This window comes from Numida meleagris, chromosome 3 (genome assembly GCF_002078875.1).
Source record: "Numida meleagris isolate 19003 breed g44 Domestic line chromosome 3, NumMel1.0, whole genome shotgun sequence".
Classification (NCBI taxonomy): domain Eukaryota; kingdom Metazoa; phylum Chordata; class Aves; order Galliformes; family Numididae; genus Numida; species Numida meleagris.
Genome location: NC_034411.1, coordinates 30,576,132 through 30,648,220, shown reverse-complemented (window position 1 = coordinate 30,648,220; position 72,089 = coordinate 30,576,132). Strand labels below are relative to the sequence as shown.

General features: G+C 45.1%; 1 long non-coding RNA gene across 1 annotated transcript; it reads left to right on the top strand.

Moving 5' to 3' along the window:
* LOC110397104 lies at positions 25,532–42,971 on the top strand. The gene is made up of 3 exons (XR_002437542.1): positions 25,532–25,768; positions 26,722–26,802; positions 42,656–42,971. It is a non-coding gene; the product is annotated as an uncharacterized LOC110397104 (long non-coding RNA).

The following is a 72,089-nucleotide window of genomic DNA, read 5'->3' as shown; positions in this document are numbered from 1 at the left end:
GTCCTGTCTCCAGAATGGCCAAGAGAAGGAAGAGGTGCATGACCAGGACTGGGGACTCAAGTCTGAAACAGACGAGCATCTGATGTGGAAGGGATGAGGTAGAAGGGACAGCTGTGAAGGAGTCAGACTGTGGAGGCACTGGGGGAGCTGCGCCATGACAGCTGAGCCTGAGGATGCCATGTGCTGCTGGAACCTTGATGAGAAGTCTGCGTGTAGCCAGGTGTCTTCTTTCATGGGCTGCAGCCTTCATGATCACACACCTGTTTCAGAGCACTGCCCAAGCCACAGGCACAGGTAGGAAAGAGCAACCTGCCAGGAAGCCAGCAACCCGAGTAACTCAGGAGCACGCACATTTCGTTATTACTGGGATGGCTTGGCACATGGCAGAAATTTATAACTCACAGCAGGTTTGCCAGGGCAGTTAAGCAAAGCAGTATAACAATAGGAAAAAGCATTTCAAATATTTGACTTTATCTTGTAATTCCTTGCAGGCTGCTCCCAATTAACAAGGGGAATTTTGTCAGGCCTACAATGACTTTGATATGGTTGATAAATTCTGAGCTCTAGAGGTTTAAATGTTCTCACCCCCCTCCTCCTTCAGCAAAAAAAAAAAAAAAAAGGAAGAAAGAAAGAAAAACAAAAAATGTTTATTTATTTTCTAAACGGTATGTGTGGACAGTAGAAAGCTGGAGCAAAGGAGTGGTTCTTTTCTGTTTTCTATGTGCAAGTAGCATATAGGGCTGGGGCATGAAAGGTTAATGAGGATGGCAGTTCCTCATACTTTTCAAGCTACATCTTCATTAAAACAATTTATCAATAGTAAAATCAGACTCAGCATGATGCTTCTGATATTTCATATTGACACCTACTAGGAGCAGTCTTTATCTCACAAATCTATCCTATTTGCTGGAGCTGACTGCAGCCTGCTATGCCCTGCCACCAGCTCATTGCTGCTGGCTAGGCGGCATGTGGAGCTGCCATTCCAGTAGGATATTTTATAGACTGCAGCTGTCAGCCTGTTTTACGAAGGTGCTTTTGAGCACATTCATGTGACATGGTTGTCTGCTGTGAAAGGGGTCCGGATGCAAAAGGGTCTTTCCGCTGCTCTTTCTGGCTCTTATATAGTTGCTGCTGATTTGAGCATCCCAGCTCATCCAGGCTTGTTTTGTCTTGTAATGCAGCCTTCTGGGAAGCTTCTTTACGAGAACAGCATGGATGTGGCGCTGAGGGACATGGTTAGTGGGCACGGTGGAGATGGGCTGATGGTTGGATGAGATGACCTTAGTGGTCTTTTCCAGCCTAAATGACTCCATGATTCTATGATTCTCTTCTGCATATGGATAGATATCTTTCTCGGTGGAGGTCAGTAATCTCAAAGCTCTAGCTACAAAAACTGAACAGTGGCAGCATCTTCTACAGGTCCAGAGCCCACACAAGAATTCAGACACAATTCCAGTTTCCCAGAAGTTCAGCCCTATTCTCTTCTGGCAGAAGAATCCATGCAAATGTCAATCATTTCAGCAGGACACAGAGTAAAAGGTTACTTCTCAAAACAGCCAGGACTCCTCCTCGGGTCTGTGTAGCAGCTAGGCTCTACTTTTGGGGACAAGTGGTGTGGGGAATAGGTGTTTGGGTAAGGAGCTAGGAGGATAACATTTTTTATGGCAGACCCAAAGATAGAGAGAGGCCTGGAGGTGACGGAAAATCTGTCCGGAGGAATCTGCTGGCTCTTGTCCCTGAGAAGATGCAGGTTGCAGTGATGCTTGTTCCCTTACCATGACTCTCCAGAACCTTGCAGTCAGAAGGCTGGTTCCTAATCTTCCACCCTGGTTGAGCTAGCAACACTCACTGATCATGGTAAATGGGGACTTCTCCAGGCTGAACAAGCCCAGCTCCCTCAACCTTTTTTCATAGGAGAGGTGCTCCAGCCCTTTCATCATCTTTATGGCCCTCCTCTGGATCTGCTCTAACAGCTCCACATCTTTCTTGTGGTATCTCCATGTTGTGGATGTTCTCCACACACTGCATGACCATAACAGTTCCAGGCCTCTTTGATGAGTGGAAGGATGTCCCCACCCCTCCTTAATTTCCCATTTTCTGGGGGATTTTCCCATCTCATCTTCCATAGTCAGGATTCTGCCTTTGTTTTTACTGAGCTGCATGAACAGGGAACAGGTATCCCACAAGGAGGGAGCAGAACGGAGAAGCTTTCATTGCTGTTTGACGTTCCCAGGATGCCAGCTTGATCTCATTAGGCTGCAGCAGGGCAAACGCAGGTACACTGTATGAAGTGTGAGATGTCACAGTCCACCTCGCAGTCAGCTCATCATATGGCCAAAGAGATGAGAAATAGAGGGGTACACTCAGTCCTCACAGTGCTGCTGACAGGCTGGAATAATTCCCTGCTAGTTATTTCCTTGTTCCCAGCTTGTGCTATACACTGCTGTTATCCATGACTCTTCAGCCTGTGCTACAGGTTTTGATGGCAGGACTCAAAGCCTGAGAGAGCAGAGGCTGCCCTGGTTAATTTTCCTTCAAAGCTATGTTAGGAAACAGCTCTCAGAAGGATCATGATCATGGCTGTTTCTTTTTTATCAACAGCAAGAGCACCATTAATTTGAGCGTTCCAGCAAATTCACCATTTCATTTACCAATCCAAAAAGCATCTTCACTTAACTCAAACCCTTTTCTGCTTTCCAGTCCTGCTGGGTGTCATTCTACTGCTCCCAGTGCTGTCTTCCTGCTGGAGGTCAAGACAGCAGAAGGAGCTAAACCAACCAGCTGTCCAGGAGAATTCAGACACGCAAGAGCTGCCTAAACACACGTAGAGAGGCGACTGGCTGGCACATGACCCACTGAACAGATCAAACAATGCTGCTAGGAGCCAAGAACAATTTCCAGTACCTGCTGCACTGTCCATCCCCCTCCTTCCTTTTATAGCTAAGTCAGGGCAATATCCTCCAATGCTACACGCACCTGGTTCTGAGCACATGTGCCTCACAAGGTGACACTTGTTTGTGCTTAGGCAATGTTATGCCACTTATGTCCATGATGGCCTTTGAATCCACAGATCACTTGTGAGCATTACATGCATCCACTGAAACCAAAGTGCCAGAGCTGCAGGGCTATAAATCAGTGCCTCTTCTGGCACTGTAGATCCTCCTCTCCTCACCCTCACCCTCACCCTCTCCCTCTCCTCTCTTTTCTGCTTTCTTCCTTCTTCTGAGGTTAGAGTAGGGGTGCTGGGACACACAGCTACTGAGAGTTGAATAGCATGTTTTCCCCTCACTCCAGCTGCAGAAAGAGCAGCAAGGTGGATTCCTCCCACCCATTTGACCCAGCAGTTTGTCCTAGGAAAGCAGAATAATTTTTTCCTGCCATGCTGAGAAACACCAAGCAGATTCTGCGCAAAGATCCTTACAACCCCTTTATCACCCATTATTTTGAACACCTGAGCAGCTTGAGGAGCGTATATGGTTGTTGTCAGGTGGGTGTTTCAGGTGTTTATTTTTCCTTTCACTTTTGGTTTGTGTCTTTGAAGGATGAAAGAAGGACATGAAATAGAAAGACACATGGTGTCTTCTTGCAGAAGATCCCTCTGTGAGTGGCTCTGGGTCTGTTCCAGTCATCTGGAAGTGGGCTCATCTTGCAGCTGAGATTTCCTGAATGCTGCAGAAGTCGAGCTGTCAGTCAAGTGCGCGCTGGCCCTTCAGTTACCTAGGCCCTTGCAGTGGGACACCCTGAAGGTAATGGCTCTGACCTTGAACTTAACAGGGTATAGAATGGGAAGCTGGGGAAGAAAGGTAGAGAGCTCAGTTCTATGCTGTGGTAGCTCCTCACTGCAAGGAGCTCTTTCTGCTTTGAAGTTTTTATACCGTGCCACATTGCACAGCTATGACCATTGTGTAATCAAATCACAATGAGAAATAAGACAGAGCAGGCTCTTGGAGTCCTTTCTGTTGTGAGAGCTGGCTCTGCCGGCTGCGGTGTGTCAGCCACTCTGCATCAGTGCAGTATCACTGCACACTGTGCTTCCCCAAAGCGGTGGAAATCTTTCCAATTGTTTTGGCTAAAGCTCTGAACTAGCTGGAACTCTGTAGGAACCCTGTGCAGAAGTTAGGAGTCGTTCCTTTTCCTTAGGAAGAGACAAGATGCAGTGACACTGAGAAGGAAATGCTGCTGGGTCTGAAGAACTTTCTGAAGGGTGATGGGCTGCGGGTGCTAAATTCTGCTCTTAGCTGACCTCTCCGATTGTCACCATACATGGAAGATGGGAAAAAAACACATTGGCCATTTATGCAGTTATTCCCTGCTTGCCCCTTTGGTTCTTGTTCTGGCAGTGTGATGGGTGAAACTGGAGAAGCAGCATCAGGTTGCAGGAGCGATTTTGACAGGTTGAAGGGCCGGAGCTAGTGCTGGGAGACACAAGGCAGCCCCATTTGTCTTGGCATTACTAAAGTCAATGGGATTTTGGCCATAGTCTTCAATAGGGCTAGTGTTTCACTGAGCATACCTCAGAAAGCACTGTATCATACAGTTGTGTTGTCTGCCATGACATTTACTGCTAGTAAAACAAGTATTTCCTCTGTGTCACTCATCTCTGTCTTCATAGGTCTTCACCTGCGTTATTTTTTCTCATCCACTGTCTCGTCTGTTTCTGCCTATCTATCTATCTAATCTATTTTTTCTTTTATTTCAATCTGCTTGCTGCCCTCCCTTGCTGTCTCCTCAACTTGCTCTCTCATGTACTCTGCAAGGAATGTGCCTACAAGAGGTATTTTTATTTGGCAGCCTGAGTAAGCTTTCTGTTTTGGCCGCAGGTACCGAGATAAGCAGCCAATGGAGTTGAGATCTCCCGTGTCACGTTTTAGCTCTTTCCATCTGATAGAGATGATGACCTCACTGGCTGTGCTGGGAAGGTATGGTTGCAAGGGCAAAGAAATTACAGTTAACCTTGAAAGAAGCAGCAGCATAGTGGCGCACGTATTTTTGGTCTGATTTGCTGTATAATGCAGAGGTGTTGCTTGGGATTCAGGCAATTGTTTAATACAGAAGGTGTTCAAAGGAAAAGAGGAATGCAGATACTGGGGTAGTAAAAAATATTTGCCACGTGACTTAAGCAATAGGAGAGGATGCCAAAGGGGCTTTGTCTGCTTCTGACAAATATCCACCTTAGAGCATGTTATTCTCTGACCAATCTAGAATCATTGAATCATTTGAGTTGGAAGGGACCCTTAAAGGCCATCTGGTCCAACTCCCCTGCAATGAACAGGAGCGCCTACAGCTGCATCAAGTGCTCAGAGCCCTGTCCATCCTGACCTTGAGTGTCTCCAGGGAAACCTAGAGGTGATATAAAATGTTATATGGTCTTTGTCTCTTCAGTTAAAGAAAAGAAACCTGTTATGTGTCGGGGGTACAGCTGATCTGCTGTTTTGTGCTGTTATGTTATCAGGCCTGTCAGGATACTGAGGATGATTTGGTTCCAGATTGTCACGGAGGGGCTGGCCTCTCAGTATACTGCACCATTAGCAAGACACCAGGATAAATTCTCCCACACAGAAATGTATGAAAACACTCTAGGTGCAAGTATTTATGCTTCCACCTGCACTGAGATTTGAGAGTCTCAGATGACACTGGCAAGTTGTCTGGGAGAACAATCTCAAGACAGACTATTTAATGCTGCAAAACCAGTGAAGAACTGAGGGGAAGTTGTGGTCTGAGCTGCTGTGAAACCAGGAACCAGGCAAGCCTGGGGAGAAGACTAGTCTGTGTTGCTTCAGTGCATGAAATATTTGAAAATCTACCTTATTATCACACAGCACCAGACAGAATCAAAACTCGTGTTGCATTAAAGCACCTGGAATTCTGGAGACTGTGCTGTCCTGTCATGATTCCCAGCTCAACATCTGATGCTGGGGAGAAGTTGTCCTCTTCTGATCAGAGCCACAATGATCAAGTTATTTTAGGGGCATGGCTGGGAGGAGTAATGTGTTCGTGTCTCATGTCACGAAGGTCTCTCTCGCTTTTTGTCAGGTCATGCATCATGCCTTGCACAAACGCATTTGGAGACATTAACTCATCCTTGGTGTGACATGAAAGAAACCATGACGCTTTTCCACTAAGAGTTGTGCATACAGAAATGAGGTTAATTCTGGTCTACATGGGTGCTAGCTCAGTGCATCCTTGCACGTAGTAGCCATGGTGTGGATGGGGGTGTGTGCTAAGGCAGCCAAACTGCTATGTTTTTGACAGTTCAGTTGCACGTATTAAAATAACCTCATCCTGGCTTGTTGTCTCTCCTCTTCCACCCTCTTCCCTCACTCAGCAAAGTCTAAAGGGAACAAGCTCCAGGTATTAAAATAGCTCCCGTCTAGCTTGTTCAGTCTATTTCAGGAGGTTGGTTCCATCTTGACACAGATAGAATATGGAGACATTGTGGAAACCACAGCCACAAGGGGCCATCGGCCAAAACTAAATGATTTCCCAGCTTATGCAGAGCAGTTTGTTCTCCCCCCAGCTCCTCCCATCCCCTCTCCTGGCTTAAAATAACAGTGGGAAAGCTGTTTGGCTTTGTTTTGTTGGATTCTTCTGCTTGCTGCACTTGATCTGATGTAAGGGGGTTGAAAACTGGGAGGGAGTTATGAGGTGGCAGAGACTTGTTGCCTTCTGGATTGAGGTGAGACCTCCAGAACCACCAGAAAAACCAAAACCCCACGTGTATTTCTGGAATGTGTTTTCAAGGAGCAAACTGTCAATGGGTAAATCAGTGTATGGATTTAGCAGCTTGGACTATGGCATCGGTCTCACAGCATGCCTTAGATTGACCCAAAGGGCAGTGGACATCTATAAAGAGCTTAGGGCAAAAGTCACTTAGGGATAGCTAATGTCTGATTCTGGCAAGAACCCATTTTCTGGTTCCTGTGACTCTTCTGTTGCTAAGCTAGAATTTACCCCATGGAGCTGTACTGCTTAACACCTGCTGAAGCTTTGGCCCCAGATATCCTCAGCTGAAGACCTAGCGGAAAGGACTAATTCAAAACCACCTTGAATAAGACACAAATGCCAACTTCCTCCAATATTCCATTTGTCTTCTTGGAGTGTGTCTACAAGAAGTCAATGTTTTCTGCATTTTCTTGCCCTCGGGTTCATAGGTCTCATTCCAGCTCCTGCCTCTGCCCAGGTTTCTTCCTAAAGGACAACAAATAATTCCAGGCCTATTCCATATCTGCATCAGAATTTGTAGGTTGGTAAAACTTCCATCTTCCAGTCTAAACTGCACCAGCGTCAGTGAATATTTCCAAACACATCTATGGATGTGAAGGTGCCCCTACCCCTTGAGAAGAAGAATAACAGCAAAAAGATGAACTCTCAAATCCTTACTAAATTACTATCTTTGTTTTGTCAAGAGGTGTCAAACTGTGGGTGTGCAAATTATACTGGGAGGCTGCAAACGTGAACGGAGCCTTGGGACCAGATGGCTTGGCACCAGAAGGGTTTGCAAGAAACTCGGCCTCAGGGTGAACCTTGCTGTTTTGCAAGTGAGCTCCCGGCGCTTGCTCTGAATGATATTCAATGCCAGAATTTAATATGCAACAAACTTTATCACTTCAGGACTTGTGTGTCTCATCATTGTAAAAAGAAAACTAGTATTAGCAGCGTGCTGTGGGCACTTTCACCTTTGTAAGCAGAAATAGTGCACAGATGCAATATCCAAGCTCAAGCAGCAGAAGTTTCTAAGACTCATTTAAGGGTAGGTAGTCAGCACTGTGTAAATATGTAAATTATAAGATCTCCAGGTTAGAGCTTTTTTTTTTTTTCGAATAGCAGCAATCAACCCTACAACCTGAGATAGGAAAACATCATCTTTCTGTTTTTTCCTTTTGTTTCCTTTCAGAACAGATACCAGAATTTCTGTTTAATGAAATAGATGTTTCAGCATTTGTTTTATGACTAGAATGGGATGTGCATTTGAAATATGAAGAATTTTGAATGCAAGTTCTAAAATGTCTATACCTGGAAATTGCTTTTATTGACAAGTCCGAGGGGAATGGCCTATGTGAGCATTCAAGGTTGTGGTGTTCTGAGTCAGTTTGTTCGTTTTGCCTGTATGCTTGAGTCAGTTCAGCATTACAAAAAATTTTTGTATGGAGGGACTTGACCCAGGATGAGCGGTAGCCCCATTTTCTTGTATGAACCAGAAGTACTATGGGAAAGAATTGCAGATGCTTAGGAGACAATGCATCATAGTATGCAAATGCACTCAAAAGAGTATTTTGGGCCAAGTCAAAGACACAATGTATTGTCATTCACACGTTATCTGATTTTAAATACATGGGTTTGATTTTCCTACTGGAAAAATGAAAAACAAATCCCTTGGGAAACAAAAACTGCTGATGTCTGTAGAAAGTCTGTTTCCCTCAGGAATAAATTATAGCAGAAATTTCCTGACTAGGTCTATTTTAATGTACGTAGAGCCTGTCTGTCTGTCTTTCTATCTACCTATCCATCTATCAATCTTTCCATCTTCTGCACTTAATGAAGGTTTAATCATTCTGCACTTAAGGACAGTTTGTCCTTAGACTTTGGCTCAAGTCTGGAGTCACCTCCATGCGTCCAACTATAAAGTATTTATCACGTACCTCTCTATAGACTAACCCACAGATGTGAACCAGCACATTATTGTCAGTAGCTGAGTAATTATCTTAATTTAAGCAAAAAGGTCAATGGGACCAAATGCTGCTGTAGCCATGTGGTTGGGGTGTTACACACCCACACGTGTTATTATTTGCTCAGTGTTCTTTCTCTTTTTTTTTAACCACTGTGTTTTTTTCCCTCCTTTTTTCCTTACTCTCTCTCTCTCTTTCTTTTTTTCCACAAACCATAAAAATAAAGACACTATCTCTGGCTAGAAATGTGAATGGAATAAATTGTAAGTTCCTGAAATGCCCCATGTCAAATTAGCTCATGTAAAAAAGCCTTCTACTTACATCGCTTCTAAACACTGCTAGGACAGCCCGCTCTCCTCAAGCCAGACATCCCTATTTCAGGAAACATGGCACAGGAGGCGTAGCCCAGCCAGGACAGGGCAAAGTCAGTGAGGCCACCTGGACATGTTCTTCTGGAGGAGCTGCTCTGTGCTTCCCAGGCTCTCCATGTGTTGTCTGATCCATGCAGAGATGAGCGGAACATGAGTATCAGATGTTCCCTTTTCCAGAGGGGGAACTGCAGCTGAAATTGTTTCCAGTGTGTCACAGAGGAAGTGTGTGTCTCATTGTCATACGGGGCCTCTGCGATGAGAATTAAGCACCTATCTTCTCAGTAGGGGTCTGCAGACTTCTCCGTAAGGTGTTTCTCCAGCCCCTGCCTGGGCCATGACACACCCCTCTATCTTTTCTCCCTTTGTTCCCTCAATACTTGATGTACTGATGTACACCAATCACAGTGTGGTGATTGGCCAGGTAACTTTCACCGTCTGTCTCAGAATCACAGAAATGGCCAGGATGTTTCTCAGGCCGTGCAATGACTGAAATACTCACACAGCTCCTTCCAGACTGTTGCTTCTGTGGTTTAAATACATTCTCTTAGCTCTGTCCTCCAGACGTAGAACCCCAACCCAAGGCAGAGGGGAAAAAAAAATAAATCTGGAACTATGAATGGGAATTGCAGACCACAAGACTTGTGGGAAGGATGGAAAGGGAAGCCAGATGAGTTAAAAATCAGAGTGGAAGTATTCTGACCTCTTCAGTGAGGGAAAGCCAAGAAACCAACTTGCAAGAATCAAATCCTGGCATGCTCCCACTGGACACTCTGCAAAATGTGCAATGCTTGTTAATGATGATCCTCTTTCTATGCAACACAAATACTTCTGGAACTGTAACTTGGTGCCTCACAGACCCAAGCTCTCTATAATGCAAGGAACCTGGGGACATTTATAGAGACGCTCTGAGCATTTCTGGAGGGCATGTGAATGTGTAGCATCTCATACATGGCCCAGCTCTCACGGAGAGACAGCGTATCACCCTTGGATGTGTGCCTTCAGCTATAGGCTTCAGCTAGCTGCAAGCTGCTGCTCTCAGATCTCCTGCTGTTCTGCAGGTACAACCTGAGCCTACCCTTTCTTTGCTGCCCCAACTCTGTGCTGCCCCAGCTCAGATAGGAAGTTTACCAAGTGCTGATCTCTGCTGAAGTCATTGCTCAAATACCTGGACAGATGTTGGATTGGGGTGAGACACTCCCTGAAAGTATGTGGGCAATGAGTGAGAAGCTCCTCTTGCGTGGCCTTGCTTGTTACCTTCTTATGATCAACAGTGCGACTGTGAATCCTTTGTTATCTTTTAAAATAAATATTTCTCTTGGATTGAAATCTGCTCTGGAAAGGCTGTGTCTTTCCCAGTCAGAGGAGGTATACTACATCCTCCCGTATGTTGTGAAATTAGCTCTTTTCTTATGGCTATTTCCATGATTTGAAAAGGCTGACTCTCCTTCTCTCGTCCCCAGCCATGGTGGCTATGTCTGGCACTGGACATCTATTTAAACTTACACTGGGAACAGGCACAGTTCAAAGTTAAACTGATACATGAGATGATGGGAGCAGGAATTTTGGTTCGAGAATTATTGACCCACTTCTTGAATGATCAGGGACTACTTAGTGCCATGATTTCTAACAAGCTCTTGCTTCAGCCAGAGGTTTTCTTGCTGGATGCTCTGGACAACAGTTTCTAAGCCATGCTTGCTTTACTGTGTAGCTTCAGTTTTTTCCTTCTCTGCGCATGATTATTCTCATAATCACCTGGTTAAAGATATGGTCAAGGACAAATGAAAAGGAGAGGAATATTCCCTGTGGAGGCTGCTCATGGGTGAGTGTTGAGGTTCTGTAAAATCACAGTGCAGCAACAGCAAACAGAGCAGTCGCTATTTTGCAATATCCTGACGTGACAGTGATCACTCACTGGCATTCACTTTGGCTCTTCACACTGCATTATTGTGCGAGATGTTGTTATCTGGCAGTGACATTCATCTGACTGCACACACCCTACATGTTCACAAGTTGGCTCTGAAGGAGGGAGGGTTGGTTTATTTTAATATGTCATGGTGAATATTTTAGCTGTCATCCTAGGGAAAGTGTGTGCTCACACTTAAGGATGCCCTCACATGGCCTCTGCTTTTTGGCACATTACCCAGAACACACAAGAAATAGCAGGGACAATTTTTGATGTGACAGTGGTTGATGCCAACAGAGTTTATGAGACTGGGATCTCTGTTTCATAGTACAAGGTACAGCTGCACTCTCTAGATAACGCTGATGGAGAAGTTATCCCAAGCATAGGAATTCCTCTGTCATGATAGTGACACAAATACATTTTGCACCATCTGCATTCAGCAGCTTGAGTGGGAACGTGGTGAGATTGGGCTCTGGGAGTGGAGCTGGTGTAAGGATAGCTCATCGTGCCTATTGCAGACCTTTGTGAGCCAGCTGTGCTCACAAGGAGGAACAAGAGATGCTGCAGCGTGGACCTGGGCACTTGAGGTAGCAGAGTGCACTTTTGGCCGTAGAGGATATTTAGACCTCCTGTTCCCAGTCTGACCGAGCCTCAGTGATAGCAGGAGAATGGTTTTACCTCCGCATGTCCTATTGTTTCATCTTTCCCTAGAGATGTGAACTGAAATCCCCTCAGTGTGTAGACAGTATTGACCCCAGGTCTCTTGTGTGCTCTGGGTGGAGGCAGCACCTTCATGAGCTCCCATACATGGGAAGAAAAGCAGTGAGCTGGCTATAAAAGAGCCAGGATGGATGCTGTGCTCCTTCCAGAACAGATGCTGTACTCAGGTCTCCCTGTGCAGCTTACAGTGTCTCCAGAAAAATTGTTTCATTGCTGCATATTTGCACTGTCCATCGGGTGTTATGCCCTGCCAGCAAAGTGGTAACGATGTTGTTGATGGTGGGTTTTGCTAGAGTGAGTATGTCAAACTGTCTGTCAAGCCCAGCAGGGAGTGATGGATTGTCATTAACTCTACTCCACAGTGCTTGATCAAAGTGACGTTGCTTTCCTTCTTTGTGCCTCAGAAGTGTGAATCTATCTGGGGAAGGTGCCACTCACACTGCCTATTTCTATGTCTGTTCTTCTGCTGGGATTCTGCAGCAGAAGGAATCCTGAAGAAAGCAAAAAATACCATGCAGGCTGGTGAACAGTTATTGGAACCTGCTGTTTTCAAGGTATTCAGTCCTGTACCTCCCTGCCTGTGTTATGCTGGAGTGGGCTGCTGTGGTTAGAGGAGCATGACTGTGGGACTAGTGAAGGGAATGGTAACCCTGCCATGATTTGGTAATGCCTGGCTGGGCTGCTGGGCTATGTAATACAAGCCTGCATGTTTAGGTTCTGGGTTCAGTCACAACTGCTGGTCTTGTCTTCTGTGATTGCTCATGAAAAGCACTGCTCCTCATCCTCCCTTCATGGCCCGTTCTTTCCCAGAGCACACATCTCTGAGTCTTCACTGTGGGAATGGCTCCATGCTCCGGGGTAAAACGTAGACAGCTCGTCTTTCAGTTGCAAAGAAATAGTGGGGAAATGGAAGACGATTCCGCATGAGCAGGAAACCAATGTTCTCTCTGGTAGAAAGCAGCTGACACAGGGTTTTCTTAGTCACCAGCATCTTGGGAGAGGCAGTGAATCTTATGGCAGTCACTGATGTAAAATGTCTATTCCTCTTTTTCCTCTTTTGTCATGCCAAGCATGGGTGATTTGTTCCAGGAGCCCGGTCCATCTCCCTGCAGGTGTGATGCTGGAGCACTTGGGTTACTAGATGTGACTGTGCAATGACGTGTCCCCAAACTGCAAAAACATGAGTTCCCTGCCTGGGGATAACAAGTATAGGGATATAACAGTCCAGGGCTACTGGTTTGACATTTCCTTCTCCAATTCAAATGGACAGTCTCTTTACACCCCTCCAAGTGTTAATGGCAAATTCTTCTTCAAGTGTTTCTTCATGGTAATTTTGCCATCTGCCTGTAAAGGAAACTATGCTGGCAGTTCTGTGAGAGGTCCTTCCTCTTTTTTTTTGTAATTCAGTGTTATACTTTGCTGTTTGGATTTACGCAAAAATCCTCTTGTTGACATGAAGGAGGCTCAATCTGAGAAGAGGCCTGCATGTGTGCACTGCGTGATTCATGGAGCATTACAGTGCACATTGATTATGCTCAGAGACTGACAGATCATCAGCTGCTGTTTTTTATTTTCCACGCATGTGACTGACCCTTGGATAGATAGCCCTGTGACTAATCCATGCCAGGAACATCTTGATGGACTTCCTGATCTCATGTGCTCTGTAAACTACCTGGACTTCCTGACTGACAAGGAAGTGCAGCCCTTGTAAGACACAACACCTGGTACCACTGCACTTTATTTGCACCATTATTTTATGAGGCAACATCCCAAATCCTTACTCAATATTTTTATTAGCTTTTATTTAGGCAAAACTCCCACTAAGATTTTACTAGCATTACCATGGTAATAAACTTGAGAGGAGAGGCTTTCCCTTGTGAGAATGCCATCCATTTATTAGGGGCAGTGCTGAGTAAAGTTAGCCAGCACTTTGTGTTATTCTGTGGGTTTTTTTCCTCATAGTTGCTCACAACATTGCCAGTCACTAAGTATTTAGCCTAACATTTTCCATGCTAGGTCTCTTAATTCAGTATGATTGATTATTTTTTTTAAGGCTAAAAGGATTAATTGATTCCTGAGAATAAGTTTAGGAAAATGACATTGCTTTGTACACATATACATGTGTACACACAGGTCAAAGCAATGCAATTAAATATATGTATATATGTATATATGTACATATATATACATACACACACAAGCAGCTACGAAAGTAATGACTCCTATGTTATTATATTGGCCCACAACATCAGAGGTGGATATTGGTGGTATGGCAGTAGAGGTTGAACCTTCCCACCAATTTTCCCTTACATGTTGTTGCCATGTGACAGATGGCAGCAGAGGGGCAGTCTGACAGAACAGCATCTGACATGGAAAGGGTGTATGAAGCAAAGGTGTATCACTGAATTTCTCCATGCAGAAAAAAATGGCACCCATTGACATTCATTGATGCTTGCTGAATGATTATGAAGACCTAATACAGGAAAGTTGGACTGCGTGGGCAACATTTTGCTAGTAACGATGCTGTCATAGCAGCTGTGAAACAGTGGGTCACCTCTGACTGGTGCAGATATTTATGAGTGCAGCATGCAGGCTCTTGTTCACTACTGGTGAAAGTGCAGAGCTAATGGTGGTAACACGTTGAAAAGCAGTGTTTTGTAGCTGAGAATTTGCTCTATCAAATAGTGTTATCGTGCTCTTTGTCTCTGTTGTAATTTCCATGGAAATAAACTGGAGGCATTAAATTTGGATTGATCTACATGTGTATACACACACACACACTTATATATATATACACATGTATATTTATTTTTACAGTATTTTCATTGACTGCCTTGGAGGAGGACCTTGATACTTCTCTGGAAAGTGGTCAATATGTTATTAGTAGCTACCCTTGCTAAAAAATACTATCCAGAGCCAACCATATCTTAAGCTCTAAAAAGCTGTGATGTGCACAGCCCCGGGGAGCAGGAGAGCTGTACTGTCCCAGGGATCTCTTGCAGAGCAAGGCTTTCTCTGCAACTGCTCCACTGATCTTCAGACATGTGAGAACTTGCGGTGAGCCCTTCCCCACTTCGTGGCCAGATGTGACTTCAGACTGTGGTGAGGAGGAACATGCTGATTGCAATGTAGAAAGACAGGAGGTAGGAGGAGAGGAAGGTCACCAGGTCCACCCCCTTGTCAAAAGAGAGTCAGCACTGCCTGAAACAGACGTGACCAACACATCTTTCATGACCTCCCGAAGCATCCCCATGCCCTGTAGATCACAGCTTCCCGAAGACATTGTATCCTCACTGTTCAGACCCACCTCTCCCTTACAACAGCCTCATCTCAGATCTCCTGTCCAAATGGGCAGTGTGAGCAATTTATTCCTTTCTTCTCTGTGGCACACTTGCACAGTCAAGGAGCACAAACTTGTCTTCCATCAGTTCTGTTTCCCAGAGTCCAAAAAAACATCCCTTTTGGATGTGTATCTTCTAATCTCTTCCTTTCCTTTTTTTTTCCCCCTCCATTTTCTGGTATGTGGTCCTCCATTCCCCACAGACAGGGTCAGGCTGTCCAGGAGCTGAGGGAAGAAGAGCGATCACTTCATGCATCTCCCTTGGACTCACTGTGTTTCTCCATCATGCCCTGTGCAACTTTTTCACTTTCAGGGAATAGTAAGACATTGTTGGCTCCCAAGTAGACACGTAATAGCATTATCACAGCTATCAGGTGATCAGGTAGTATCTGAGTCACGTTAACTCTGCGTAAGGTAATATGAGCCAGTTAAGGTCTCTGACTCATTCACTGGCAAGCAGGGATTACTCTGGCAGAGCTCCTGCCACTGCTCACTGCTGGGCTGCTCTCCCATCCCCACAGCTCTTGTGCACTGCTGGCAAACTACTGCTGTGACCAGCCTGTGCCACTTCATCCTCCTGCACACGTCTGGAAGGTGAAGATGCTACCTGAGCTGCTGAGCGACGCTTGCTCAGAAAGAGAAACCACTGAGAGGTGGCAGGAAACCACTGACGGATGGCAAAGAACAGCCATCTCAAAATAGGTTTCTCCTGCTCAGAATGGAGTCTTTACCTCCATCAGTTCATGTCAACAAAGTGGCTGGAGTCAGCCTTTGAGGGGTGTCTGGCTCAGTCTGCTAACTACTGAGGTGCCATCACAGTTTGCCATCATAGGGACACCAGGTGGGATAGAGGGGATCCAGATTAAGCAGCATCCCAAACTGGAGGAGAAACTAAAAGCTGGAGACTTAATTTCATCATGTTAACTTTAATCTCATTAAGGTTTGTGAAGTGAGCAGTTACAATGGGGAAAGCACCACTGGCGGAAATGAATAATAGCATGCTCAAGACAGACTGGATACAGAGTGGTAAATAGGCATGGGGAGAACAGGAAGAAATTTTGAACCTGTGCAGGTTACAGATTACAGTTTGTTTTGTGTGGGTTAAAAGTAGACTGCCTTAAGCTTGTAAAGTTGCTATCTTGGTGTCTGCACTTAGGAGGGAAAGTAGTTACACAGAGAAGGCCAACCTCTGGTCCTACTAACCTGGTGGTCCTTGGCTTTGCAAAGTTTACCTGTTTCTGAAGAGAGCTTTTTGTATATATATAAAAAAATGCTCTGCTGAAGAGGGCAGGGGCTCTCTTGCACGTAAGAGTCAGAGGAGGTAGCAGCATCCTTGAGCATGGGAGGGCTGGCAGCAAAGACATGGGGTCTGCCTAGAGGTGAGAGCATGTGGGAAGCAGAAGGCACAGTAGGAGGCTATCTCTATTGCTGCCTCAGGGAGTGTTTGTGGTCCCTTCCCAAGACCGGATTGTTTGGTCATTAGTGGTGAAAGCAGGACCACAAGAGGCCCGTGTCCTGATAATATCTAAAACTGATGCAGCCGGGTTGATGGATCCCTTTACATTATACCCACTTGGACACATCCCCGGGATGAGGGTGATGTGTGGGAAGGGACCAGCCAGCAGTTTCACAGCACTGTTCTTTAACAGAATCGCTGCAGTATTACTCTTTATGGAAAACACTACTTTGAGGGGTGAGTCTTCAGGGAATACGTTAGATGAAGATGCATGTATCAGCCCAGTCAGACAATGTGAGGGTCAACAGGTTCCCAGGCTACATGTCCCCAGGTGCCCAAGTCTTTATGGGGAGCCGGTGTATCTGGGTTCTCTCTATAAGAAAATTGGGAGGAGGCCAAGGGAATTAGTGCAGTGAAATGCTTACCAGGAAGACAAAGATAAATATTCATGTCTGGATTCGTTTCCCATCGACTTTTTTAATTACATAAGGAAGAGACGATGTCTGCAAAAGAATTCCCCTTCTCCTCCCACAGGATATAAAACGCTTTGATACATGTCCTTTTCAGCAACAGGAATCATCCTGAAGTGAGTTCCTAGAAAGTCCCCCAGGAAGAGATCTTCATATTTTCTATGGCTAAACTGTCAGCTCCAAAGAACAGAATGACTGAAATTCCCCCTGCACAGAGGTGGAGCTGAAGGCCTCCTCACTATCTGGGTGACACCTGGCTCCCTGGTCTGAAATGGCATGGGGGAACAGAGGGGCCAGCTCTGCCATGGGGTAGCACTCGCCTTTTTATAGCTGTGCTCACAACAACTCTAGTACCTTCTCTCAGTTACATGGCATCTCACTCCCCATTCTCTAATCTGCTTGAGAGGGAGGTAAGTCTCAATTGGTGTCATGTCCTTGATATCACAGCCCCATTTTGTGATGAGCTTAGGTTTGCACAATGCGAGTTATGGCTTACTTGTGCTTTGATGGGAAATCTAGTATGGGCTTCTAGAGATATAAATGTGTCCAGGCAAGTGATAGAATGCAAGGCAACAGACTCAATTTGTGCCAGGGGAGGTTGAGATTGGATATTGGGAAGAATTTTTTTTATGGATATGATGATCAGGCATTGGAACAGGCTTCCAAGGGAGGCGGTGGAGTCACCAGCTCTGGAGGTATTTAAGGGACACATGGATGTGGCACTTATGGACATTGTTTAGCAGTAGAGTTGTATACTGTTAGGTGGATGGTTGAACCTGATGATCTTAAAAGTCTTTTCCAACCTCAAAGATTCTATGATTCTACAACAGTAGCTACTGGATTGCTAAGGCCTGCAGGGTCTATCAGGTAAGATTAAATGGAGGAATCCAGAATATCCAGCAACATTTTGTGAAGAGCTAGGCTGAAAGTTTGCCAGATGGACAGACACAATATAGACATCATGGCCAATGTAGCATGGACTAGGGTGAGAGGAGAGTTAAGTTACTCTGATATGTTGTATGCAAAGAAACATGTGGACTTATTCCTGAAGCCCAGCCAGAGACAACCTGTCTGTGCTGAGAGTGATCCTTGTCCCAGCAGAATGCTGTGCCATGTTGTACCACAGATGCCAGCCTGGGTGATGGAGAACATCAGCTTCTGCACTGTGCTGATGCTACTCTTACTCCGCTGCTTGATCCACAGAAAAACTGAATCACCAGCGTGTTTTGTCAGGCACAAAATTGTTTAATGACTGGCCAGTGATATCACCTTCATTCCTCCAATTCTCCCTCTCCTTTTCTATTCAGCCATCTGCTCCTATCTCTCTGTGACCACAATGATCATGCCCTGCTGTAGTTTGTCAGAGCCTTAAATGGGAAAAGGGAGATGCTGGTTCCCTGTTTGCTCTCATTTTTAGCTGGTCTTTAGTTGCTGCAAGGTAAATTGACCAAACCAAATTGACAGAGATATCTGCAGCTTTGGCAAAGCATTCCTGCTTATTTTAATTGCTTCTAATGAGAATGCTCACTGCTAAAATATTTTGCACTGCAGTTTATGCTTGTGCACAGGCAAATATTGAAGTTTTTGGTAGATATATTTGTATTTGCTTGTTTTTATCATGTACACAGTGAAGCAATATAATCCTGCTGGGACCATCAAATAGGCAGTAGATTGTTTCATTCTTTCACTTCATACTATTTTAAGAGGCAGTAAAGCTCACTGCCTTTTTGAACAAACTCTTCTCTGTCTGTGAAGGGCCAGCCTGATGCATGCTCAGATAGATGATAAACTGGTTCCTACTGCCATTCCTAACTTATCTTCCTTCCCAGCCAGCTGAAAATCAGACCAGGGTCTTCTACAGGAGAGGAAGAAAGAAAATGTGTTAAATCTCTTGTTGTTTTAAGCTCACACCCATTTAGCAAGAGCAGGTGGAGGAAAAAGAGCTATTTTCCGGCAGCTTGCATGAGGGCTGGTACTGATATAGTAAAGGCCTGAGCTGTGTCTCTGTTGCTTTACTTCTTGATGTGCCATGGCTGCATAGATGAGAGTGCTATTCTTGTTTGAGTACTTGATATGTGCCCGCAAGACAAAGAAGGTAGGGACCATTCAGTTGCATTCTGTAAGTGTCAGAAAGGCAATGGAAAAGGTCACGGAACAGCCTAAGATGTCTTCACAGAAATAATGAGCAAAGCAACGGCCAGGCAGTGCAGTGCAAGAGAGCAGATAAGACTCTCCTGGTAAAGAGTATTTGCTATCTCTGCTCACCATCAGGAACACGGATGTAGCCTTCCTCTCCCTGGCTACGGTATACACAACTGCTCCCTGCCCTTCTTCCTCAGGAGAAGGATACAGTAAATAGGCTCTACTTCCACCCTATTTTGCCTGAAAACACCTTCCCACCACCTCATGTTGTTGACCTCAGCTAAAGACAAAGGTCTCCCAGAATGGCTGGAGCAAGGGTAAGCGGTGGTGCTCACAGCCTTCTCCATAGCAGAAGCGATGCGACTGAAGACAGCAGGCCTGAGCATACCAGCACAGGCTTTACCAGAGCTTTTCAATGCTAACAAAGCTGTAGGATGATAAACCAGAACTGATCACAGAGCTGCTTTTGCATCTGGATCAACACTAAGGCCTAAGGTGAACAGCAAAGAAATGGCGAATGAATCTAATGAACAGTCACAATTCAAGTCAGGAACCTCAGTCATGTAAATATATCAATAACTGCTTTGTTTATGTTGGCTGAAGTACTTCCCTCTCTGAATTGTGGCATTTACTAAGTACTGTGCTTGTTTCAAAATAAATACCCTGCTTTCTGGGCAGATATCCCATGGTACAATGTTTCGCCACCAGCTCTGGGCTGGCAATGCATACAGTTGCTGTGTCAACAGGGGACAAAATGGAGCTCTTTCCTTGGCCCTGGGGTGCTGTTCCCATCTGCTTTCCCTTGCTGGAGGTGTGTGTAGCATGAAGTGAGGCCCTCTCCAGCCCACATGGGATTGCTGCCTACCTATTGCTGCATGACTGCTGTGGGGCCGCAGCCTGTCCGTCACTGACAGTAACAACATACCATAAACCCTGCTATTGCCCATGTGGCCATGCCTACAACTCATTTGAGTAGTTACCTAGATAATTACTGGCAGTGGTCGCAGTTGCTGCTCCTTAAGTAGATTCTACTTGAGTAGATTCCCCTTTCCAACCACTTCAGTGCCACCAGGACTGACAGTTGGAGCCACTGATGAGAACAGCTACTTTGCATGAGCAAATGTGGGTTTTGATGGCTGTAAGGATCATGACAGCCCTCTCCTACTGAGGAGCACATGCTTTGGGGACAGCTAAGACCCAAAGCCTGGAAAGGTAAAAGAAACTTATTCAATCAAAAAAGCTCTTCTAGGCATATAAACCACTAAATTCATCTGGAGGCAGTAGCTGGTTATACAGACCACAGTGCCTGCAGACATGGAGGAGAGAGGACTGAACTGGGAGCAAGGCAGTGAATCTGCTCCACTCTGTGGTTTGTGTCCAGGCTCTGGCAGCTGTGCTGCTGAGAGGCAGTGTTTACCCTACAGTAGCCTTCCTACTTGCCACTTGACCTTCCAGTCTCGTCATCGCTCCTTTCTGGTTGACTTTTGACTGTCCTCAGTTAAGCTCTTGCAATACTCTTTCCTTTCCTCTTTTTAGCATATTTGCTATTCAGCAGGTTCACCCAGCAATAAATGATTAACCAGCAGATTTGTCGCTCAGTCCTTTACTGGAATCCAGCAATTTCTCTGCTAACTTTGTACATAAGATGGAACAAAGAGGCAGCAGCAAACAAGCCTTGGCCTGTGCCTTATGTGCAAGTAATGACAATGAGGAAACTTTAAGGAAAAAAAAAAAGCATCAATTTGATGAGGGAGACAGCCAACCCCATACACACTGGGGATGGTATGGTGTTGTCAACGGTTTACGGGTGTTAGGCCCGATTCCGTGACAAAGGGGACGGGGGACCCAAGGGCCCACGTCCCGGGAAAAGGGGAAAGGGGAAAAGGGTAGGGAGATGGCCCTGAGAGCAAAGAACAGCGGTAACAATCTGAGGATAAACAAACTAATTTACTAAATAAAATATCGGAATGCAAAACAACACACTATAATACAATATAATTACAATTTAAGCTGATAAATCCAACACAGAGAGAGAGAATGTCCCAAAGTCAAGGTAGGCCTTACTCTACTACCGACGATAAGACGGCTGGAGAGCGAGGTGCTGCCAAGACGAGAGACGGCGGAAAAAGGGACGAGGTCTCGTGATCTGCAAGTTTTTATACTGCGAGCTTCTATCTTTTCCCTCCGGCTGGAAAATGGTAACAAAGGAGCAAAGTGCCGTGGGGACTGTAGTAGTCCTTCTCTTCTGAGAACTAGGTATGTCCACTACATGATGTTATGATGTGGAATACCAATAACCGAAAATCACAAAACCATGACAGGTGTGTATGCCACCCTTACATGGATAACATGAACATGCTGAATAGCAGGGCAAACGTTAAAGCACCACCACTGAAACTGCATTTCTCAGTAGAGGGGGCTGAGAGGAGGCAACAATATCTCTATGTCAGCCCCACTTGAGCAAACGATGTGGAAAATTCTGTCTTGGCTTGCTCATGAGGTGGGACTGATGTGGGCAGATACGTGTGGGTGCCATGCAGGTGGGGGAAGGGCTGGCAGCACAGACAGAAGACTCTCTGCAAGGTGACTTCCCCTCCTTTCTGGGGAAGGTGTGCTTGCATGAAGCAGAAGGTACAGAGCTGCTGGTGCCATTGCTCCCCAGCAGGAGAGGAACTGCTGGGGAAAAAAAAAGAGAACTTCTCCTTGCAGGGTGCTTTCCTCCCTCTAACAAGGTAAGCAGGCAAATGAGTCAATAATAGGCTGAAGAACAATGAAATAAATGTTTACAAGGTGCCTTTTAAATGCCAAGAGTTATAAACCAGTGAGTGGAAGAAAGCAGGACTCAAGATTCCCCAGTGCCCAATTCAGGCAATGCTTAACTACTAGACTGTGAGGTGTTGGAAGGGCTCCAGTTCCTCTTCTGGCAGCTCTCCCCCCAAATCACAAGCACAATTTTTCTTTTTCATTCAAAGAAATAAATAAATACCATCCTTAATTGTGTTCTCTGGAAGTGCTTTGAATGGAGAAGAGAGAGGAAAGGAGGAATAGCAGTTTTGAATCTCGTGCCTATCTTTCCAGTTTCTGATACGTGCAAAGACCCTTCCCTGGTTATAGGAGTATATACAATTAGCACAGTATGTTATGTGTTGCCTTCCTATTTGTCGGCGCATTCACCTCTGTGCAAACAACACAATGCCTGAGTGCCGCTTCTGTGCTACTGCCAACTTCAGCTGTCCCACGTACCCGAGTCAGACTTGAAGAAGTATGCCTTAAAGAGCACAAGCACTGAGAATAAAGGTAACTGGGGCATGGGGATTCATTAGTTTCAAGCCATTGTCTTTCACACTGTCAAGGTTTTCTTATCAGCATAAACACATTTTTCCAAGGAGGTTTCATGAGCCAGGTGACTAGAAGAGACAAGCACGCGGGAGGTTTAAAAATCAGTACAAAAGGGCCTATGGCAAACGGTGGAAGATGCCATGTGGAGTAGAGCGTTTGGTGGCCCTCTGCCCTACTCCCTCTAACCACTGGCTGTATAGCAGCAGGGCAGCTTGAGGAAGTTTTACGAGAGAAACCGACATTTAAAGTGTGCAGGGATTCCTCCCCCCACCACCAAAACACTTTGGTTACTGCAAGGGGTTGTACCTGTTTTGCCAGAGGAGCAGAGCTCAGGGTTGGCATAAGGTTTGAAATTATCCAGAGATTCAGGACAGCAGAGAAGTTTGAGTCTTGAAGGTGGAAGGGACGGCAGTGGAGTTTCTGGACCTATCTGCTGTTTACACTGCTACTGTACTTGCCGGCCCTGAATGTCATAACTTAGTCTCTGCTCACTTGCTGACTTTGCTCTAATAACTCAGGAATGATATGCAAAGAGCAGGGCATAAAGGGCTGCTGCAGCTGCCTGCAGCTTCACTCTGCAGGGGAACAGAGCAGGGTATAAACGTGGAGGCAAGAGTAGGACTTCTGCAGCTTTAAAACAGGGGCATTCGAGGATGTGAACACTTGATAGGTTTAAATCTTCATGGTCCAAAATCTTGTTTTCAAAAACTGGTGGGCCTTAGAAATCTCTCTTGCTGAAAAGCCCTCACCTTAAGCCATTTCTGAATTGCAGGTTTAGGCTCCTGAGTCACTTGATCACCTCTGGAAACAGCTTCTCTGGGGGAAAAAAAAAACAACTGAAAGAACATTCTCAGATGCCCCACAAACAGACCAGAGCTCTCTGTGCAGGTCATCTTTCTCCTGAGTTTCCTCCCAAATGCAGGGATTCCACCAAGCTGCAGAAGAAAAGGTTTCTACTCATTTTTGAGTCACTTAGCACCAAGCGCGTCTCTGGACATACAGTTTCCAGTTGTAGGTGGTAATTTTTATTTATTCTGCTACTGCTGCTGGTCTGTTGTTGGAAGAACAGACAAGAGCACCAGCTGCGTGGAACTTTGGAACAGATTAAATTGCACAGCCATGCCCTTGCTTTGCTCCTGTCACAGACTGCAGCTCTCCTCTGCTTCCCCTTCCTACACTTGGGTGATCTGGCTTGTCTTTGCACGTGATCAGGCACCAGCAAAAATAATTGCATACCTTTGCATGGCAAAAGTTCTTTCTATCAGAGTGACTCAGCAAGACAGCCATGCACTCCTATGCAATATCCTGGAACAGATAGCCTCTTCTTAAGTCTGCAATGAATTTGGGGTGGGACTTGAGCCTCCAGAACAGGGTTAGTGCCAAAGAACAGCTTATCCTTAATTACATTTCCACGATGGGATTCAGCTGTGGGGGAATGAACACCAGTGAACTCAAGGCAATACAGCTGATTTCCAGGAGAGGTAAATGAGAGATCTGGGAGCTTGAAATTGAGAGTAAGTTCTGCAGAGATAGAGATTTCATCATCTCCAAAATAGCCCTGGCAAGGCCCCAGTAGACGATGTAGCTAAGTTATTCTGTGGCTTTTGTGTTCTTTCATGTGGCTCCTGGATTGCTGAAGCTTAACCACAATTACAGTCATTTTATTTTAAGGAATCACACAATGGCATGGCCATCTACTCAGACATTTTGGGTGGCCCCTAAGAGGGACATTTTGGTGGCATTTTCAGTCATTGGCATCGTGGTATGGCAAGTTTCCTGCAGAACTATCGACTGCAAAGCCAATATTTTTTTAAAACACTTACAGTCAAACCTGTGGCTTCTTCTTTCTTTCTTTATTTATTTTTTTACTTTTTATATTTACTTTTTATATCCTGTTGTGGATGCTGGGGCAATGCCTTGAGGTCCGGCAGGCTAGACAGCATTTGGGGCACAGGAGTATTTGTTAAAAGCGGGGTATCTGGAGGGAGTTTTGGGTGCCTGGCAGAAAGCGGGAAGTGTCCGGATGTTCATTTTTCGGAATTGCTCTCCATTGGCGCCAGTCTGCCTGTTTGCAACATTTCACCCAGTTTTGCAAATGTGACAGCCCTCTGGCCAGTGTTACGTGTTCTGCCACAAAGTTTTGCGAAACACCCTCTGTGTCTTATCGAAATAGAACAGGCTAGAGTTCTGCTAGTGGTAAAAGTTCACAATACCGAACCAGACAAAAAATGTATATATAATTTGGGGATAGATCATCACCTTACATTTGAGTGAAACTGAACTCTCTTCTTCACCACCTTGGCAGTAATGCTATTTCCTGACCCATTAACTTCAGTGCTGACTCTCAGGGGATGTCCCCCCTTTTCCACACTGATGAACTGAGGAGCTGGTGATCTCCTGTCTCTCTTCCTGTGGCCATCGGTGCACTGCTGCATTTCTAAAGACCAGCCAGCTCTCAGTGTCTCAGCTTGAGTTCTCTTGCTTACAGACCTCCCTGTGCTGATTTTAACCATCTCTCAACCTGTCAGATTGATTTCTTCAACACGTTTGTGCACACTGACAGATGTCCTCCTAGCTGTTGGTTACTTGTACATTGACACGGATGAGAACGTGGTAAGCCGTAAACACCTATCTCTTGCTTTCCCTTCCCCTTGATCTTGGCTTGGTCTAAGTTTCACTTCCACTAGATGTCATGATGAGAGGAGAAGGAAAACACAACAGAGGTGAAGCTTGGCTATTATTCAATACAGGCAGTTCACTCATGTATTATACACTATCAAACTGTACCCTTGAGACAAATGTGCTGACTCTTTTATCATCCGACCACTCCGACCTTCCTGATTCTCTCCCTCTCCCCATTAGTCTCCACGCTGTGATTTATTTCTGTGCTACACTTTGTCTCTGTTCTTTGGGACAACTTGGCACAGCTGATGCAGTTTAGAACTTAATCTTCACCTGTTGAATGTAAAGTGCTCCCAAAAAATAATAACAATGATGTTAATAAGTTTAATAGTGCTTGGGAGAATGTAGAATTAGATTAGGTCCTTGCGGTATATAGACCTGTCATAGAGAGAATGGTGGTAGTTACGTAAGAAGTCATGCTTGCCATTCTCAGGTTCCTCACCAACATACCTCATCCATCAAGTTGTTTGACGTACTTTGGTGCTCCAAGAAGACAGAGAGCCTCCTTAGAGCTCCCACACTTCCCTTCCACATTGAACTGACCTCTGAACAAGTGCTAGACTATGAGGGAAGTTGAGAGTGCTGGAGCTTTCAGGTTTCCCCAACCTCACTTCATGTTTGCAGTGCACTGGCATGACCTTGATGCCCTTGGGCAGAAGAAGGGCCCTCCCTGAGCAAGGTAGGGCTGTGCTTGGCGGGCTGCCATGGGGCAGCAGCAGGCGCTCCAGCAGGGTTGCTCCTTGGGTGCATTCTGTGTTTTTCCATTCCTACTTTGTCTGGTCTGTATCGCGCACTTGCCAGATACCAAATGGCACTTTGGAATCCCTTGCTAGCCCTCTCTCTGTCAGGGCAGCTGCCGTAACATGGGTATAGGTCTAATTCCACACTCCAGCCGCATGGTTACAGGCCATATTGTGGTGACTGAAAGCTCTTTGCAGGAGAGGGAAGCAGCTCTGCAAGGACATCATGCATTTGCCTGCAGACAGGGAACCACAGCCCTCCTGCTACATGAGGAACTGAAAGCACGTGCATTTCTAGCATAATCATCCCTTGAAAATTCCATTTGTGTCCTATAGCAAATCTCAGAGCAAGTCAGCATGGGCAAGATCCATGAATGATGATAGATGGCATTATTTTGCCATGCAAACAACAAAGCAGCCACCAAAAGGCATCAAGTCTACTGAGTCCCTGATGAATGCCATTCAGATTTAATGCAGTATCTGGAGCAGAGCAAGCTATTCAGAGCTGGTGCGGAAACTATTTCTGTAGGTTTGGATAAGTATTGGATATTAGGAAAAACTTCTTCTTAGAAAGAGTGGTGAGGCATTGGAACAGGCTGCCCAGGGAGGTGGTGGAGTCCCTGTCCCTGGAGGTGTTCAAGAGCCGTGTGGATGTGGCACTGAGGGACATGGTCAGTGGGCATGGTGGGGATGGGCTGATGGCTGGACAAGATGACCTTAGAGGTCTTTTCCAACATGAATGATTCTGTGATTCTGTGTCAACACAGTGGTTGACCCTCTAGTTCCATACCTCCAATTCAGGTGGTGAATGCAATTGAGTAAGGCTCTGCAGGGCATCTTTCTATTCCGTGTCAATAAGAGGTTTGATGCAATGCTTGTTTTTGTTCCTTAGGGTGGTCAGTGCCGACGGAGGTTGAGGAATATCAACAGGGAGCTCTGCAACAATTTAATCCTGTGGAGAAGGGCTGGAAAGGTAGTAAGCTTATGCTTTGATGGGTGGTTGGGAAGGACTCGCAGCTGGAGCAGGATGTGGGACTCTGAAGCTTGAGTGCTTCTGGGCAATGAGTGAGATAGAGCTGCGTGGCTCCTGCTGCGATGAATTAGCACCACTTTGCTACTCTCCGTTCTGGGAAATTATTCACATGTATCGAGGTGTAAACAATCTCTTCCTGTAGGAGGAGCCCAGGAAGGAAGCTAGGTGTCTCGTCTTGTTCTTTCCTCAGAGCTGGGACTGATTCATGCAGTGATCTGAAAGTAAACTGAGGTTGGCTTAATTGAGATAAGGCACTTGTAAGGCTTGTTAGAAAGGAGAGCATTTAGAGGGACAGGGAAAGCACTCTGTTGTGGATATCTGTCTGGCTCCCGCATAAACAGGTGCATTTATTTAGATATGTTAATATCCTTTGCTGTAGGGAAAGCAACCGAATTGGAATGCTCAGTCATTAACTGCTGCAGGGAAAGGGTGCACACTAGAGGAATGTGAAGGGAGTTTTCCTGCCAAGGGAAGATTAAAGAATTTTACAAATAGGGGTTGAGAAAACAAGTAGTACTGGAGACCCTGTCTATTCATAAAGGAGGTGGAGCCTGGTGTGATAAACAGTCCTCGTTGCTTCTTTAAAAACACAAGGACAAAACGAAGAAGAGTGGCTGAACAGGAAACAAGACAGAAAGCTAGATCCTTTAAAAACTGTCAGCAGCTAGGGAGGGAAGGAAAAATCTGAATGTATGCAGAGCAATGTTGATTTGACGCTCACCCCAATGTCCTGCTACAGAGAGACAGGCCTGCAAAAGAACCAGAAGCAAAAAACAAAAAAGCCCAACCACCCAAAAAACAAAGCATGCTCCCACCTCTCTGGGTCTGTGCCAGACAGTGAAGTTCACTTTTAAAGGCAAAGCTGACGCGGAGACATTTGACAGGACTCACGCTTCTAAATCACATGGGTGCTTTTGTAAACATTACTTTTGGGTGTACTTAATATCTCCGCTATTAATCGGGTTGCAGGGAGTTAAAAGCCCATTAATGGCATCAACAAATTCTATTTAGCTGGGCTGAATTGCAAATGCAAGTTTAGATGGAGAACAAATACAGCGTGACTTTGGAGGAGCAGAGAGCCAAGCAAAAAAACATTAGCATTTTCATCTTGGAAAAACGCTCACAAAACAAACACCTGTTAATCGACCCAAAACACACAGCCTGCGAGAAGGGAGGAAAACCTTGATGGATGTGATACTGGAAGAACTTGTTAGTGTGTTAGTTAAAAACAGACAAAGAGAAATGCTCGAGAAATGGAAGGCAGTAGGTGGGCCAATACGTGGAGCAGAGTTGATAAGACCTTGGCATGCAGTTTGGCTGCAAGGACGGTCAGTGGAGTTTGGTCTTACTGGAACAAAGTGCACACAAAACAATCCTGTTCTGAAATCTGTGGCACACTAGCCAGGGTCCAGTGCTAACCTGGATGGTGTTCCCAGCAAAGCAACAATGGGGACAGAGGGCCTGGACGGATCAGCTGGGTTTTTGAAGACTGCAGTGGGACAGTGACCCAAACTTGCTTGGTTTGGATCTGTGTTGGCTGGCTGTATTTATGGGGGCATGGTAGTACCTATTCACGCTTACTGGTTTCTGCATAGCCAGGGCAAAGAGACTTTAACAGGGTGCCTGCCAGTTTGGAAAGGCATAAGTGGGAGTGGTAGAATAGGGTTAAGGGAAAATATACCTTGAATATCATGGGGAAGAGATTAAACAGGGAAGTGCACAAGAATGTGAACGGTTCCTGAGGCTTTCAAAGGAGGTAATGGCTTGTATTCCATGAAGTCCAATTTTCTATTGTCACAGAGGATGGGTAGATAACCAAGAAATATTTTTCTAAATACGTTAACTGCATAGTACTTCAGATAGATGGACTCTCATTTCTGTATTCTCAATGTTCTTATCACCTCTTAATAATGACATTAAAAACCACCAAGGCTGGAAACATGAAGTGCTCAGAAATGAGAAATTCCAAAGTCACGATCGCTCTTCGTGGCTTATCTCAGCCTTCTGTATGTATCTGCACTGTGTCACAGTCACAAGATGATCAGTGTATAGGATAGATCGTTGCTGTGTTCTCTCAGTAACTATTCAGAATTTTTTCTTACCCTCATCACTTGACCTCAGACCTTGTTTACTGAACACCACTTAAGCTTTGGGTAGAGTGCAAACTGATTACATTTTCTCATGGGCTTTTCTGTAACACTTTCACTCTAAATCTGAGCAGTTCACAAATATGTAGAGATTTCCCCTTACTGCAGCTCTTGCGAAAAGAGGAAGGAGCTAGCACCACTTCCATTTTACTGAAGTGAAATGAGGACAGAGGGATTAGAGGGGTTGGGATCACTAACTCTGGCTGTTCACTTTACAGTTATATGTTTGTTTTTCTTCTTCATTTTTTTTTAGTGCACACTATGTATGTTTAGTCAATGGCATGTTATGAAAATCTGCAGAGTGCAGAGGATTACCCTCCAAGTGACTATTGTGAAAGACAAATTTGCAGATATGTAAGAAAAACAATTGCTTTCGGTGAATGTAAGAGCTGAGCACTTACTGTGAAAAAGGGACAAGAAAACAAAAATTGTTGAGAGGACTGGGGGGGGTGGACAAGAAAGTCTAATATTGGGAAAAGTTCAGTGAGTAAATATGAGCACTTGAGAACATCTTTGGGTAAGACATGAAGATGAGATGACAGATGAAAGATGAGCTGAGCAGCCTCTAGAATACCCTTGTTAGTGAGCTTTGATTCAGTATCCTCCACCCAAACTGGAGAGGGAATCAGTGGCAAACCTGTCATAGCCTGATGCGAACTGTCTTTGGGCACAAAACAAATCCTTGGCTGAAACAAGAAGGACTGTGGCACAGGGAACTTCTGCCAGGGTTTCTGCTGGGAATGGCCAGGAATTGTGAACCTCTAGAATCAGAGACTCCCATAATGTTACACTGAAGGCACTTTTCTTGCAATGCAGATGGCTCAGTACTTTTGCCAGTCTGACCCCAGGTGTCTGCAGCCTGGCAAACAGAGTGCGAGGTATTGGCCAACTGTGAAAGTGCTTATTTAAGTGACAGCAGCTGAAGCAGGGCTAGGCAGCATTCAGCTGCATTAAAGACCAGATAATCTCTTCTCCACCTCAGTCCCCTCCCTCATTTCCTACACACCCCCAGTTTGGCAGTAAAGGAGTCAGAGTCTGTGGAAAAATCCAACAAAACTACGTGATCATGTCTTTAAGGGCTGTACTATAATGCACAGGCACAAGGTTGGGAATTCATGTTGTATGGCAAGCCCCCAGACTAGCATTTCCTCACTCCACCATACAGTCATGATGCATCTTTTGTGTAGTTCTCCGTGTGCTACTGCATCGGCTTATAGGGGGAATCACAGCAAATGATTTTCAATGGCTTGAATGCACCTTCTCTGTCACTGGATCCTGAGTGATGCACCCCATGCACTATGGTGCTCCCCATCTCCTCTTGCCCCTTTCTCTCACCCGCACCCCATCTCTCAGCTCTCGATGGTGCCTCATACTTTTTTCCCACCCTTAACGCCCAGCTCTTTCCATTTGTGTCTCCATTTACCTCTCTGCCCCAGAAGACAGAGTAGGCCCAGGCCTCTCCGAACTGGAGATCTCAGCAGGAGTGGTGGCAGCAGCAGTTCCTCTCAGTGCCCTCATGTCCTTGTGAGAGGGCACATGGGTGCACCTCCATCTCCTGCACAACGAGACACAAAGCCAGTAGGGATGCCCAGGAGTCCTTCAGGGAAAATAGTGCTTGGCCTGCTTCTTCTGCTCACAAAATGCTAATGTTGGCTTTTCTGAGGCTTATGAGGTGGTCACGCAGGTGTAGGTTTTAAGGAAGCTGCCAAAAGCATGTTCTTGAGAGGAAGGCAGGCCTACATTTGGGTGCCAGCTCTCAAGCATGGGAATCACACATCAGTAAGAACGCTTTACCATGAGGGAAACAATGCATTTTTCTTCTTGTTGTCAGAAACAGCCACACCACTTAAGAAGAAATGCAAAATAAAATGAACAAAAAAATCAGCTTGAGGCAGACACCCAGCATAGGGAATTGTCAGCCAGATGGTTAGTGTGACAAAGTTAGAAGTAACTGATAAGAGACCTTTAATAATAAATATTAGGCCACTTCAGCATTAGGTGAGACCACCTCTAGCGAAAGCACGTCACCTTTCTCTTTTTAAGGATGTTTTTTTGATACTGACCACAGCAACAAATCTGCTGAAGAAGCACAACAATGGGATGAGAAAGGCCCAGTGAGTAGCTGCTGCTGTTACATCATGAATGTGTCAGAGGACAGCGGGTACCTCTCCACCAGTTGCCCTGCTGCTGGGTCCTGCTCCCTTCTCCCCTCTTGGCCTTGCTTCCTGTGCATGCTGCCTTCTCACCCACTGCAGCTGCTCCCTTTGTGCCTTCCTTTTTCCTCCGGGCAACTGCCCACTCAGCCTCCTGAGCAACCTCCTCCTTGCCTGTCCCACTGCTGGCTTGGGCTGATGCTGCCTTCCTTTCCCCTTCCTTCCGCTGTCAGCGTGCCTCACTGGTCTTTTGGAGAAATCTGTCTTCCTAATCTGCTGTAAGACACATAGGAGAGGGCAAAAATGTCAACTTCTGTCAACTTTCTCGGGAGCCAAGGCTGGGTTCATGGCCTAGTGACTTCGGCGGGACAATCCCAGTGGATGTCATCTAAGACTTGCTGTAGTCAGTGGACCAATGCCAACTTATACCAGCAGAAAACCTGGCTTGTTGGCTTGGTTTTCAGAGTGGCTTGGGTGGTCCGTGTCAGAGAGCAAGCCAAGCCCTGACTCCAAAAGAATGCAGAAATAGTCAGATACAACTGTGTACTCCCTCCCCTTCCATGTCATCCACCTTCTACTACTTTCATCCCAGAAGCATGTAAACATAGAGGGAGTAAGTCTGTGTGTACATGAATTTTCAGTTGTTGTGTGCACTGATGCTTGCTCTGTTTCATTTCTGGAAGGTACCCTTTGTCTCAGGACGTGCAGCACACAGTGCTTTACTGTGTTTGTGTGAGCTGCTCCTGCTTGTTCCCATTATTAGCGGTGCATTTGCTTTCAGCAGCATGTCTGCCACAATTTAATCATGTCCTGGGCCATCAGCTCTAGGCTCATAGAGCGTTCTTCTACATTCAGAGGAAACTGCTGTCTGCCTTCTTTATCACCCTTGAGATGCTTGGGCAAATCAAGACAATCGTGTGCAAGACCTAGCATTGCTTTCTTCAGCAGCACAAGCACTTGTTTTCTTACTTCCATTCTCTCTGTGTGTACTTCAGGCCTCTACTCTGTCGTGCAACAAGTTGGGTAAAGTTGAAGATTCATGAAATTGGAGACTGATCACTTTCATGAGTCTCTACCTGATGCATTAATGAAGAACTTTGTTGTGCTTAACAAGTCAAAAAATATGCAACCTGGATTAATATCAGTACATACTACAAATGGGTAAACTTTTCCTGTTGTCACTCTGCCTTGTCTTTTTTGGGGCCATTTCCCATAGATTGTGAAAATCTCATTATGAACTTATGGCCAAAATATTTCTGAGTGCCAAAATGTTACATTAATGATTTTAGTGTCCGTATCTGTTAAAATTAAGAGATTTCTTGCTCTTTTCCTTTCCCTTTCACTTTCCCTTTCCCTTTCTCTTTCCCTTCCTTCCCTTTCCCTTTCTTTTCCTTTCCTTTTCCCTTTATTTTTTTAAAGTGAAACTTCATTTTGTTTAATTGAAACCTTTTCCCAATTACAATTTACAGTAAGTGTGTGCAGAAATAATTCCTGATACTCAGTGACAGCTCTGTCCCAAGCAATTATGTCCTCAGCAGACACTTTAATTTTTACAGGGTTTGTAGCATCTGTGTAGTGAGATGTTTTGGAACCTGCCCAATAAATATATCAAAGGTGTTCAGCCCTGGGCTTTCCATGTGAAAGGAGATCTGAAAAACCTTATCTGTGCATCTAATCTGCTGAAGAATTTGGCTTCCACCAAGTGAGTCAATATTTCAGTCCAAGTGGAAATTTTCTCTCTGAATGTTTCAGAGGCCATTTAAGGCTGAATCAGCTATGCTCTCCTCCATAATTAGAAAGGAACAAGCATCCCCTTCTGTTTTGCAAATACTGCCACTTACTGTCATGCAGTATCTCCATGGCCTTCCACTGCAAGGCTGGAGGAATGTTTTGGATCATCCAGATCCAAGTTTCCATGACACTTCCATCTTCATTTGGATTCCAGAAGTGCTTTGCCATGACTGAGGTTTCACTCTGCTTGACGCTGTTCAAAAGCATGAGAGACCATCTTGACTCCCATTACATTACAGAGCAACAAAGTGAAATGAACTATTCCTGTTTCTGTGGAAGGAGTAAAGGTTCACTCAGTGTCTCCTCAGTTGTCTTGTAATCATTCAGTCATCCTTCCATCCTGTTTTATTTAGCTTGCTTTCCTAAAAAACTCTTCTTTTGTTCTTTGAGTCAATTATTATCAATATTTTATGACTCAGGATTGTCCTGGAGGTTATCATTTCTTTCTTCCATTTCTTTCTGTGAACCTAAATTTAAAAGGTAAGGCAGGACTGCAGACAACCTCACATCCACCCCACTGGAGGAATCTCTGTTTTCTGCTTCCAGCTCAATGCAGCTATTATTACAAAGTGAAAAAAAAACAGCTTGCTATTATTACAAAATGAAGGGGTATCTTCTGATTGATTGTTAGAGGAAACTATGCTCTGGTAGCCTGCTATATGGATGCCCTGATATTTGATATTCTTTTCCTTGCTATTTGCTACATCTATTTCCTTTCTGTTTGGAGACCATTTCTTTCTTTCTTTCTTTACAACACTGCTTCTGTCTGTACTCTGCTGAGTTCCCAGTCTGAGCTATTCTCCCGTAGTCTTTGAATCTCCTAGTAGAAGCTATTGGAGTTACTGGAGACAGGCACTGCTGTTGCCATAATCAATACTGGAGTGAAAGCCTTGTCCTATGCTATCTCCATACTTCAGAGTGACCTCTTGGTTCATTTTTTCTTCCTTTGTTTCACAATTATACATGTCAGGATTCTCAGCTGCTGTAGATGAATGTAACTTCACCAAAATCAATGGATATCCATCAGTTTATATCATTCAGCAGTCTAGGTAGGTCACTCCAAAAGTGATGCCTTCCAATTTATTTCTATGGAAACTTCAACAGATACAAAGAGCACAATAACACTATTTGATAGAGCAAATTCTCAGCTACAAAACTCTTTTCAACGTAGTCACTGTTATTAGCTCTGCATTTTCTCCAGTGATGAACAAGAGCCTGCATGCCACACTCATCAAAATCTGCACCAGCGGAGATGACCCATTGTTTCACAGCTGATATGACAGCATCATTGCTAGGACAATGTTACCTGCACAGTCCAACTTTCACTGTTTGGTCACCATAAACATTCAGCAACTGTCAATGGGTGCCATATTTTCCCTTGTGGAGGAATTCGGTGACACACCTTTGCTTCGTGCACACTTCCATGTCAGATGCCATTCTGTCAGACTGCCCTTCTACTGCCATTTGTCACATGGCAACAAAATATCATGGAACACTGACAGGGAGGTTCAACCTGTACGGCCATACTACCAACATCCACCTCTGATGTCATGGGCCAACATAATAACATAGGAGGCATTACTTTTGGAGAAGCCCTTGTAATGTAAGGTCACTAAGGAGGGAATCAGTCACATGTTGAACTAAAAACACTGCTTTCTGAAATGTGCTACATTTCTTTTTGTTTCATTTTGTTATTATTATTTTCCCTAGTGTGTCCTCTTCTTTCATTTTTCCAGTATATTTTAAGTAACCACAAGCAAAGTAAAAATCAATAGCTGAAGAACTGCTGCCTCTTCTTTTTCTACTCATGGTATAATTTGCTGGCTTAATCATTTCCCAAATCTTCCTTTGTCACTCCTAAGCTTCAGAGCTTCTTGCCATGGTTATGCCAGTCTGATGTCTATTTAAACTGAGAGGCTTCCTGCTCCATAACATTCAACGGGCTCATCAAATCCTGAAAAACAACTTTTCCTTCTGGCAACAGTGTGCACAGTAACTGTGTTTTGAACCAAGAACTGATGTGAGGATGACTCAGTAATCCAGATGGTCAGGGCACGGATACTCCGTGTGGAAGGGAGGGCAGAGATGGACACTTCATAGGTAGTGGCTCCCCTACCAGACAGAAAGCTGAGGAGGGAGAGAGATAGTCTGATGTGAAAGACAGCACAAAGAAGCTCATATTGCCTCCTACCACCACATATTTGCCATTCTCTGAATCAACATTCCCCTTCCGTGGTTCCAAAATTAAGCCACAGCTTTAAACTTGAAATGTTTAAAGAAAGGAGGGGGGGAAAAAGTGTCTGGGCCATTCTTCAAAAGCCCCGTGTAAACACTGGGTGACCCATTCCTTGTTCTTTTCCTAACCTGGCTGAACTCTGGAAGCAAGCAATAAACAGCAAAGGTTAATTAAATCCATTTCTAAGTTTAACACCCGTGGCTCTCCACCCTGTCCTAACCAGACTTTGGGGGCTGTGTGTTATGGGCAAATATAACCTGGTTTAAATTCCAAAACATGATTTCAAGCTTCCTTTAGAGACAAAGAAAACTGATTTCTATATGCTGAAATGAGTCATTCAAGACAGGGAACCTAATTAGGGTTGCAGCAGCAGCAGTTAATTTTCCCACCAAAAAGAAATTTTGTGCACTAAAGAATGAAGTGCTAGTTCCGGGCAGCAGCACCAGGCACTCAGTGTAATTATAATTTATATGGCCCTCACTGCTGCAGTAGTTAAGTGCTTGACAAGAACCAAGGGATTTGCTTCGAGGTAGGGAAAAGTTTTCTTCTCTTTTACAACCAGGGAACCACAGTGCAGAGAGATGAAACAGCATGCGTCTGACTGTTGAGTGGATCTGGCCAGGCTGGACTCTGGTTGCCCTAGAACATCACTAATGCTTTCAGCAGGAGCTGCAAACTTTGCTTTCACCCTCGCTTTTGCCCTGCTTATGGCTCTGGGAAATCTTGATCCTCCTTTCAAGCAGGTCAGTGAAGGGAAGGAGCAGCCTTCCCTCAGCAGCAGGACCAGCTATCCCCAGCTCCAACCCCAGATTGAGTCATTCTGTTCAAAACATGAAACTGGGAAATATTCCATGGATTTCAGAAGGCGAAGGGCTCAGTCTTCAGTTTTCAAAAGATGTCAGACTGCTTTAGCTGTATATTACCTCTTTTTGGGGAGCTCACACCTGACCCAGAGCTGTCACCATTCTGATGCCTCACCAGAATGTCAGGTACCAAAACAGGATTAGATATGAGTAACCCTAAGAACTCCCTGGCTTGCAAAAATACACAATGGGTTGCCTTGTCTCCTTTTTATTTTTTTGTGACTCCAATAATTGTATAATTCAAAGGTTTTCTTTGAGTCCAGGAGGAACGTTAGTTCTTGTTAATGTTAGGGAGGGGGGAAGACACTCTGATTTGCTTCAATGAAAATCTCCTCTGTAGAAAAGCAAGCCAGGCTGGAAACCTACAGTGAAAAATCTCTTTTTTTTTCAAACTGAGACATATTGGGTTTTGTGCTGGGTACTCAATACCAGAATCCCTTTGAGGCCAACAGAGGCTGCAGCTTTTGCCACTGCCTCTGAACTACACTTTGAGCCGAGGGAAAAGGCCAAATCCACTTAAGAGTGGGGCTGAAATGCCTGTGAAGCCAGGCCCTGGCCCCAGTCTCCTGTGCTGGTATGGAAGAGATGAGAGCGGGGCTGGTTGCCTGCTCTACCAGGAGTGCTGGTCTGGCCCAAAGACATGCGACCGCTGGGTGGTTTGGCATAGCACGGAGGCTTCATCCAGCCAAAGAGCTTAGCGCTGCTGGAGACTTTCCTCTGGGCCCCAAATCCGCTTTCTTTCTGTCGTGGGGGCTTTGTTCAGTTTTGGAGGTCAGCCTAGAGCAAGCTGAGCAGCTAGACAGGGTTTCACTTTCACCATAAGAGGATATCTTTGTTGTAGGAAGCTCTTACAATAACTCTGTAAACATGAATGAACAAGTTTCCCTGATAACGTCAAGTGAAAAATCCCATATTTTTCTCTTTCTTAATGAGCAAGGCTTGCCCTTCAGTGTCTCTGACCTGGAGCGCATGTTATTACTGTCGGGTGACAGTGCTGTAATCCCATTCTTGTACTTGATTTATGGAGGCAGGGCCTGCGGCTGCGTCAGGTCAAGGCTCCGTTACGCTAGACACTGTACGAGCTCCTAATGAGGGAGAGAGGCTGTATCTCGGAGAGGATGGACAAGGGCTGGGAGAAAAAATGAAGGCCCAGCAGCTGAACCTGGAGCAGGGCAAATGTCTCCTGAACCCTTGAACAATATCCCAGCTGCTGACTTTGTTGCACTTAAAAATATTCCTGACTTTCTGCGGTCCTAGCTCTGGCGCCAGAAGATCTTTCTGTTTTGTAGCTGTTTCACCTAATGGGTCAAGCAGCAATTATTTGACGCACAGACACAATAGTGGGTTTAAGTGACACATATGAACTTGATTATGATTTCCTATGGGGAGACAACCACATCTGCTACGCTTCAGGCATGATTCAGGGGATGCTTTTTTCCAGCTCCTCAGGTTGGGAGTGCCTGTGTGAATGTAACCACAGTGACGCACAGAGCTGAAGGAAGGATGGGTCCAGCAATTAAATAGAAAAAGAAGAATGCCTTATTAATGACCTCGGGCAAGCTGCTGATGAGCTCTGTGTGGTGCCCCAAAGGTTAGCACGAGCTGCCTCAGTGAACAGGAAACCAGGGCAGAAAGCAGAGCATGGCTTTCACGTTTAATGGGATCTCCCTTCTCTCCAAGAGGAACAGCACAAAGCAAATGGACCGTCCAGCACTGACTGCAGCTTGTGTGTGGTCTGTGAGCGTAACTATATGTGCAATCCCATAAGGATAAGGTAAGGTAGTTTCTATGAAGTGTTTTAGGCAAGGGGAGAGCAGCCATGCTGGAGGCTGGTGGAAAGCAACACCTCAGCAGCCTCCTGCCACATCAAGACAACGTTGGTCTGCAAATATTTCTTGGTAAACTGTGGGGACTGTGGTGCAGAGAAAGAGAAAGGGTTCCTCAAACCCAAACATCCCCAGATAAAAGCTGGAGATTACCGTCTTCCCCCTGCCCCTTCCCCAGGAGCCAGCCCAGATCACTTGGAAGACTCTCCCTATCCTCTTGCCATGACAGAGGCCCCAAATGCTGTCCCATGTCCATCACCAACACAGAATTTGGCACAACACTGGTGTGGCCATGTAGAAGCACTTGTCTTCTCTCTGCTCTGGAAGCAGGCTATATTTTGAAAAAGGGAGAGGACAGACGGAGGAAGGAACAACAAATCCTCTTTTGCTCTGAGATGTGCACACGTGTTTTCTGATGGTTTCATTATTATAAGCTCTCCCATCTCACCCCTTTCACCATTCTCTAATAATTCCAATAAATGTCAGATCCAATCTCAGTTAATGAAATATACACCTATTAAACGACTGAAGTAGAAAAATGGCCCACCCTGACTCCCTGCCTTGAGACCCAGCTGCAATGCCTGCTTTTTACCCTGCAATCAGATGATTTTTACCAGGTCCCCAGGAAATTTCCAGTAAAATAAACAAATTTTAAAAATCCGATGGGACTTCCAGCTTGCTTCATCAAGGAACCCTGAGATGTTATTCAATACAAGGAGCCATTTGGTTCACGTGTGATTGCAAACACTAACCAAAGGCAACATAATGGGATAGGTATTTACAACATAACCATTATCTTATCAGAGCTTCAGGTACAGCTGTAAATAGCCTGTTCCAGCTGGGCAATCTGCTGAGTTAAATAGGTTCTACTTTTAGAAGCAGGAACTGGAGAACATGTCCCATTTAAACGCAGATTCACTTGCACCCAAGGGATGGAAACTCAAACAGCAGACCCTGGCCACGGGGGAGGTCCGTGTTCTGTGCAATGTTGCTCCCTCCCTCTGACGCAGCAGGCTGAGCTCACACGGATCACACTGCTAGCACAAGTGCTCTGTTGACAGAGTCCTGTTAGCAGCTCACCAACCGCAGAGAACTGCAGTTCCCTGGATGGGAGGTTATTTTGCACAGTCAGACAAAAAGAAAGTCAATGCTGAAGGTGGAAAAAAAGACACTACTTTAGAAGCAGTTAGAAAAAGAAAGGGAGGGGGCAGAGAAGGATTGAGGAAGGAGAACATGAAAAACGAGACCAAAGAAAGAATAATTGTTAAAGGACAAGCTTTGCCACTGTCTCCTTGGCTGTGACCTGCCTGAATGGGACAAAGTGTTTACTCTCTGCATGCTGCCATGCACTGAGTGCCAGGTAAAAAGACTGATCTTCCACACCCTGGCAGTAACATCTCTCTAGTGCAGTGTCAGCAGGAAACCAATCTGCTAAACCTAGACTCAGTCCCCGGGTTTCAAAGGAACCTTGTAAAGAATCAGAATTGGGTTGCATTGAGTTTGAGCTTGTCTAGAAATGGAGTTATTTCAAAGAAACAAAAGTAAGAAGGTTTTATCTCAGATGTGAGAAATTTGCAGCCCATTCCAGCCTGATGGAGATTAGTCTCCATCAGAAACATCCCAGGGGCAACTCTACAAGAGAGCTGTCAGAAGATGCTAGCAAACATTTTGGTGGGCTAGATGGATGATACTAAATCTTGCTTATGAACGTTTGGCATCTACTCTACTGGAGAGTGGGTGATTTGTGGTGACTGAGTGCAAGGGAAGGTGGAAGTGGACTTGAGTTGACGGGTAACATCAGAGGTTTGGGAGTCTAGAGAAAGCAGCCATTGGAACGGTTGGTTTGCTAGCAAGGAGTGAGCCAGGGGTACTGAATTTATTTACATATATATTACCAGGGCACAGAAAGTGAGCCAGGGTAAACAGAAAACAGAGAACAGATTAATTTGCTATAAACATGGAAGCAATTGCAACAGAAGACAATGTGCTTGACAAAGGCTATTTAGTTAAAAACTTTCAATAAAAGCATCTCATATCATGAAAGTATGCAGCTTTTGGCAGCTTGCAAAGACATACAAAACCAAAGTGCATTTATGAACATAAGTTTGGGGGAACAAAGACATGGAACGTTTAAGTCTGATGATGAGTCAGAAAGTGAAGTTCTTCAGGCTTCCACTTACATGGTGTACATGAGACAGACACCATCAAATTCTGAAATAGTGTCATTTTAAGCAGAAACTTTCTACCTTTATATTAAAGACTGGGCAGAGAATGGATTGCGAACAGGCATTAGGAGAAGGACTTGGTGTTGCTGGTTGATGAAAAGCTCAATATGAGCCAGCAATATGCATTGCAGCCCAGAAAAACAACTGTACCCTGGGCTGCATCAAAAGAGGTGTGAAGGACGTGCCAAAGGAGGTGATTCTCCTCTTCAGCTCTGCTCTTGTGAGACCCCACCTAGAGTACTGCATTCAGCTTTGAGCCCCTGCAGAAGAAGGACATGGACCTATTGGAGTGAATCCAGAGGAAGATCATGAGTATGATCTGAGGGTGGGAGCACCTCTCCTTTGAAGACAGGCTGAGAGAGCTGGGGTCCTTCATCCTGGAGAAGAGAAAGTTCCAGAGATACCTTATTAGTGGCCTTCCAGTACCTAAAGGGGTTCTGCAAGAAAGCTGGAGAGAGACATTTGCAAGGGTATGTAGTGATAGGACTAGGGTTAATGACTTTAAACTGAAAGAGGGTAGATTTAGATTAGATATAAGTTCTTCACAATGAGGGTGGTGAGGCCCTGGAACATTTTACCCAGAGAAGACGTGAATGCCTCATCCCTGGAAGTATTCAAGACTAATTTGAATGGGGCTTTTAGCGACCTGGTCTAGTGGAAGGTGTCCCTGCTCATGGCAACGAGGTTGGAACTAGATTGTTTTTAAGGTCCTTTTAATCAAGACAAAAGGGCAATGCAGTCCTATGCAGTCACACAGGACGGGAAGAGTCCATGTTGCCAAGCTACACGGGATGTTTGCAGAAGAGCAGATGCTAATCAGGACATAGAGAGCAGAGGAAGCCCAAGGCACATGCATATCTGGGTTGAATCAAAGTTTACAAATGCAGACGTATTACTTGTTCACCGAACAGATGCAGCATCTCTTTTTAAAGTGCTGGTGGGTGGCCTTTACTGCTATGAGAGGGTTTAAAAACAACATAAATATTCTCACTGATGGGAATACCCAAGTGACTGTCAAACTATGTGTAAGAATTGAATCCTGTGAGGATAGAGAAAGTTGTTAAAGTTTACCTAAATTTTGGGCGTTTGCTGAACAAATAGACACCAGCTGGGCAAAAAACAAACATCTCTTCACTAGTCTGAGATGGTCTGTGTAGGGTTAGAATTTGATGAGGAGATGAGCAGGGTTGAAAACGGCTCCTAGCTGGAAGCAGGAGTAAGGCTGTCATGCAATAGGAGGAAACAAAGATCTTTCTGGAAGGGGAAATGGGTCATCTATGAAATGCAGGCGTGTGGGAGGAAGGCATTTTAGGAGCTTAGATAGTGTGGTGAGTGTCCTTCCACTGCTCGTTTTGCTTCTTATATGACAGGGACAAATGGTTATTGTACCTTGTGGCAATGTCACTTAAGCAGCCAATGCCCACTGCCCAAAGTAGACACTTGGGATTTGATCTCATGGGAGCTGGTGAATGTGCTGCATTGAAGACACTGTTTTTCCAGGACTTCCTATAGCCGGATGTACAAACCCAGATCACTTCCACTACAGATATTCTGAGCAAGGGGTTTGCCTTCGGCAACAGTTTCCGTTGGTGGCTTTCCTCTCAAGAGTCAGTCACAGGACAGGTTGGGCAGTCAGATGTGGAAAACAGGAGAGTGAGATGGCATCATTCACCTCCCTTATCCCTTTCCTGAGGCTGGCAGGGCCACCGCCCATGTTCAGCTGTATATCCTGAGTCCAGCCTTTAGCTTGTCCCTTGCAAGAGGGTCTGAGGAGGATCCTTGGAGGCTGTGCATCTTGAACAGGACAGTTGGGGACATAAGGTAGGGTTGAAGTGAATTTACAGGTGTGCCTGAGTGAGGGTATTTTGGGCTCATGTTATGGCTTCAATCTAAAGGCCATCTAGAGTAGGAGAATCTCTTGCTCCTGTTTGAGAGATGGAACTATCTGCACAGAAGGCACTACAGGGGGAAGTAGGGAGGTAATTCGCAAAGGATGGCTGGAGGATAAAAAGGGAACTGTTTTGTGAAGCCAGAATGACGTGTGCATAAATAGCGGACGTCAGCACGCAACACAGTCAGGTCCTTCACAGGGTAACACAGGGAGCTCTTTTAAACACACACATACATGCACACACAAAAAGAACAATTTATGGTTGTGTCAGATTCACGTCTGGGCTTCTCATTAAAATTAATGAGGTAACGTCTCTGAGGCATTCTGAAACGGATGCTGCCTAGAGAGTGAGGGAAAGACCTCTATCGCTTTCAAATAGCTACTTAGCAAAACCAATTGCAGTTTTTACTTTCCATGACCACACATCAAACGCCAAGAGCAGAGGACACTGTTTAAACCCATAAGCAACTGGCCTTTCTTCAGATGCTTTTAATACAACGACCAAGATTCAATGACCAAACTCCTGCTGAAAACATAAAAAATTTACTGCCCGGGAAGGGTACTAACCTGGTCCTATTTCGTATCATTTATGGAATTATATGGAGATGAGGACTAGATTATTATTCATATTTTTAATTAATATATTTTCTTTTGTCTACAGAGTCAAGTAAATGAGAGAAGATGTAGTGGCAAAACAGTGTGCAATCGCCTGTCACAAACTCTACCAGCACCGTGGAAATGCAAGACCTCAGTCTTCCTATCCATCTGTTGTCTGCAGATAGCTGAGAAAATCCCACCCAAAATGAGTGTCCTACTCAATCACCTTCTTTCCCTTCAACCTGTGACTAATCTATGAAGAAAAGAACAGCTTGCCTAACCTGACAAATCTGCAATGCGCACCTTTATTACTTGACTGAAACTAATAACTCTTCCATGGCAGCCAAAATGGGTGATCAATACAAATCCATGCAACAAAATATTTTGTTCAGTTCTTATCTAAAAGATTTTGGTTTTGTTGCAGTGCCTCATGTTAAACCTGCAGAGTTGGTCACTTGGCTAGGAGATTACATATGGGAGGAATGCCTCTGCTGTGAACTTCAGAGGCATTCTGCTGCACTCTGGTTACATGAGCACATACTGTAGTTTGGTATGACCTCTGGCTAATTGGACTGTGGAGGAGGAAGCCAGAGGAAGCTCTGGGTTACCTGCTCTGAGTGGCACCAATGCCATCAGTATGATGTCACAGCAGGGAACATCCCATAGGAGAGGCAGAGGGATGCTGTGCTGGAGAAACAGATGCACTCCTCCTTCTCTGGGCAGAGCCCATTCAGCCCAGACTTTGTCTGTTTGTCACTCACTGCATGCTGTGTTTTTTGTGCAGATAATGTTTGTGGCAGTGCTAAGCACCCACACCTGGAAAGGAAGTCAGTGGGAGCTGTATGCTGAATGTATAAAAAAGCTTGAAAGCTTGCCAGCAGCTTTGGGAAACAGAAGCCCCGAGTGCCTTCATTTTGGCATCCACAATTAGTGAGAAACATCAGGCAACCTTGACCTCTCTATTTTATTGTGGATCTGAACCATCTCCTCTCCCATGCACGCTATGGAGAAATAGGCATCACTTTTTTGAAGCTCTCTGATTTGAGGGTAAGGCCACAGAGAAACTCAGTAATAATGACTACAGGACAAAACAGGAAAGAAAAAAAGAAGGAAAAAAATTGAAAAGGAAAAAACAGTGGAAAACAGGCCTGCAGGCCATGCACTGGGTAGGGCAAGTAGCTAAGCTGAATAATTATGCACAGAGTCAAAACAGCGGAAAAAGAGTATGGGATCATGAAATTAAGTGCTGCGCAGTGCCATATGCTCGAGGTTGTGCATGCAGATTGCAGAGTCAACGTGAAGTCTGCAGGCTCCAGCTTTTGATGGGCAGGCTTCACTGGATGCATGTTTGCTTAATGTAAGTGCCTGTGTGCTAAGCACTAGGATGCGGAGTAGACATCCAGTGCTGGAACATACCCCCCTTTCCCACTAGCTGAACATCTTCCTTGTATCTTCTCCTTGTCTTGCATGCTGCCTGACTTATGAAAGCCCCCAATCAAGGTGCCCTGTTCTGTACTGAATAATTGATCCTACCCCTCCTTGTGCCTGCAGGTGGGCTTGTTGCCTGCTGTCTCAACCCCTCTGTTTTCTGCATGAAAGAAACAGGCTCCGAGGTTCATCCTGACTTTTCCTGTCCACATATATCAGGAAGTGGGAGATGATAGTCTTTTTCTTTCTGCATATTTTCAAAGACAGCACAGAGCCTCTTCAACATGATATATCAGTAATTTCATTTAAGCTGGAGAATTATCTTTCAGTATATATCATTGGTATATTTAAGTTTCATTTTATATCAGTTTGATAAAATTAAACTGGGCCTGCTTTCTACAAGTGTCCTGGATGTTTTCCATTTCTGTAATTTTAACATCTACTTGCTGCACATTAAAAAAGAGGCCTGGCAGAAGCCTATGCTACTCCTTGTTGTATGAATGTCACTGAGCCTTGTCCAGCTTCTCCAACCTTATGCAAAGTTTAACAGTATCAAACGCTTGGGAGCCTACCGTCTTTTCATTAATATCTCAAAAACAAAATAAATGCAATAATGCTTGAGAAAGAGAAGCGTTTCCTGACTCCTAGCTCAAGTCAGTACAAATAAAGTTGCTAGATTACAGGAAATGATGAAGAGCTAAAAGTGGTCCATTATCCCGTCCTAGGTCAGCTGGTTCTTATCCTGTCTCTGGTTCTCACAGCACCAAATGTCCATTTCTCTTGCCATTTCTTCTGTGATTGTGCGAACAGCTGGTCTTTAGCTGCACCCGAAAAACCTATTCTTCCTCCTCCCATGGCTGCTGTTTTTCTCAGTCTCTTCTTCAGGTTTTCTTCATCCTCATCAACCAAAGGTCTGTCTATCAAGTGTGTCTTGTATGTCCGCAGAGCACCTGCCTTCCATTCCCCATCAGAAAAATGTACTGGCTGTATGAATTTCTAGCTGACAGCATCGTCTTCCCTGAGCTGTGAGAGCTGACATTTCATGGCAACAGCTCTGCTTGAGGATAATGTTATCTCCCCAGCAGCTAGTGGTATCATCCTAATTGTCACTGATCCTCCTTGGGTCTTTTCACTGCTGCCATCTTCGACTCCTCCTCTCCATCCTTCAGGTAGGTGCAGCCACTTCTACCTTTTTTCCTCAGTCCATCCTCTAGTCTCAGTTATTCCCTACTTGTCACCTGTGACCAAAGGCAGGAGGTATCCACCTGTGGTCTCTGCCCAGATCACAGCAGATGGTACCTACCTGCTGCAGTGCTGCTGCAAGACTGTACAAAGTGCAGATGACAAACTGCCCTTAGACCCCTCAGCCACAGGTGAGTGTGTGGGGCCACTCACCCTCCTCGAGCACGGGCCTGCTCTTCAGAAGCAATCTTCAAATCATAGAACCATAAAGGCTGGAAAAGACCTCTAAGACCATCTAGTCCAACTGCCGACCCATCCCCATGCCCACTAACCACATCTCTCAGTGCCACATCCACATGGTTCTTGAACACCTCCAAGGAGGGTGACTCCACCACCTCCCTGGGCAGCCCATTCTAATACACCCTCACTCTTTCTGAGAAGCAGTTTTTCCTAATCTCCAAATAATATCCTACATCCTCAAGGGATCATCTCTTCAAACACTACAAATGCTAAAGCCCAAACTCTGTTAGACTGCACACAGCTCCTCTGCTCCCAGGCAGGAGAAGGTATCAGTGGGAGTGACGATGATGTGCCATGGCTGGAAACACTCACCCAGCTGCTCCACAGCTCTGGAAGAGATGTGCATCCTGCTGGCGGGTGTTGAGGAGCAGGGTGCATGGTATTGCCAAGACGTGTCTGTTAGATCAGCTGTTTCTGGGATGAGCTGTGCAAGTGCACGCTCAGTGGTTGGTGGAAGTCACGCGACACCGTCTGGATGGAGACATCCCGCCAGAACAATGAAGCATACGAAGGTTAGTGACTTTCTCAGGCCAGTGGCTGGGAGATATCCAAGGAATGCAATGGGAATATGACTCTGCTGGGATGCTGCCAGTGACTTAGGATCACATGCCTACATGATGCTTAATATGCCATGCAGTGCCTCTGGGCATCCGATGCCAAGCAAGAAGTTCATCCCTGTTGCTGGGCTCTGCACTGTGCAGAATTTGGAGCAGGGAGCTGCAGCAGGCTGAGTGGCTCAAGCTCATCAACTGGGGCTGAACTGACTTGGTGTGCTTCCTTTCCCCTAGCCTTCCTGCAAGAGAGACTGTCTGGGCTACTATCAGCTTTGTTAAATGCATCTTACCTGAGACTGACAGCACCCTCTTCCGTTCCTCCAGCAGTTCCTTTCATATCATCAAAAGGCAGTGGGTGTGTTATCAGGCAACAGTTTTGCTAAATCATGAGATTACCTCAACTCACTCACATTTTAAAACACACATTTTTAACCCTTGAAGCTCCAGAACAAATTTTAACACTTTGAAACACCTTAATTTCAGCATCAGAATGAATAATTTCCTCTCCTTCAAACACACTTTGGAAATCCTGACATGTCTTTCCAGACTTGAGTTTTTGGGTGCCTGAGATGTGTGTTTCAAATGCTTGTGGGGGAAAGGACAGCGAAGAAATTTCAACAGACATAGGATAACCTTCTCCATGATGAGACTGTTGTGGAACAATGCTTGCAAACAGATAATGATTTAATATGGGGTAGGCGGGGTAGGAGGAGCCTTTTGTTAGGCTGTGAATGACAGTTGTTCTCCTGAGAGCCCCAAGACGCTCAGAAGCATTGAACTGTGCTGTCTAGTAAGCAGAGACATGAGGTTGCCAGGGAAATGCCTCTAATGGAAACTTTTGGACTGCTCTCAGTAATTTATTTTTTTAAGCAATGTCAAGGTATTAAAACATAAAGTGAGCCAAAAAAGATTTGTTAGCTCTCTAGGATCATGGTTCCTGGCTGGTTTTATGCCGCTCTCAGCACTGTGGGGTCCAAACTCCTAAGGTTCCCTTCACAGCAATAATGTAGATAAGAAACCTTGCCTAATGGGGAGAGAGCATAACATCCAGGAGAGCTGGTGGCCACAGCAAAGACACTGGTGGCAAAAATACAGCTACGGTGAAGAATTAAGTCAGCAATTTTTATAGATGTGTGGTAGATGTCTTTCTAGATCTGTGATATGGAAAGTCTGCAAAGGAGAGATTAATTACTGCAGAAAGGGTTAAATAAGCTCTGCCAGAGGCAACAGAAAAGACCACAACAAAATGTTGTTGCTAGCTTCAACAGTCAACATGTCATAAAAAGATCAGGGTGAAGTATTCGTAAAATTTTGAATGACAGAAGTCCACAAGGTGTGTCATTTTAAAATAGACACAGGAGTGCAAACAGAGCCCTGCGCAAAGTTAACAGAGTTCACGGAAAGTAAATGGAATCAAATCCCATTGCACAATAGAAGGGTATCCAGAGTGTGAGGCTCTGTCAGCTCGCCAACGATGTGAGAGTGGGTACGGTGCAGACAAAGAGGCCGTGCCCTACAGACATTTGTTCTGTGGATGCTGCGGCTGTGTGGGCAGCCATCTCTAAAATAAGGCAAGGAGAGGGGACAATTAAAGGAATAAAGGAAAATGCGCTTGACAAAACCCCTCCTATAACAGAGCAGGGGCAAGTTTTCTCAGGTCTGGGGGGGATCATTGCATGCAGTCTCACTCCATGCATTAATGCCTCGAAAATCTCTGCACAGGTCCTGTTAGGCAAGAAGGAACAATCAATCAGGAAACTCTAGAGTGCTGGGAAGAGATGGAAAGGCAGGTGGTTTTTTTTGTCCAAGGACCTAAGACAACCAAGGCTCTGCCTAAATCTGAGATAACTGAATGCAGTCACATCGTGGATTTGCATCCCCCAGTGCAGCATCCATGATGCCAGCCTAGCAGGCAGCTCCTCAGCCCCTGTGCAGTTGTGTTGGCTTCAGTGATGCGAGTGCTTGTCCGCATGGGGTCACAATGAAGCTCTGCAAGGGACGTGCCAGCTCACGGATCCCATCTGTTCAAAGCTGGGTACCTCCTATTGCTAAAATTATGATCTGGCTGTTAGTGAGTGAGCCCAGTGAATACAATAAGCAAGTATTTGGTTATCTCCTTCAGGCATTTTACCCCTTGTGTTTGGCAGAACCTCATACATGTTACTGCCATTGTTTTGGATGCACACTTTCTCCCTTTTGGCAAGTTTTACTGTGAACTCAAGAGGGAAGCAGGAAAGCCATTCTCAGATTCTACTTAGAAGAATTTTTAAAGGCTAGGACAAGCTGCTAGAGGGGAAATCTGTCAGAATGGGGATTTTAAGAAAATTAGTTGATGCCAAAATTCAATGCAAGAGGATAGATGCTTTGATGTCGGTAAACCAATTCTTGGTGCTCAGATGGATGGAACTACAGGAATACAAAGCATTATTATTAAACTAAACACTGAGTTATTCAGAGGTATAAAAAATGAATTACAAAGGAGAAGACCTCAAACCTTCCTTGCAATAGCACACCAGCGAGTGTGCTGGGAAGGCTGATGATTCTCCCAGCCAGGGAAAGGCTGATGCTGCTCACGAGTGTTCCCAAGATCTCAAGCTATTTATCTGAAATGCTGGATTTATAAGCCACTTGCCAGTGAAAGGAATAGGACCTGTGTGAAGCTCCTTTGCTGAGAGAATGAACAAAGAGGAAAGAAAAAGAGGAGCTGGCACAAAGATCCTCAGAGCACATCTAAGGAAATCCATGCGCTGGCATCACCCTCAGGCTTGTGAATGGGTGGGTCCCACATGTTTCACTGACACCTCGCAGCCCCCTGGGAGCCTTGCCAGGAGGATCCTGACATGCCCCAGGACCTGTCACCAGAAAGCGCTTCCCAGCCTCCACCAGAGGTAAATGGCTTTCTCCTCACCGCTGTTTGTACTGTGGAATTCACAATCCAATTTACAAGCCCCTCTGAGCTATTAGTGGTACAGCTGATAAGCCAAGAAACATTACAGAAGCTGCCCCCTGCATCTGTGATTTATGTTCCTTGCTAAATATAAAACTCCCAAGGCTCTACATATCAATATTTTGGAATGAAGCACATGGAAATATTTGATGGATTGGAAGAACAGATCTCCATGGCCAGCCACTCACACTTGCCCTTTTGTGAGCAATCTGTCTTTCCCTGCAGCAGACAGGAATTCGGGCACAACAGCTGGAGTTTCAGTATCTCTGCGTGCTTTATTTGTGAGGGAGCCTGGATCCAAGCCATCCAGGCACTGACCATCCACAGATGGAACTGCAGCATCAAGGGTTGCAAGAGAGGCTATCTGCCCTCTACCATGCATCCCACACCACAGCCTCACTGGCCCCTCTGCAGAGCGTGCTGGGAATCAAGCTCTATAAGGGCTCTTCATCTTCTCCTTGCTGTGCCGTGGGATGGTGCCTGCCTGGCTGAGTGGCTGCTGCTCTGACTATGCGCAATGTGAGCTACTTCTCTGTAACACAGGCAGCATATGCTCACAACACAAGTCCAATAGCTGTCAGAGTGGTGAGGCACTGGCATGGACTGTCCAGGGTGGTGGTGGTGTCACCATCCCTGGAGGTGTTCAAGAACCATGTGGATGTGGCACTGAGGGACATGTTCAGTGGGCATGGTGGGGATAGGCTGGTGGTTAGACGAGATGATCTTAGAGGTCTTTCCAACGTTTGATTCTATGATTCTGTGATTTTTATAAAAGTGTAAATTTGCAACACTGAGAGGTGAGGCATGCTGCTCCAAAGTAAGGATGAGTGGTCAGTGCGTAACCATCACTGACTCCATGGATTGTGTAGGACAAACAGAGCATCCAATCCATACACACACAATTACATGCAATGTAGGCATATATCCCCAGCTGCTGTAAATCTTTTTTAGTTCTGTGGTAGTCAAGAGTTTTTTTTAAGCTGAGAAGCTGGCCCTAGGTGGAGCTATGCCAGATCTGCATAGCCCTGGATATGGATCTAACAAGCAGTATTTCAAATCTGCCACAAAGGTATCCAAATTTTGCAGTAATCTTTCAGTGCAGCACTTGTTTTACCAGCCCATGTTATGTTGTTTTCATCAGAGGAGGAATGAAACAGAGGAAAGGCATGTAGCATTTTCAGTGCATCATCAGGTCTTTGTGGCAGATGTCCTCTGACCTACTGAATGGTCAGAGTGAGCCACAGTGTAAGAACCTCAGTGGAACAAAGTAGAGCGTGCTGTGGAAAACACACAACCCTGCTCAAGACTAGAAAAAAAAAAAAACACAACCCTTTATGCAAACCCTTTCACAGTTCCCTTTTGTGCATACTTTAGCATCTAACATTTATTTTGGAGTGGGGCAGAGAGGTGGATTGGCTGCTTGCCTGCCTTCTGGGGTGGAGAGCTTTGCATAAAAGGGAGGAAAAAGAGAACATCAAAACCAGATTGAGGGGAAAACAAAGTCACCTCTTTGCAGAGTGAGCCCACAGCTTTGTGAGTATTCAGGATATAGTGGCTATTTTCCAGCTATTACTATTCTGAGTTTGTCCCACTGAATAGCCTAGTGGAGTGGCCATGACAGAGTAAGAATTCACATGCTTGTCCTTACAGACGAGGGTGGGGTTGTAACACGTAATGGGAAACACAAGGTGTGCATAATTGGTCCAGCTGTGTGTAAACCTCTGGGCACTGGTTTCATTGCATGGTTCCCCGTAACACTCACTGTGTGTGAATCACTGTATCCCAATGCATGAGTTTGAGCTAGCAGTGCAAGCTGTTGTTCTAGCTGATAGAGTTTCTCTGATGTATTTGATTCTGCAGCATACCAGTTTCTCTCTGAGATAAGACCTGGTTCGGCAACCATCTCAACGCAGGAAAGTCAGATTGCACCCTGGAATGCCAAATCTGGGTACAGAAGGCCTCTCCATAGCACGGGAGCATAACAGCTTCTTTCTGGTCATCACATCTACTTTTCCGCAGTCCTGGACAAATAGACAACCATTGCCTTCTCCAGTAGGAGAATAAGACAGTATGGTAAGGGACACTTTCCCGTGTCCTGAAAATAATCCTTCAGAAAAAGATTTGTAACTACTGTGAGAAAAGGGTCAAAAGACACAAATACAAATACAAGAATGCAAAACGGGTGTAAAACATAGCAGATGCTGTTTTCTCTTACAAAAGCGAGGCTTTTGTTACGTAAAACTCCAGCAACACTCCAGCTCTTTCCTGGTGACATGTACCAAAACCCTGTAGTGGGCCTTTGCTGGAAGAGCTCTCAGAGCCACCTGTTCATTGAGTAGGGGGAACATTGCCAGACAGTAAATCAGCAAAGCTCTTGACTTCCATATAAAATGCCCAGCCTCCTCATACCATGCCTACAGCCTGTGTTTCAGCCTGGGCATTTGTTGCTATACAGCTTTTCAGTCTAACTCGCAGTCAAATTTCTTTCACTCTAAAGATGTCAATCAAAACACTCTTCTTTTTTTTAATTTAATTTTTTGTGGAGATCACTAGAAGGGTCAACTCAGTCTGCAAGTACGGGACTCATCTAGCCTAACTACCCACCTAAAATTACACCACTGCTCTGAGCTGATTTTCTGACCATCTTATAATCTCTTCAGAAATACAGGCTTATTCGGAGGGCAATGTGTCATGCCAAACACATTTGTCACGCCTCCCTAAGGATGGAAGAGACTTTGTTATTAATGGATTTATGTCTTCTTCCAGGTCATCAATAAAGATGTTAAATAGCAGAGAGCCCAGAGCAGATATCTGGGGAAACTCTGCAGGAAATATGTGAGCTTAACAGTAACTCCCAATTTATAATGACACTTGAAAGCCTATCAGTTGATTGTTAATCAATTTCAAGGGTTCTTTGTATTACATATTTCCTTAATAAAAATATTGTGTGATACCAAGCCAAATGCGTCACTGAAGTTTAGGTAAATCACATCAACTCTTCCTTCCACTGGCTGAGTTTGTAAATCTCCTAAAATCTGAGATTACAGTCTGAACTGACACAGATTCACTTTATTCCCTGTGGGTGAGCACTAGTGGAATGTGCTCCTTTCAGGTGATTATTTCCTGAGGCCTGAATATGCCATCTCTGCCATTTGAGTAAAGACCAAACACATTCAGAATCTCTGTTCAAAGAATATATCTGTGTACTTAGATCTGTCATATATCCCTGAAAAGACAAACAGTGGCTTCAGGTCAGGCAAACACTTCTGATTCTAAAAGAATGCACTTTTGATTCCAGAAGACTGTATTTTAAGGAACTGGGATATGTTGGGCAACAGATCCCTAGGGCGAAAGGTTGTTCAGCTACAAGGTCTTCCCAGACACAGACTCCAGAAGTCCAGTGAGTGTCCAACATGGGACAACTCAATCAGAGACATTCACTATTATCAGTTTCTCCTTTCTTCTATCCAGTATATAGCATAAGTGGGTTCTTCTTTCTTTCTGTTATTTCTCCCATGAGTTAGGCTGGGCTTTTTATTTTGGAAATATACAGGGGCTTGGACCTTGAGAGTACAATTGCAAAAGCATTTGTTAATGTAGAGGCAGTTGAATCCTGCAGTTCACATATCACCAACTCATGATCTCCCATCTGTTATCCTTGCCTTGATCCTAGACAAGATTGTGCTGCCTGGTTGAAGAAAAATGTTCATTTAAACATCTGGACTTTATTTGAATACATAAAGAGATGGAGAATCCAGCACCTGTACTGTCTGCTTAATAGCAAAGCACCACACTGTAATCCAATTTATCTGGCTTCAGCTTTCAGTTACAGATCCTTGATCTTCTGTTCCTTCTGGCTTACAGAGGCCTCAAGACTTTAAATCTTCTCTCATTCTGGCTTTAGATAGACAAGAGAAATGGGGCTTTATAAGTATAAGAAGGGTTCTGGCAAACTGGAGAGATTCCAGCAGAGAACCACTGAAATAGCTGGCAGCTGGGACACATAGTGTATGAGGAGAGGTTGAAGGAACCAGGATTGCTCAGCCTGGAGAAGTAAAGGCTAAGGAGGAGCTGCTTGCTGGGTGGCTATGGAGGTGGTGGAGGCAGACTTCTCACAGAGGGGTGCTGTGGAAGGATGAGAAGCAATGGATGCAAGTTGCTTCAAAGGCATTTTCTGACCGTAGTATTAACAGTAGGAGATCTCCAGTCATGTAAGTTCAGTTATACTCTTCCCTCCCTTAATTCTTTTTGGAATCATCTCCTTTCATAATGTCATCCCTGGGTTCTATGAACGGCTTGCATTCCTTGTTCCTAGGTGAATATATTAGCATTTGATTCATTAAACGTGTTGTTTGAGGGGCCCAATTAATCAAGTGATGCAGTCAGGCGGTGTTATTGCCATGCCTCCAACACTGTTTACCCATCTGCCAATCTCTGTATCTTCAACAAATTATCAGTGGTAATTTCAAGCTTTGGGCTCATTGATGAAAATGTTGGGTAGGAGAGTCTAGTACCAGTCTCAGCAGCAATGCATCTTCCTTCAGCGCAAGCTCTCTGTTGACAGCTTGTTTAAATCTGTCACTCACTTTGTTCTTCATGCCATTTCACCTGTGCTCCTCTGACATTTGATTACGCTAATCACACTGTTATGTGGTACTAAGGAGGACGCTTTATCAAGAACTATCATGTGGTAGCTGACTAGTGACTTTACTGGACATTCCTGTAATGTCATTTAAGGCATGCAACTTTATTTGCTCACTGAGACATACTTTCCACAATGTCACATTATCAGAATTAGCTGTTTTTTTGTCCTTTTATTCTACGCCAATTTTTCTATTTTGCTTGGACTGGTGTTAAGTGATCTATAGTTACCTTGCTCATCCAGCTTGCCCTGTTTGAACTGAGATAGTGATAGTCCTTCTTCCGCTGTCTGAAAACTCCCATTTCACAAGGCATTTTCAACATTAATTGCAAAAGGCCTCAGCTAACGATTTTGCGATTCCCGAATGAGGATTGTTTGGGTCTGCTCTTTTAGAAATGTGTCAACGGTTTACGGGCGTTAGGCCCGATTCCGTGACAAAGGGGACGGGGGACCCAAGGGCCCACGTCCCGGGAAAAGGGGAAAAGGGAAAAGGGTAGGGAGATGGCCCTGAGAGCGAAGAACAGCGGCAACAATCTGAGGAGAAACAAACTAATTTACTAAATAAAATATCGGAATGCAAAACAACACACTATAATACAATATAATTACAATTTAAGCTGATAAATCCAACACAGAGAGAGAGAATGTCCCAAAATCAAGGTAGGCCTTACTCTACTACCGACGATAAGACGGCTGGAGAGCGAGGTGCTGCCAAGACGAGAGACGGCGGAAAAAGGGACGAGGTCTCGTGATCTGCAAGTTTTTATACTGCGAGCTTCTATCTTTTCCCTCCGGCTGGAAAATGGTAACAAAGGAGCAAAGTACCGTGGGGACTGTAGTAGTCCTTCTCTTCTGAGAACTAGGTATGTCCACTACATGATGTTATGATGTGGAATACCAATAACCGAAAATCACAAAACCATGACAAAATGCTACGCCTTTAACTTCCAAAGATGTTTAACACCAAAGCAGGAATATTTATTGAACCACTTCTGCCTCTTCATGTTATCTTCACCCAGTAATAGGCCTAAGTGATTACTGCAGTTTTCTTTGTTCCGAATATCCTTTTGAAAATGTCCTACTGATTACCTTAAGTTCTTCTGGCTGTGTGTTTTCCCCATAGATGCTCTTACAATTTTTCTGAAGCTTTACAATTCCATTCTTTTCTTATCCATTTACTTTCATTATTATTATTATTATTATTATTATTCCTCATTACTACTCTTAACTTTACAACAAAGCCTTTGTCTATTGCTACACTAGTTCTTTTTTTTGTAGGCTTGCAGCTATGGGCCATCAAATACAATTTTCCTGTACATTCTACTTCCATTCACACTTTTTCCCATCTCAGCTTTTCCTCACAATCAAGTTGATTCCTAATTTACTTTGGGTGTGAGAAATTAGCTCTTTTGAAGTAACAGTTAGGGAGAGCCCTCTGTTTGCCCATATTGAATATAATCAGGTCATCCACACTGTTCCCTTGACAACCGTCAAATGCTCAGCCCAGTAATTAATTCATCTTTGTCAGAATGAAGTCAGAAGAGTTACCACATGATGGCTCCTTGTGTTGGATAATAGGCAATAGTTTTCCCCCAATGATATTTTCTCAGTGACTGTCAGGAGCCCCTGTATATGAAAGTCCATGTGACACTGTTTCTTTCCATGCATTCTCATAGAGGCTGTGGAGTAATTCCTACTCTATGGTATGATGTTACGGCATGATTCACACAGTTCATTTTCACCAACTCTATCTTTCCTAAACAGGTTATAACCAGTTATTTTAACATTCCGATCATGCAAATTGAAACCAGCAGCTTTCAGTAATGCTGATTATATCACATTTCTTCTCACTAATGAGAATTTCCAATTCTTCTTGCCTGCTACCCGGACACCTAATGTCTGCATAAAAGCAAATGGAAAACATCTTCTTTTCACATTCTTTGTCACATGATTAAATCATTTTACAACATGTCAAACTTGTTTGTAGTTCCTTAACCCACAGTTCTTGCATTGTGTAATGCCTTGATTACTGCTAGACTGAGGCTAGGAAGATTAGTTCTCCTGCACCAGCAATATGCCTGTCATCCTGTTTATACATGGGATGTGACCCAGTGCCCTGCAAAACCCAGACCTTCAATGTCACTTCCCTCAGCTAACCAGTAGTTAGTTCATCCTTGCATTCTATCACTGACTGCGCTAAAGGGGTTGCCAGTAGCTTATGTGAATACTGCTGTACTTTGACTCCTTTCCAAGAGTCCCCCAAATCTTCTGCAATCTGTACTGCTCCTCATGATGTTGAATCACAAATTACCCTACTTGTAGTCACCAATGAGACTTGCTAGAAAAATGTGCAGTCTAGTACCTATTGTGCATGATATTTTCTACAGGGATATGATGTCCCACTCCATGTTCTTCACGCCAAAGTCCTCATCCATTTCACAATTTGATTTTCTTAGAATCATCATAGAATCATGGAATGGCCTGGGTTGAGAAGGACCTCAAGGATCATCAAGTTTCAACCCCCCTGCTGTATGCAGGGTCACCAACCACTAGACCAGGCTGCCCAGACCCAGAATGCCTCCAGGGATGGGGCATCCATAACCTCCCTGGGCAGCCTGTTCCAGTGCGTCACCACCCTCTGAATGAAAAACTTCCTCCTAATATCTAACCTAAATCTCCCATCTCAGTTTAAAACCATTCCCCCTTGTCCTATCGCTATCCACTCTTGTAAACAATCATTCCCCTGCCTGTTTATATGCTCCATTCAAGTACTGGAAGGCCTCAATGAGGTCTCCCCGGAGCCTTCTCTTCTCCAAACTAAACAAGCCCAGTTCCATCAACCTTTCTTCATAGGAGAGGTGCTCCAGCCCTCTGATCATCTTGGTGGCCCTCCTCCAGACCCGTTCCAAGAGCTCTGTGTCTTTTTTGTGCTGCGGGCTCCAGGCCTGGACACAGTACTCTAGATGGGGCCTCACAAGAGCCCAGGGAGGGGGACAACCACCTCCCTCTCCCTGCTGGCCACTCCTCTTTTAATGCAGCCCAGAACATAGATGGCCTTCCAGGCTGCCAGCGCACACTGCTGGTTGATGTTCAGCTTCTCATCCACCAAGACCCCCAAGTCCTTCTCCTCAGGGCTGCTCTCAAGGAGTTCTTCCCCTAGTCTGTATAAATACCTGGGATACCTTGTTGCTGAGTTCAAATATCCCTCTTAGATCTCTTTGCAGATTTACAATCAGCATGCCTGTAAACAAGTTCCTCATTATTATTGTTTTTTCTATCTGAAGTCCTTTCTTCTAACCAGCCTTGGCTTTATGGAACCTGCCCTAAGTCTCTACATGCAGTACTTAGTGCAGCCCACATGCAGCACTGGGTTTGGATATACTTTGCATAAATGTAACGAGTCCAGTCAAATCTTGATTACTTGGATGTAAGTAGCTATTAATATGATCACTGATCAGCTCCTCTCCTCTGTCAAGATCAAGTCGTATAAGAAATTACTGTTTAAAGGATGTGCAACTCTTTCTGAATTGAGAGGCTGTCCCATAGTTCTGAACAGTGCATGGATAACTACATGTTAAGCCTGGCATCCTGTGTCACTCTGGAGTACCCTGAAGATCACACAGTTTACTGGGATCGCTGCTCACTGTTAGGAGAACCTCCAATCTCAAGGAAGATCCAGGTGATTTCATTTGTGGGTAAGTAATTTGAGTTGCCTTTAAGGAGGTGTGATTTCCAGAGAGTAATAAAGCCATATGGATCTAGAAGCAGTTTTGTCTGGTCTGGCTGAATTGTTTGTTTAAAATAGCTGTTTGCTGGATGATTTGTTGAAAGCTGTATCATCACACTCTGCATCCTGCCCTTCCTGGGGGACGTAGTGTCCATGCTCACTTTGACTTGACGTTGACCCCTCTGTTCTTTACCTAACCAGCACCAGACATGGGACTCCAACCGTGGGTAAAGGCTCTGAGTACCTGCCGGAACCCTTCGCCTTCATCCAGAGGGATTAATTTCTTCTCTCCATCTCCACTCCTTCTCTCAGGCAGACCCAGATGTTCCCAGAGTAAGTAGCAGGATGATATCCTAGCTATGAGTCCAGCTCCATTTGGTGGGTAGCATATCCCTGGAGAAAACAATTACATGGCTTGGGGTAGCTGAAGGAGACAGAGAGTGATGCTTCAGAGCTTCCTTTGAAGTCTCAGCAGAAGAGAACTGTACTTGTCTTCTATGGGGCACCTCTGCTATCCATAGTGGAGCAGAGCCAGCAAAGCATAGGCAAGCTGTGTGTGAACAGGGACATTGTTTTACTGTTGTATGACCCAAAGCATACACTACAACAAAGATTACAGACCTGCTAACTGTGCCTATACTGCATACACTGTTTCTGCACCCTCTCCTGGTATAATCCAGTCCCTCCCTCTGATGAGGACGTAGTAGATCAGGTTAAGATTGGGTCATTGAAACAGCTGAGGAAAATCCTGGGACAAAATCTCAGCTCATGCATTTAAATGACTGTGATATGAAGGGCCCATTCACACAGCTTGAGAATCTAGACCCTTGGATGCTGGCAGCAAGATTACAGCAGAGATTAATTTTCTCTGTCCCATTCTGGCTCTGCTTTCCAGAATGTAGCATGGCAGCAACTCCATCATTTTATGAAGTCTCTCCTAGACATATTCTTTCACTGTCCTAATGAGTTAATGCTATCTAAAGATGTGATCCAAAAGTCTCATTTAAAAAAAATAGATTTGGAGATGAGTTTGATTCAACTAGGCATTAACACACGAGTCTAGAAGCCATATAAAATTGTTAATGATAGGTGTGGAGTATGCCTGTGGAAATGGAATTGTATTTCCAAGACTTGAACAGGTCTTCCAGGCCATTGTCCTCCAGCTGTGGCATGTGTGCACAGTGACCTTAAAAGGACTTGGATCCTGGCTGTTGATAAATGATATTATTTTATTTATTTATTTATTTTCAGCCTGTTGCAACATTGGCCAGGGAAACCTGCCCCACCAGTTTTGCCATTCCAATTCTCCCATTCATTTCTGGCTTCCATCCACGCTATAAAGTCAATAGTAGTCAATGAAACAATAATGGGAGAGGAGGACTGAGATTAGAGAAAGAGCCCATCTCTCACCACTAGCATGTGACTCCAAGGCTAAGTGTTGGTTTGTAATTATTATTAACAAAGGAAACCTGGAGGGTGGAAGGAAATGTGATCTTCCCTTTGTGTGGTGTGTATGGCCTACTCTTGTATATGCTTCTTCAGAAAAAGAAATAACCCTCTGCATAGTGCAGAAAGGCAGAATCTCCCTGCAGAACCTGTGCTTTTCATTTATCTGCTTTCTCAATGACTGCATTATGTTACGGAAAATTTTTTGCAGTTTCTGTGTCCTTTTGTGAAGATCAAAAATGGAAGCCGGGCAAAGAAAAATAAGTTAACATTGTTGCCATTATCCCTTCCCCAACCTCGCAGTTTGCTCTAGTGAGGATGTGATTTATGAGAAATTCCCTGTCTTTACTGTGGAAAATATCAAAAGGAAGAATATATCCATTCCCTTCAGCATAGCTTAAGATGGTATAGCTGGAAGGTCACTGAACTGAAATCCCAGGGTATTGCCAGAACTCAAGTGGCCTAAAAATACATGCAGTGATTTCCCGATGTCTTCCACACCCACAAGTATGGAGTTAATGTGCTGGTCATGGCTTGATGCACTGTACAAAGCAGGCTGCTGGGAAAAAGTAGACTATACTATATGAGGGCTAGACATAATTTTTTAAAATGTAAGATCTGCCTTAGTGCAGGATGAGCGCTCTAAATAATCTGTCACAGGAGAGTTTTTGCCACTGGCCTGAGAAACATCCTCTTTCTCAGGTACCACAACAGAATTTGACCAGATGACTCATTACTGTACACTTGAATGTCTGGGGTGAGGCTTTTTTTTTTTTTTTTTTTTTTTGCAAAGAATCTTTTCTTCTCTCATCGAAACCCTTCAGGGCAAGGATTAACTTTTGTTCTGCTGTGTTTGTACAGCACCACACACAATGCTGCATGGTCTTCTGTGGCACAGTCCTTCACAATCCCCTGAAGACCATAGTCACAGCTGACTGTAGAGCCTGAGTTTCCTTAGATGTCCCTGACAGCACTCTCAATTTCTTACTAATGAATAGTCGGATATGGATGCCACAGTACCTATGCATTGCATTAAAACTATACCTCATTCTGGGTACAAGCTTCTGTCTTTAAGAGGTGTAAATCAGCATGGCCATACGGTTCTGTGGTAGGGCATAAGCAGTTTCTGGCAGCTGAGCCTGGAAAGTTTAGGGACAAGTGAGTACTGATGGAGAGCAAGTGGGAGATATATCCCTTTCACAACAAAGACTGCTTTCTCCACAACGTGCTTCATGGTGTTCTTTCCATGGGACAAAGTTCTCAGGAGAAGGACATCACAGTAAGCAGACAAAAATGTGATCCAGGAGTAAATAAAGCGCTCAGGAGGTGCCCTTCCTGAATGATGCCTTGGACTATGCTGTTTGGTTACACAGTAGCCAGTGGGCATGCAAGAGTCTCTTTTAAAGATAAATCTTCCTGAGAGAAATGCAGAGTAATTGAGAACTGCCATCACAGACGTAAGCATGGAAATATATAAGTTGGGATTGGGGGTGGTATATACGCAGAAAAAGAAGACAGCAGATGAAGGAGTTGGCAGGCTTCTAGTTACATGCTTAGTTTAGTGGAAACGAGAAGGAAAAGTCTTCTGTTTTTCCTCTTAGTATGCCATCCTCATGGCCTATATTTGTCATCTAGGACTTGAACAGCAAGAGGAAAAAAATTTGCATTGCAGTAAAAATAAACTGGCTTTTTTGTTATTGACTATTTTTATCAAATGTTTAAAATGAAGCATTGCAAAAAAATGAAAATCATACCCATTCTTTTGCCAGTTTCAATACAGATAGAGATGGGATGAACTATTTTTAACAAAAATAAATACCCCTCTTTGAGGTCTTCCTCTGAATTTCATACCAGGACCCTTTGTGTTCCCTGGAGTGAGTGTTTGATCCAAAAATACGCAAAGATCTGCCAAACCACTAACTACAACTGAGAAAAAGCTGAGTAAAAATGGAGCCAAAAAAAGTTGTGTGTGTGGCTTTTCCTGAGAAGTTAGATCACTTTTACATTTTTCAAATATGTAAATGTATTTTTAAGTATGACTTAATGTTGCTCATCAAGAGGAAGTGCACAGGTAAAAGGAGGGATATAGATGAGACCAGTAAAAAGGCACGAGAGATAGGACAGCCTTTCCATCTTCATTCTTAGAAAAAAAGTGATGGTTTTATGGTTCTTGGTGGAATTATCCTGTAAAACCCCACAACATGATATGTGAACAAACCACGTGTTTTCAGGAATTACTAAGAGGATCTGACACTTCTGGCGCTAATGTGAATAGCAAGACTTGATATGGGAAGGACTGGACAGCTGTGTATCAGGATGGGGTATGAACCCTATGGCATCTAACAGCTGAGGTCTTCCAAATGAGAGATCTTTCAAGGGCGTATCCACTTGTCAGTAGTTCATCGGAGAAGAAAAGGGGCTGCAGGTTGGAAGAGAAACTGGGAACTGGTAGTCTTAATGTTGAAAGTAGGTAAGTGTTGCCCAGCAGCTGAGGCCAAAGCATTTTGTTTTGCTCCCAATTGGAAAAAAAAAAAGGAGGTGGCCAAGGAGTATTGCAGCTCTGAGGGATTTTGACTGCTTCTACCAACATACGTTATTTCTAGGAGGGCTCCCAGAAAGAGAATTGCAAAACTATCATAGAGAAAGGACTGTGGAAAAAAATGAAGGGAAAAAAGAGGTGTTACCTTGAATAAAGCCCACTCGTGAATGCTGTAGCCATGTGGATTTTATACCATCTAAGGATGTAAGCCCAGAGTGCAGGATGAAATACATTTTAAATTCTGTACATGTCTTTTCATGTGCAGATATCTGACTTTTAGTTATCTGGCCTAGAATAAGTGAAAGTGGTCTTTCTTCTTTGTGGCACATCAGGAGGGCCTGAAAGGCACCAGAAAAAAAAGGTGACTGACGGTAGGATGCCATTTCCAGCATGTGGTACTTCTGTTTCTTTCTTTTACTGAAATGACACTTTTTACTTAAACTCAAGAGTTTTTTGTTGTTCTCCCTCTCAGTGACCCAAATACTGCTCTGTGTCATGGTTTGGATCTGACATTCTGTGGACTACATTTTCCCAAACAGCTTCGGTGATGCCTGCTCCTCATTCAACCAGCACAGAGCTAGAGGAAAGTGTTTTCATATGAGAAGCACCACAAAGGGCATCACTGCACAGAGGTGTTTTAAGCACGGAAAGCTTGTGCTAGGTTCGTAATGTGCACAGTCTTTCACTAGGAAGTCTTTGTCTTCTGTTTGTGTAAGATAATTTGTTCTGAACCAAGCATATTCCACACAAACATTCCAAACAGAGGGAAAAAACAAAACAAGCTGGGGAGGCAGGCTTATTTTCTGGTACATCATGAACGCCAAATTTATCTGGATGAAACAAGCCAGAGATTAAATTTAGACCCTCAAAAGGATGGTGAATATCAAACATTTCTACAAGGTTTGGATAAGCTTTGTTTGTTTGGATTTTTATCTGTTCTGTATGCAAAAATAGTTTTTCTCTACAAACAGAAATGTTCCCAAACCCTTTTCTTCTCAACCAAACCTAAGTATTAGACCTAGAGACCGCTGACCGTCCTCGCCGTCTCCCTTTCCTCTGCAAGGCTTCCCTATCAACCCAGAAATCTGAGCTCTCCGCAGCTTCCTGTTTTCCACAGTTGCCTTCTCACTTGCATGGTATTTTCTGAAGCATACCTCACCGCAGCTGGTGTCGTCTCTACTAGGGAAAATATTTTTTTCCTATTCTGCTGCTGGACCCCTAGAAAAGACCTTCAAAGACTCAGCCTGCATGGAGAACTCCTCTGGGAGGTCTGTTATGGTCAGTCAGTCCTCCATGTTCAGTTAGCAAGGTAAAAGATTCAATCTTCAGTGCCTGGTAAGAGTTTGGTATTCCAGAAGAAAGTGATTTCTAATTGCACCGTAACTCTCTTGTGCAGCCGTAGAAAAAAAATGTAGCACAGGGAGAAGGAAAAAATGTTCCTTGTCTGCCCCATGCCCCTGCTTGCAAGTAGGTTAATCCCAAAAGCAGATTTCACTGATATGTTGCCACTGAAGTGCTCAATGTACAAAAAAAGCATTAATTAAATGAATGAAAAACAAACTATTACAGAAGGTGTTTGCTTTGGTAAGTAATGTAGGTTTTTCTGCTTCTGAAATGCTGCATTTTCAGAATAAGGGACCCAATTTGACATGGGTGGCTAGCAAGTCCCCGGATGCTCAGACAGACAGCAGGTTTCCCTGACATTTTGCCCTCGCTAGCAGATGACAGCGGGAATGAAGTGTTCCTGGGATTATTTTACATGGGCCAGATCTCTCTGTCCTAGCTTTTGCAGGGTGGAAAAATGACCTCTCCTCTAAATCTGTCTCCCAGATAGCCCATGGGGAAAAAGAGACACTTCATGGTGGTGATTTCTTCTGCTGCAAGGTCTGGTCAATGTCTGATGGAGACCTGGGGGAGCTCCTGAGAAAACCTAGGACAGCAGAGGACATAGGACTGCTACCAGATAAAGCCTGTACAGCGAAGACATGGGGTGCTCCTGGACAAATCCTGTTCCAAGGAGATAGCTCCAGGTTGTGGCTTCCACCTCTGGCTGCTGAGGCTGCTCTTTCTGGGCTTAGGGCTATACACCTCCCTCTAACTGGTCTTTACCTTCCTGCCTGGCTCTTCCTTCCTTTGTTTACTCACCTGTGAGACAGACTGTCTGCAGGCCAGGCTGCGTGCTTGGGTTATTTGTTTGTGTGGTGCCTAGTACAGCCATGTGCTAATCCTTGTTTGGGGTAGCTGCACACGAATGCAGGGGTAATGATAATCCTCTGCTTCCATCACCAAATACAATGGCTGGCACTATGTCAGCCAGTTGATCAGTGTATTGAGTTTTGTAATAGCAAACAAAAAACAGAGGTGAGCAAGGACATGGCAGCTGGTGCCATGGCTAAGTAAGAAGGTTTTCAGAGGGAGTGAGCCTGTATTTCCTACTGGTGAGGTAAGGGAGGAGAGTGAGATCACAAGAACAAGGGATGGTGGTAATACAGTGCCACTCAGGGCACAAAAAAGAGCTTTCAAACATCAGCTCCTGTTAGGTTTGTATGATACCCTAAGTCCTCACAGAAGAGTTTGTGTCCCTGGGGCAATGCAGCATTTAGATATAACCCGATGGCGTGGGCACTGTGATAAACATAGATTGAGTATATGAGAATGAGCTGCTGAAGAAAGAAAGAAAAAATAATAGTAAATGCTGCTGGTAGGTTGTGCTTACACTAGGAATTGTGACCATTTCAGCATGAGTGCACAAGCACTTTGAGGCAGCTGGTCAGCTTGTCGTGATGGAGTTGGGTTATTTTGCTAGTCTGTGCCTGTGAGGCATATCAGGTCCTGGGGGTCTGATGGGAACTTCAGTGTGCAATCATGCTGCAAGCTGGACAGAGGTTCAATTCCCATTGCTTCCCAGGGCCAAGTGCAGGGAGTGAGACCAAAGCATGGCCGGGATTCCCAGATTCAATCTGCATCCTGTGCCAAAGCTGATGTGCCCTCTGGTGAAATGCGGTGTGGAATGATCCCATGATGTAGGTGAGGATTTCGGAGGGGGTCTCCAAGGAACAGACAGTGACATTGTTCTGTCTCAGCCTGCCCAGGAGCCGTTCCGCTGCACAGGTACTGTATATAGCATGCTGGATGTTAATTCAAATTTCATGTACATTTTGAAAGAGCTGAATGTGGCCTTTGTGTAACGCTTTGGCTCACAAGGGCTTTTTCATAAGAAATTCTATTTAAATGGAATAGAAAACTTTCTGATAGTTACCAAACACCACAAAACAATGGGAGGCTGTATCTGTTCATCATCATCAGCCATTCATTTATCCTAGGAAGGAATTTCTTGTTGATAATCCTGAGTGAAGGCTTGCTTGTTCGCATGACTGGATGAGATCCAGGAATGATAGCACCTTGCTGAAACCTTTAAGTGTCAAGCTGAAACTGCAGCAAAGAAATAGTAAAGCTGAGCCCCAAGAGTGCCACTGGACCCTGTGGCTTGTGCTGCCCTGCCCAGATGTGTGCCTCACCTCTTCTCACACGTGCATTCCTGGGCAGCCAGGGCTACTGCCTCATGCACCCTGCATCAGAAAATGTTCCCCAGGCTCTAACCTGGCTCTTCTTCAGTTCATTCATTCTTATCCTGTGTCTGGAGAGATGACAACTCGCTTGTTAAGCGAATGCTTTTCCCCACATGCAAACCGATGGTTGCAGCCAACCTCAGGAGAAAGGAGAGCAACTCCGTGCAGCCATCTCGGTGCCAGATGCAGTTCAGGTTTCAGGTGCAAGCCTGCCTAAAAGAATGGAGATAGAAAGGAAAGTTTCTTTCTTAATGCTGTTGGATGTGGTCCAGGACTCTGTAGAAAAACCCCAAGTTAGATCCTGAGGGAATTAATGCATCAGCCAGCTCCAACAAAGCCTTCTAGGGAGGTGATAAGACTGCATAGTAAATATTTTACCAGGGGCTAGGCAGGAATATCTGAACTGCTCTGGGGCAAACAAGTGGCTGAGTTCATATCAAGAGCACCCAGTGGAGCACCATGCCGAGGAAGGTGTACAACCTTGTGTAACCCCAAGGAGGTGGCAACGCTTCAGTGGCAAGTGTCCATCCTGCTGCAGGCAAGCAGCTGGGGATGTTCCAAGACTGCATGTGCATTCCCTAGCCACTGTTACAATGAATAGCACTCTCCTCTCTTGTGCTGACCCAGGCTTCCAGAAGAACTCATGTTCTCCTCTTGGATGTTAAATGGTTTTGAAAACATTTTGTCACCTCTTAATGGGAACCAAAACTTCTGATGACTTCAGAATGGGTGAGCTGAAAATGTGGGAATGCTTGCACTGCTTGCTTTCAGACAAAGGTGGGAGATGGGCAGGCTAGGAACAGTGGGAACCAGGCATGCATGTTGTACATAAAGGGCATGGGATCAACTGACAATTAATTAAAACCAACCAGAATTATTATTTGCCTAAGTGACTGCAACAGGATGGATTCCAAGGAACTCCATCTTCACAAAGAGAAGCTGGACCTTGTTAGGCTGTCAGCACGCCTCTGAATGAGGCAGTGAGCTGGTAGCTAATCTGATTGAAATGATCATTACAGCATTCTCAAAGCTTCCAGATTAAAAAAAAAAAAAAAAAAACAGCCTGTCAGGAAAAAGTAAGTGTAAAGGAGTTAGGTGGATGACTAGTTCTAGATCAGACCTGGGGCTATGGTCATGGCTACAAGGCACTTTAAAGCCAGATAGAGATACACCATCTGAACTCTGAACTGATCGGGTGCCACAGGGTAGCACTGACCCTACAGTAACCTGAGCTTGGGTTTCTCAAGGTGGTAACTCCTTTAACACAGCTGCCACTCAGCTTCTGCATGCAGGTCTTGCCCAGTGCCTGCAAAGAATGCAAAGTCATGGATGGATGTAGCCTGGAAGAGAAGCTTAATTAATAATTACAAACAAGGTCTAGTAGGCTTCTTGCTGAATCAGAAGACAGGGAAAAGGGCACAATCAAGGCATGTGAAAAACAAACAAACAAAAAAGTGTCATGCAAGAGAAAAGAAATGTAAGAGCTGAGTTACCTGCAGCAGTGAGTCTCAGGAGGGTGAGTTGCTGGATGGCAGTGTGACCAAATTGAATGTCTGAAGATACAACAACAAAGATTAAATAAAAAATTAAGAAAGCTGTTGGAAGCTAGATAAAGACTTTCTTGCAGTGAGACTGCATTAAAGATGTAAAAGCAGATATCTCCCCATTTCTAACAGCCAGCAGTGTTACAACACCCTTTGGGGCATGAAGCTCATCAGTACTTAAGGACTTGGTCTGTATGTGGGGCTGGATGTTGCGTGGCACTGGATATTGCCCCCGACACACACAAAAGGGGAGCAAGTGCACCCAGCCTCTGCATCTGGCTACCTGCACGAAGGCTTGAATCTAACTCTTGGGGCATCCAGAGCTGCCAGCATGGCACCCTCTGCCAGCACAAAATGGCCTTTAAAGTGGGAAGGGAAATGAGTGTATAACACAAACAAACAAAAATCGGTTGACCAAGAATTCAGGCAGTGCAGCAGAACTGCACGCAAAGCTGAGTTTTGCCTCAACCACCAATTTACCTTGTCTTGAGGGCACTGGGATATGTTAAGAGGCATCCAGCAGCCACAGGCTCCAGCTGCCCGCAGCCAGGGCCCACGGCCGGCGCCAGCACTCGCTTCTCCTCAGGCCCGGCCCAGCTGGCACAGGCTGCAGCTTTTACTTCTTCCTTCCAGCCCCAGACAAGGCCTGGTGACCTGAGCTTCCCACTGAAGCCTCTTAAAAACCAGTGGGGAAAATGCCGCTCATCCTCTGTGTCTGAATCCCAGAGGCTACGGATGGTTAGCTTTTCAACTCAGGCTATCTTATCTCACACTTGAGGCTTTGGAGAGCCTAGGTTCAACTCTTGGCGCCTCAGCCAGGAAGCTGGCTGCCTTGGATGCTCTCCAGCGCTTATTTACAACACGCATATGCAACGTGGCCATTGATTTATACTCTGGGCAGCCTCCGCCCCAAGGAAGCAGATTTAGAAGCAGCTTCGCTTCAAAGCCAGCACGCGCTCTGCTCCATGCTGCACAGCAGAGCCCGCTCACATCTGGATGCTCAGAGCTAGGTGGCTGCGCTGGGATTTTTGGTGAACCCCTGCAGCAGGATTAGAAGATCCCAGTCTCCTAAATCACAAGCTTCACAAGCACTGAGACTCTCCAGGCTTCGGCTGCTCTCTAACTGCTGGAAATCAAAGGGTGCTCCTCGACAGATTTAGGTTCCTAAGTTTAGGCCCCCATTTCCACAGCGTCGGCCTTTATGTTCTGAGCTCAAAGTATTTCTGCACAGTGACACTCCCTTCTATTCTGTCATCCTACCACCTACTGAAACACACAGCCCATATTACAGCAGCTAAATCAAAGAATTAGTCTCTTCTTCCTCTTTCCATCTTTTACACATGGACTATTTTCATCCCGAGTCCCTCGGTCTCTTGCTGGAAGGAGGCTGCAAACCGCAGACTACTCCTTGCAAAAAGGGTGAAAGCCAGCGCTGAGGCCGAGCATGTTTTGGCTAGCTGGCTCCTGCCCCTGGCAGGAGCTAGTCACCCTTTTCACCAGGCTCTTCTGCCCGGTGGCTGTGCCCCACCAGAACAAAGTCGGCCCGGAGGCACCTCACACCTGCCTTTCTTCAGCAGAAGATCTCCCTTTTCTTGGGCACATCAATCACCCCATGCCATTTTCAAGGATCTGCCTGGTGCTGGAGATCAAAGGCTCGGCACCTTTGCTGCGTGTGAACTGGAGCCAGCGTTTTCATAACAAAAATAATTGTGTGCCCTGCTCGGCAGACCTGGCTAATGGCAGGTTCTGAGAACAGCACCTAAGTACCTGGTAGCCGAGATGTAATAAGGCCTGCTATACTTAGGCCCTTGCAGGCACTTCCAATTATAAAAATCTATTTTTGGACCTTTAGAACTGTCCTTTTTTAAAATTGTTCTTAGCAAAGAACCTCAGCCTCGGGTTATATATTTTTCTTACATTAAAAAAAACAAAAAACACCATGCATTGTTTTGCTTATTTTGGTGCCGTGTGTTTGAAAAAAAGAAAAACAAGTTTGTTGGTGGGAGAGCTATTTTTTGTGTTTGTGCAAGTAAAGAAAGGTGTGATTTATAACAGTGTAAGTCCGCAGAGGATGCAAACTTTCCCTCTCAAAAAAAAAAAGACAGTTCCAAGCATGTTTTCTGAGGTCTTTCAGAGAGGCGGCCACAGGGCTTGAGGTCTCACCTGCAGACAGAGGGCAAAGGACATTCTGAGGAGGACACGTACTGCTGTGAATCACTGAAGGCTCCCTACGCCTTGTCTGGCCCCATCCTCGCTTTGAAGCAGTGCAAGGGCCTTTTGCTGGTGTGGGGGGGAGGGAGGGAGGGGTACGTTTTGCCCTTCACTTGATGGTTTGAGTCTATGATCTATAAAAACCAGACAGAACAACTCCTTCTGACCTGAGGAGAAGGATGGGCAGAAGAAGTCTGGAGCATTTGAGAAGTTGGGTTGCTTCCTAAATAAAATTTAAATCTCTCTCTTTTTTTTTTTTTTCTCCTTTAGAACTCAACCAGTGAAGGCTGGGAAATGCATAGCCAAAGACTAGCTTGGCACTGAGGGTTACCAAGCCAATTCTGCAGAAAAAGCGCAACTCAGGCATCAGTGCCAAATGTATATTTAAATTTCTTTTACATTGGTCACGTCCTCCCTGACTGCGTTATAATTTAGTGGGAAGGATGCTGTATTTGGGATGGACATGAAAGAAGCAAAACGTGCAGCCCGATGCATGGGTTGGGATGCAGCTCACGGGAGGGAGGGGGGGGGGGCGATGTGAGGAGCAAGGCCTCTTCCCCTGCCTCCCATTCTCCACTCAGACTGCAAGAGACCTGAATAGCAGCGATGCCAGTGCGTCTCAGCCACCCATGGGGCCCCCAGCAGAGGCAGCACGCTGAGCTATATGCAGAAAAGCTGGTGTTTTTGCGTGGGCTTGGTGTGCGGTGAGCTAGAGAGGCCAGGGGCAGGCAGGCAGCTCCTGCCTTGACAGGCACTGATGGCCGGCACTCTCATGGTGGCTGAGTCAGTGCGGCGGTAGCATGGAGCTGTGATGTCCTGGGGCAGCAAGGAGGGGAGGGCTGAGTGCTTCTGCTGTGTAGAGCAACCTGCAAGCTTGGGGCTGGGTGCAGGGCAGCCCGTGGGCTTTCCTAGTATCATGATCCTAAGCCTAGCCCCCATGGGCTTCTGGAGTCCTTATGGACAGAGTCAGTGCCACACTGCCTTGGCTTGCCAGTGTGGGCATGTTGGAGCCATTTCTGGGCCTCAGTGTGGAAACGAGGAGCTGGAAGAAAAGGAGAGAGTCATGGTTTGGTGAATGAGCCTTGGGAAGAAGATAGGAGCCATTTCATATGTGGATGAGGTGCTGGAACAGGATGCTAGTGAGGCCAGGAGAGTAGAGGTCCTGGTCTCTCATGGTGAGAATGGTGTTTAGGGCTGGCACCAAGAACCAATGGTCAGTTTAGCCAAAAGACAGTGTTTGATTCAGCACACCTTGGTGGAGAGGCCTCTGGTAGAGCTTTGTCCCACCACTGTCCATTTCTTGGCTCCTGCCCTTCCAGTAACCTATCCAGGAGTCGAAGGACACTGGTCTGAGTGTCTCTGCCTGGTCTTGGTACTGCCACAGCTTGGGGCTGTTTGCTGGTTCCCCACAAACCACAGGAGCAAGCCAAAGTGAGGCCACTGCCAAAAGCAAAGGGAACTGCACGGTTTAGATGATCTGTGGCAGCTGGGAAGAGGCAAGAGCAGCACCAGAGCACAGCTGCTGTGTGGCCTGATTCCCTGGGAGCATGATGTGGGGATGGGCTCCCAGCTTCTTGCTCTTCCTCCAAATGCTTCTCTATCCTGGGAAACCTCTCAGCGGGCCAGTGGCATGGCTGTGTGCAAGGAGCCCCTCCAAAACCCGTGTCAGATCCCGGAGACCTGCAAAAGGGAAGCAAGTCATGCTGACACAGTGGGCCTTGGGCATCTCTTGAGTGCAGTCATGGTGTTGTGGTGGGTTTTGGACATAACTGATGGAGGATACCTAGGGAGAATGACAGCTTTTACTGGATCAGATGTGGAGAAAAACAGGAGAACTTTTGTCCATGTATGTCCTCCTTAGGGGTGTCTGAAAGCTTGCCTGTTTTCTCTGCCTATATGCTGTCCAATGAAAGTTACTACTGGCCCCTCTGAGCTGAAAGGCAGCTTGAAAAACCAAACCAAAGCAGCAATACATAATTGCCTGTAATCAGAGACAATATTCTCCTAGCTCAGTTTTTTACAGTGAAGTGCGATAAACACCGTTTCCCACAGCTGAATCCAGCTTTTGGCATCAAAATGTGGCAAAGCAAAGAGCACCTTTTAGTGTCTATGCCTGGTATTGCTAAGGCTGCTCGTGGGCTGTCTTCTCCCCAGCTCTGCTTGACTGAACGCACAGCTGCACATGGCAAAGTGCCGCAAAGCAGTGGAGAGTACCTCTGGACTGCAGCTCCAGGGTTTATATTTGACTGGCAGCGATGTCACCTTCTGCTGTTCCTAGGCAGACTAGGGGCATCTCAGCCAGAGGAAGAAAGGAGGAAAGAGGCCAGAAAAAAGAGATGCAGGAGGAATCCAGACAGATAGAGACCGGCTCGGTAGAGCTAAGATCTTCTTGGCTTAGTGGATGCCTGACCTGCCAGGGGATGGTCAGTATGCCCAGAATGAGGGGATGGCTGCAGGCGCTCATACTGTCTGGCCCAGAGGGAGGTGACCTTGACAGGCTGCTCCCAGTGCCAGGGCAGCCGGAGGCAAGAGGGCAGTTGGACCCATGTCAGGGAGCATGGGTCGCTCCAGAGGGAGCAGGAGACATCAGCCGTAGCAACTGGGCTTGTTTACAGCTTGTGTTTCCTGGCATGTGAATGACAGGGAGCCAGGAGGTGTCTGAGGCAAGGAGCAACTCCTGCACACGAGTATCTGGTATAGGAAATAAACCTCTCTGTTGCCTAAAATACCGTGATGTATAATATGCTTTGCTATCCTCTCTAGTCATTATAAATACAATCACATATATTTATATATACGTATAATGGGGCTGTATGCAATCACATTTCTGTTTCACTGACCAAGAGAGCTGGGAGATGGTTTGCTGCTTACTCTTGGGTGTTTCCCAGTGCTCTGTTGCTAGTCCTCATTCCACTGATGCTTTCCCAGGAGGAAGCATTTTGAAAGAGTAGAAGATCCAAAAGACTGTGATGAAAACTTGGAGCATAAGTCTCTTTCCAGACAGTCCATGAGCAGAACAGTAAAAGATGTATGTTGCAAAGGTAATTCAAAGCATGTCTCAATTCCAGGGAAAAAGGTGCTCAACAATCAACTGTTCCTTAAAACCTCAAGTAAAGGTTTCTAGAATCAGAAATATTCTCTGAGCTTTCAGTATAGTTGGATGTGCAGCTTGTTCCAACCAGCAGCATGTTTTTATGTGCATTTATGAACAAAACCCACTTCCTCCAAACCTGGGACAATGGGGCAATAAACAGGAACATCTCTCCAGGGTCCTGTGTGGTCTGGGGGAAGCAGCATTACTCATCCTGAGAGCCAGACAGCAGCAAGGCCAAACAACATGAAGAGAAGGGAAAATGGAGGGGAAAGAAAAAAAGAAAAGATAAAATAAAATGCATAGCTTTGGACCTGA